We start from the raw sequence: 71,515 nt of genomic DNA on the forward strand, positions 1-71,515 counted from the left end.
ATGTGGTACAACAGTACAAGCAACAGTACACACCTCAAGCTGATGATCCTCAAACGGAACTAATATTTTTCCCTTGTGTATTTTACTGTTGTGAAATGTTTCAATCAGGGATTCACAAAGTTATTTTGTACCAACATCAGTAAGTATCTTATTAAGTTTATCTTGTATAGCATACAATTTATATCTGTCTTGTGTGAATGTAAATGTTGCTGTTACAGTGCCTTCAGAAAGGCCAGACCGCTGCGGTAGGAAGGCCAGACCGCTGCGGCAGGAAGGCCAGACCGCTGCGGCAGGAAGGCCAGACCGCTGCGGCAGGAAGGCCAGACCATTGCGGAGTACGTCCTCACCTTCAGGAAAGTGGCAGCAGATGGAATGAGACAGCGCTCCGCACCCTATTCTGAAGAGGATTGCGAGAGGAGATCCAGACGGAGTTGGCGTCCCGAGATGACACCCTCTCCTTGGACTCACTTATCTTCTGCGGGAGCGTCAGTACCACCATCCTCTGAGTCAGAGCCTGAACCCGTGGAGGTAGGGGCCACGCACCTCCCCGCGGCTGAGCGTCAGAGACAGCTGGGGCTCTGTCCCTATTGCGGACAGGAGGGGCACCAGCTTCAGCAGTGTCCGATACGTCCCAACCCAGGGTCCACAAGAGCATAGGGACGGTCCCGTGATCATCCATCCCCTGGGTTTGGCGTGAATATTCCACCATCCTCAGTTTCCGCCAAACCATTTCTAGTATCCATATCACTAGCTGGCTGTCCCTCATATGTTGTATCTACTGCTCTAGTGGACTCCAGTGCCGCAGGGAATTTCATTGACCAGGCCCTTGCATCCTCACTGAACATCCCCTCATACCCGCTCTCCTCTCCATTTCCAGTTCAAGCGTTGGATGATTGACCCCTGGGATCCGGAAATGTCAAACACATCACAGCACCACTCACCCTCACTCTGCACCAGGACACCTATGCACCAAAAAAGCCTTCCCTTCCTCATCATCACTGTACCCACGTACAAAGCCACGGCCTCCCGTGTCTTCAACATCGTAACCATTTCCTGGGCGAGGATGAGAATCACTGCCTGGGCACCAGGATGCCAGAGGACCTGCTTTCCCCTCACCTTGTGGTTCCACGTCTGTTGAGAGTCCAGGTAGCGCCCACCAGCCTCCAACCCATCCCTCCCTTATCGTTGGCCCCGTGTTTTGGGACGTAGATGTGTACATCCACCAGGCTCTGGAGAAGGAACCCGCGCCCCGCTACCTGCCCTCCTGAACGCATCCACTGTACGTTCCCTGTTGACCTAAGCGCACACATCCCTCACCGCTGGATACCCAGGTATCACTCGCACTATTCACTCCATCTCTGAGAAAAACTGGTGGCCCACCTTGGCTCAGGACGTGGCTAACTATATCAACTCATGCTCAGTATGTGCCAGAAACAAAATCTCCCCAGCACGCTCCAGCAGGGAAACTACTTCCCCTTCCCGTGCCTCAGCGTCCATTGTCTCATCTGTCCATACCCCCCCCCCCTCCCCCCCACTGACGGTTTCACCACCATTCTGGTGGTTGTGGACAGATTCTCTAAATCATACCGGTTTATTCCTCTCTCTGGTATCCCTACCGCTCTCCAGGTCGCTGAGGCACTGTTTCAGCAGGTCTTCCTGTACTACGGGCTTCCAGAGGACATCGTCTCCGACCGTGGCTTCCAATTTACGTCACGGGTATGGAAGGCATTCATGGAGAAACTAGGGGTCACGGTCAGCCTCACTTCCGGGTACCAGCCTCAGTCCAACGGGCAAGTGGAGAGGATGAACCAGAAGCTGGGGAGGTTCCTCAGAAGTCACTGCCAGGACCGATTCCTGGTGGCCCGATTCCTGGGCGGAGTACGCCCAGAATTCATTACGTCACTTCTCCACCGGGCTGACTCCCTTCCAGTGTGTCCTGGGTTATCAGCCAGCCCTGGCTTCGTGACCAATATATTGTATCAGTGTATGAATACCATAGACAGTATAAATGTCAACTTCATTTACTGCCGTATTTCTACGACATGTTTAGAAGGCATATTTACAGGAGCATGAGCAGTGCTATAACTTTGCATGTGTGTGTATCCCCTCTCTATTACATTGATTACTTAAAAAAAAAAAATGTATTGTCACGTTCTGACCATAGTTCTTGTGTGTTTTACTTGTTTTAGTGTTGGTCAGGACGTGAGCTGGGTGGGCATTCTATGTTGTGTGTCTAGTTTGTCCATTTCTATGTATGCCTGATATGGTTCTCAATCAGAGGCAGGTGTTTGTCATTGTCTCTGATTGGGAACCATATTTAGGTGGCTTGTTTTGTGTTGGGGATTGTGGGTGGTTGTTTTCTGTCTTTGTGTTCTGCACCAGATAGGACTGTTTTCGGTTTTCACATTTATTGTTTTGTAGCTTGTAGTGTTCACGTTATTATTCTTTATTAAACATGTTGAACACTAGCCGCGCTGCGTTTTGGTCCTCTCCTTCATCCCAGGAAGAAAGCCGTAACATTTATTAACTAGGACTTATTTTTATGTATTACCAAGCGTCATACACTACACACCATCACCATTAGAATTAAATGCAGCACTTTCGTAAAGTATTCAGACCTCTTGTTGACTTTTTCCACATTTTGTTATGTTACAACCGTATTCTAAAATTGATTACATTAATTTCCCCCCCCCTCATCAATCTACACAACAACACTACATAATGACAAAGCAAAAACAGGTTTTTATTAAAAAATACAAATCTGAAATATCACATTTACTTAATAAGTATTCAGACACTTTACTCAGTACTTTGTTGAAGAACCTTTGGCAGCCATTACAGTCTTGATCCTTTTTAGGTATGACGCTACAAGCTCGGCACACCGGTATTTGGGGAGCTTCTCCCATTCTTCTCTGCAGATCCTCTCAAGCTTTGTGAGGTTGGATGGCGAGTGTTACTGTATTCAACCCCATGAGTCAATACATGTCAGAATCCCCTTTGGCAGCAATTACAGCTGTGAGTCTTTCTGGGTAAGTCTCTAAGAGCTTTGCACACCTAGATTGTACAATACTTGCACATGATTATTTTTTAAATTCTTCAAGCTCTGTCAAGTTGGTTGTTGATCATTGCTAGACAGCCATAGATTTAAGCTGATTTAAGTCAACCCTGTAACTAGGCCACTCAAGAACATTGATACAGTAGTTTCATTTTTAATTATGACGGTAAGCAGATTTTAAAAAGCCTACTTTACAGTAGAAGGAGATTATCCTACTTTACAGTAGCAGGAGATTATCCTACTTTACAGTAGTAGGAGATGATCCTACTTTACAGTAGGAGATGATCCTACTTTACAGTAGCAGGAGATGAGTCTGCTTTACAGTAGCAGGAGATGAGTCTACTTTACAGTAGAAGGAGATGATCCTACTTTACAGTAGCAGGAGATGATCCTACTTTACAGTAGCAGGAGATGTCTGCTTTACAGTAGCAGGAGATGAGTCTACTTTACAGTAGCAGGAGATTAGTCTACTTTACAGTAGAAGGAGATGATGCTACTTTACAGTAGAAGGAGATGAGTCTGCTTTACAGTAGCAGGATATGATTCTACTTTACAGTAGAAGGAGATGATTCTACTTTATAGTAGCAGGAGATGAGTCTACTTTACAGTAGCAGGAGATGGGTCTACTTTACAGTAGCAGGAGATGAGTCTACTTTACAGTAGTAGGAGATTAGTTTACTTTACAGTAGAAGGAGATGAGTCTACTTTACAGTAGCAGGGGATGAGTCTACTTTACAGTAGCAGGAGATGAGTCTGCTTTACAGTAGTAGGAGATGAGTCTACTTTACAGTAGAAGGAGATGACTCTACTTTACAGTAGCATGAGATGAGTCTACTTTACAGTAGAAGGAGATGAGTCTACTTTACAGTAGCAGGATATGAGTCTACTTTACAGTAGCAGGAGATGATCCTACTTTACAGTAGAAGGAAATGATCATACTTTACAGTAGCAGGAGATGAGTCTACTTTACAGTAGCAGGAGATTATCCTAATTTACAGTAGCAGGAGATGAGTAAAAAATCATATACCTAGCTGGGTATTGTTACGAAACCAACTATTAGCCTGCTAATATTGTTGCACTCGCTAAGTCTCGGGGTCTTAATAACTTGTCTGTAACCTGATTTGATGTGTGCAGTCCCAGCGGATTATTCTTTGTTCAAAGTGGTGTCCCAAAATACATTTATACAACAACAACAACAACAAAAAAATGACAAAAGACATGCCTGAAGATTACAAACTTAAAGGAAAGGCCTCCTGGCCACCAAACTAAACCTCCCAGCCTTACAGCTCTCCAAGCTGGCTAACTATCACCTTAATTAGATGAGTAAATATCTAGGTTTAGCTCAGCAACTAGCAACCCGGGTACTGCTGCCTCCTGGGGACAAAGTGTGGAAGTGTCTCCTGCATTGTGTTTGTCTATGTCCTAACACTAACCCCCCCCCCCCCATATCATAACAGTATGTCACTGTGTATAGTGAAAATAAGACCTGTTCCAGTTTTGTATAGCTAGATAACTCACAAAATGCCCTCACCATCATAACCAATTCAAGCATGATGTCTTTGTTCATTGCCAGTATGTGGGGAGAAAAGAAACGAACACTCTGACCTTTGCCCTTTCGTGCACTTTCTGTTTTCTTACTAGCACTGACTTTGCTCATAGCTGTTTTATTTATGAAAACTTGTATTTTTAATACTATGACTGAGATATGTGGTTGTTCTGGATAAGAACATCTGCTAAGACAGGGTTTTCCTAAACTTGGTCCCAAGGTACATGTAAAGTTTTTTTTGTTGCCCTATCACTACACAGCTGATTCAATAATCAAAGCTTATTGGTTAGTTGAATCAGCTGTGTAGTGATAGGGCGAGAACCAAAAGGGGAGGCCCCATGGGGGGGGGGGGGGGGGGGGGGGGGGGGGGCATGAGGGGAGGGGGGCTATGAGGAGGGGCAAGTTTGGGAACCCTGTTGTAAGTGACTAAAACGTTAAATGAGATGTGGAGGAAAACGAAAACGTAGCATTACTTAAATGCATCACTGACGGCACTGTGGATAGACTAGGTGAACATGGAAGAACCGTGGAAAAACTGCACTACACACTTTATGAACAACAAAATGAAACTACATATTTGTAGAAGTTTGTAATTTGGAAAAAGTTATTTCATCAACCTTTAATTAAAGCAGATGGCACTGACGTAGTATTACAGTATAATATGTGGTTGGAATGCTTTAGGAAATTGTACACTACCGTTCAAAAGTTTGGGGTCACTTAGAAGTGTCCTTGTTTTTTAAAGAAAAACACTTTTTTTTTGTCCATTAAAATAACTTCAAATTGATCAGAAATACAGTGTAGACATTGTTAATGTTGTAAATGACTGTTTAGCTGGAAACGGCAGATTATTTTAATGGGATATCTACATAGGTGTACAGAGGCCCATTATCAGCAACCATCACTCCTGTGTGACAAAACAACTATCCTGGACCCTCAGTTTCCGGGGCCAGTGAGCTTCGGGCTGTAGGCTATTTGCCCAAGGGATAAGAAGTAATCAGGTAGGCCTATTTGATGATGTTTCGACCAGTTCAGAGCATGACATTGTTTTCCCCCCTTTCACACCTGAATGGTTATGGAAAGGGGGAGAGCTGGAAAGATTTTTCTAATAGGCTACGTTAGGAACTATTGTCATTCTCAATGGATGTAAAAATGTAAAAACAGACTTTGTTTACTTGCTGCTTGAGGTGAAGAAAAAGTTACTTTGAGAAGCTTCACGGCTCATTACTGGTGATGAGTTAAGACAATCAGAAATACAATCAGATCCTCAAATGGGCACATTTATAAGCCTACATTTGCGTGCAGACCAGGTAGTGTAAGCCTACTTCTATGCGTAATCAGTTGCACATCCTTACTCAACATTGACAGGAGCGCTCCAAACAAAACACAATTAATACATTGACAACTAGTAAATGGAATTAAATAAACCAAAAACGTGTTTCTCACTAGTGTAGCCTAAGTTGTGCTCTCTGCAAACAACGTGTCTCTGACACTCTGACAATGAAAACGGTAAAAGACTGTAATAATAATATATTTAATGCATTAACAGAAATTACCGTAACCAAACAAACATTGTAGATTATAAATTATGGTAATTAATGGTAAATGTACTACTGGTGATCAATGTTGCCTCTAAACATTTTTTGGGGCACTCAGCAAATTTCAGGTCTACTGAACGCAAACTTGAATGTTGTGAAAATTCTGTGCAACTTCTTGGGCGTGTTTACTGTGAACACTGAGGCTGTACCCGCTTTAAGTTACAGTTTTAACATTGGCCAAGTAGGCTAGTGTGGTTATTATGATCATAATGTAGGCCTATAAGAGTGGCCTAACGTCATAAACAATGGAGAAAATGCATCCCATAATATTTTAACATGGAAATAGCTCTTCTATCATTCAGCCTACAGTAGCAGCCAATGGGTGGTGTTCAATGTAGGCCTACATTCCATGAGACTTTTGAAAAAAAAAATACATGCAGGGATTGACATTACCCTGTTTATCCTCTGTTGTGTTGTTTGACACAAGAAACCACTTTACAAAATAAATGTCATGATTATTCCCATACTATTATTACAGAGAATCAGATAAATTATGCTACCCTCTACCTATTGGCTACTTAGCTTATTTTAAGCGTGTCTCAAAGTACAACACTGCCCTTTACAGAAGAAATGTATTTGTACTTGCTGCTACATGCAGCTTTTGCTTTGACATCCAAACAAGCACATCTACTCAAGACCACTCATGCTGTAAACACAGTCCAGTTCGAAGTGAATGGCACAGATCCATATATGGCAATGGTTTATTTGCATACAGGCCTACTGCAGCTCTGATTGGTTAGGGCTCACCGGTCTGTGTAGAGTATGGGCCTGAGTCTTGCCTGTCAATGCAATAGAATCCTACTCCAATGCTCTCTGACTACGATAAAATATCTTGCATAGTTTGTTTTGTTTCGGTATGTTGCATTGAAAGTGTCTAGTATTGCGTTTATTCATTCACAATTCGCACAGTAGAGGGGAAACGTTGATAGTGTTAATTAAAGGGGAAAACTAGACAGTTGAGCAAAGTTCAATCTTGTGCTTCTCTGCGCCGGCTGATGTTTCTTCTTCTTCTTCTTGGGAACTGGACGCCAGCGCAGCTTAGAGGGAACGTTTCTGGTGATACTGGTGTGCCATCCAATGGATTAGTCAACTGAGACATCAATCAAGATGTGCCATAACATTATATATTTTTTGCAACTGCTTGACTAAAAAAAATGTCGACCAACAGACTATCGACCAAACATTCCACCATTAGACCAAATGGGGTCAGCCCTAATATTGACACAAAATAAAACTAAATTAATTTAACCTTTCTTTTAAATAAACTCATGTAGGACAATTTTTTGAGCTGTGTCAAATAATATGACTTGTTTTGAGTACTAAATGATAAGCGTCTTCAAACTAAACATTGATGATGACTTTCTCAGATTGGATTTCCCATGTTTTAATTTTGGCGTCGTATTTATCACGCGACAGCTTTTTCAGTGCGCATGTATTTTGGTATTTTTTGGTATTTTATTAGGATCCCCATTAGCTGTTACGAAAGCAGCAGCTACTCTTCCTGGGGGCCCAAACAAAACATGAAACATGACATAATATAGAACATTAATAGACAAGAACAGCTCAAGGACAGAACTACATCAATTAAAAAATGAATAAAAAAGGCACAGGTAGCCGACATTTCAATACATAGAAACAAACTATCTAGGTCAAATAGGGGAGAGGCGTTGTGCCGTGAGGTGTTGCTTTATCTGTTTTTTGGAACCAGGTTTGCTGTTTATTTGAGCAAAATGAGATGGAAGGAAGTTCCATGCAATAAAGGGCTCTATATAATACTGTACACTTTCTTGAATTTGTTCTGGTTTTGGTGACTGTGAAAAGACCCCTGGTAGCATGTCTGGTGGGATAAGTATGTGTGTCAGAGTTGTGTGTAAGTTGACTATGCAAACAATTTGGGATTTTCAACACATTAAATGTTTCTAATAAAAAGAAGAAGTGATCCATTCAGTCTCTCCTCAACTCTTAGCCAAGAGAGACTGGCATACATAGTATTTATATCAGCCCTCTGATTACCATGAAGAACATGTGATGTGACTAGGGCCTTTTGGAGCTGTGAAGACGTCTACTAGTTATCATCCATCGCTGGATGCGTTAGAAAGCTTGAGGAAAGACGGCAGGAAGTGGATGAACAGTTTGAATAGAGCAGCGTGTCGAGCAAAATGGGTGAAGACGAATGTTCTGAATTTATTTATTTATTTTATTTCACCTTTATTTAACCAGGTAGGCAAGTTGAAAACAAGTTCTCATTTATAACTGCGACCTGGCCAAGATAAAGCAAAGCAGTTCGACACATACAACAACACATAGTTACACATGGAGTAAAACAAACATACAGTCAATAATACAGTGAAAAATAAGTCTATATACAATGTGAGCAAGTGAGGTGAGATAAGGGAGGTGAAGGCAAACAAAATATATATATAAATAAATAAAAATATAAAAAAGGCCATGGTGGCGAAGTAAATACAATATAGCAAGTAAAAAAACACTGGAATGGTTGGTTTGCAGTGGAAGAAAGTGCAAAGTAGAGATAGAAATGATGGGGTGCAAAGGAGCAAAATAAATAAATAAATACAGTAGGTAAAGAGGTAGTTGTTTGGGCTGAATTATAGATGGGCTATGTACAGGTGCAGTAATCTATGAGCTGCTCTGACAGCTGGTGCTTAAAGCTAGTGAGGGAGATAAGTGTTTCCAGTTTCAGAGATTTTTGTAGTTCGTTCCAGTCATTGGCAGCAGAGAACTGGAAGGAGAGGCGGCCAAAGGAAGAATTGGTTTTGGGGGTGACCAGAGAGATATACCTGCTGGAACGCGTGCTACAGGTAGGTGCTGCTATGGTGACCAGCGAGCTGAGATAAGGGGGGACTTTACCTAGCAGGGTTTTGTAGATGACCTGGAGCCAGTGGGTTTGGCGACGAGTATGAAGCGAGGGCCAGCCAACGAGAGTGTACAGGTCGCAGTGGTGGGTAGTATATGGGGCTTTGGTGACAAAACGGATGGCACTGTGATAGACTGCATCCAATTTATTGAGTAGGGTTTTGGAGGCTATTTTGTAAATGACATCACCGAAGTCGAGGATTGGTAGGATGGTCAGTTTTACAAGGGTATGTTTGGCAGCATGAGTGAAGGATGATTTGTTGCGATATAGGAAGCCAATTCTAGATTTAACTTTGGATTGGAGATGTTTGATGTGAGTCTGGAAGGAGAGTTTACAGTCTAACCAGACACCTAGGTATTTGTAGTTGTCCACATATTCTAAGTCAGAGCCGTCCAGAGTAGTGATGTTGGACAGGCGGGCAGGCGGGCAGGTGGACTACAGTAGTATCGAAAACTGGAACAAACAAAGGAAAATAGTGTAAAATTGGAGTGGAGGATACGTGTATGAATGGTAATGAATTACTTCTTGTTGGGATGTGTTTGTTGAGTAAGGATGCATATGTAGGAGACGCGTTGGAGGTGTCAAACCGGTGAAGTATGCACTTGGCAAAGTGGAGTCTGTCCGAGTGACAAGGAATGGTCTTGTTTTGATTCATTGAATTTCTGAAGAACAGAGGAAGATTGCAGTGAGCCTCAAAAAGAATCCGGACAACAGAAGTTTTCTGTTTTTGAACTTTGGAGTAGAGCACCAGTCAAAGGAGTCATCTCAGGGGTGACGACAGATGTTCAGGTTGAATCCCTGGTGTGATTAGTGCCCGGCGTCTGACCCGCTGGGGGAATGGAGATATGAAGATAAAGAGCAAATACCTACACATGTCAAGCTTGGTTATGTAAGATACGCTGTAAGAGCTTCTGTCCCCAAACCACTGCAGTGTAAGAATTGTAAAAGGATTTGGCCATGTTTCTAATGTCTGCAGATGGACAGAGTTTATTGAAGAACGGTGAGTAGAAGGACAACGGTGTTGTAATTGTGGTGTGGATCATGATCGGGAGTTCCTGCAGTGCCCTGTAAGGGTGAAGGAGACTGAGGTGGCAAAAGTTAGAGCAGTCAATCAAATCTCCTATGCGGAGGCGATTAAAATATGATGCTAGTGAAGATATGGTAGTGGACCCACCACAGCCTGTAGTAAATGTTTGCTGCCAGTCAAAAGATACCATGTGTATTTTAAAGGTGGATTTTGTTAGCTTTCATTTCCACAGTTATAAACTGTACGACACAAGTCTCAAGGAAATCGAAGAAACTGGACATTATTGTGGCTGCGGCAGAAAAGTTTTTGGGACTTAAGGATTTTACATCTGATGACTTGCAAGGGGTACTGGTGCCGGAAGACCCGCCTTCCCAGGTTCCCCTTGAGCTTGTTTACAGATCAGATCTGTTTTATTTCATTTTTTACAGAAAAGTTGTTTGATTTAGTTTATTTTATTTATTTTGGTAGATGTTTTTTGGTATTTCGTTCCATTTTTGGGAATCCTGTTTCCATCCCGAACAGTAGGTGGCAGTACGCACATTAAATTGTGCGCTCGCCAAAATACAATAGAAGAAGACGACTTCTGCGTTTCTCTTCCACACACAAGCGTGGTAAAAATGGCGGCGCAAAATTCCGTGCCGAGTGATCTTTACAAGCATGTATATTCATTTCTACTAGAGAACAAGTTTACCAAGGCTGCTCAACAGTTCATCAAAGAAGCGAAAGTGGTAGGCGCCATATTCTGTATACGTCTCTATTTAACAGTTGTTTGGTTTACCTCTTAAGCTAGCTAGGTGAGCTAACGAGCTACGCAGGAGGTGCACGCCGTGGTGCTAACACGTGTGATTCCAACCCACGAAGTTTGAATTAGAATGCACTTTCTTTATGTTAGACAAGTGACGGGTGCATTTAAAAAAAATATTAGCTTTTTATCAAATGCCATCACCGAATTATTGAACCAACTACATAGGGTTAGCTAACGAACGTTGAAATATTGAAATAAAATGTCTCTGGCTAGCCGGCAGGCTAAGAAATGTATTGCTTCGTTCCCCGAAGCGCCTTTGTTTACAGACGGGTCGTTGCGGAAGCTGCTATAGCCCGGCATCCTTGATCAATCAAATCTAAACTAGCCGTCTGTAAACAATGGCTCGTTGCAGGACGAAGCAAAGAAATGGCGTGTGTAGTGATGTACAGGTTAACTCATAACCTGCTGATGTCGTTTGGACATTTTGTGCAGAAAATCTTAACTGTTTTTAGTTATTGCATTTTCTCCCCAGACCCTGAATATCTTTGCTCGTTGAAAGAAGCAGAGATGACAGAGAACTTTACCGATGTCAACTAGATTGAAGCATTCATTTGTTACCTTATTGTGAGAAAAAAAGAGGTTGATTTAGTCTTCTAGGGCAACATATGACAGAAGATAAGCTGCATGTATCTAGTTATAGACAAGTTGACTAACCAATGGTCTACCAAAATGTCTGAAATTATAAGCAGAAAAGTATCTAAATTAGCTCCCTCCAAAATCCTGCACCCCGTTAAAAAATCGTTCCGGCCTCTGACTGTAGCCTACAGCGAATTTTCTATATCAAATCACATTTTATTGGTCACATACACATGGTTAGCAGATGTTAATGCGAGTGTAGTGAAATTTTTGCGCTACTAGTTCCGACAGTGCAGTAATATCTAACAAGTCATCTTAACAATTCTCCAACAACTACCTAATACACACAACACCTAAAGGGGTGGATGAGAATATGTACATGTAAATATATGGATGAGCGGCATAGGCAAGGTGCAGTAGATGGTATTAAAATACAATATATACATATGATATGAGTAATGTAAGATATGTAAACAATATTATTTTAATATTGAACGGCATAATGCAACTAGTCGAGTTCTACATTACGTAACGTTATCAATATTCTAACTGCAATCCAAATCTACCCATAAAACAAGCAATGCCAGGGCTAACGCGTTAATCTAGATAGCGACAAACTAGCTGCGCGCGGGACGTTTATTCACCCACAGTTACTAATAAACCCAACCACCTGACTATATGTGATGGTGAAAATCTCAAGCCCACATTCGATCCTATTACACGCTAACAATGCCACTTTAATGCCACTTTAGGGGCGGCAGGGTAGCCTAGAGGTTAAGAGTGTTGGACTAGTAACCTAAAGGTTGCTAGTTCAAATCCCTGAGCTGACAAGGTACAAATCTGTCGTTCTGCCCCTGAACAAGGCACTGTTCCTAGGACGTCACTGAAAATAAGAATTTGTTCTTAACTGACTTGCCTATATAAAGCAGTATGTCTTCCATGCATGAGAAACTTGTTTGTAGCTAAAACATTGTTCAGCATTTCTTCCCGTATCATGTAACATGATGGCTAGAAACCTGCAAAGAGAATCAACTGCCTGGCTTTTGTTAATGATTCTTCCTTTTACAACAGCCACCCCAGAATGAAAAACAAGATGCCGCTCTGCTTGACATATTCAACTTCTGGGTGAAGTAAGTAGTTAGTACATCTGATTTCATCCCTTCAATGTATTGTCCCCCACTTGGCTGGCGGGAATAACAACCTGTATATTACAATCCTCCATTTTCCCAGAGTTCCTGGGGGCTAAACCATGAACCTCACATACCGTTGTCTTTGTGTAATTTAGTGTAAATGGATCAGAATGTTACTTTGCAATCCTTTGTGGCTAGTTTTGAATGCCACTCACTGCTCTGTTTGTTCCCGTTGCCATTTTCAGGTCTCCTGAAGCTAAGAAACGGAAGGCGCTGCCCAACGGTCCTGGAACAAGTGACAGGCCGTCTGCTAAGAAGGCAAAGACTGCGGAGAGCTCCAGTGAGGAGTCGAGCAGTGATGAGGAGGAAGCTGCAGCACCTGCCAAGGCCACACCCACAGGTACGCTCTCATCCTTTTAGTATATCCCATTTAGCAGACGCTTTTATCCAAAGCAGCTTAGGGTAGTACGTGTATAAAGTACATACGGTCTTTGGTATTATTGTGTGTAGCTACATTTGCTAGTTAGTTTGACATGATAATCGTAACACTATTGCACACAGTCCATGCAACTTATGTGACTTGTTAATAAGCACATTCGTACTTATTTAGTCTTGCTATAACAAAGGGTTGAATACTTATTGACTCAAGATATTTCATCTTTTCATTTTTTAAATTAATTTGTAAACATTTCTAGAAACATAATTCCATTTTGACATTATGGGGTGTTGTGGGTAGGCCAGTGACACAAAATCTAAATTGAATCCATTTTAAATTCCGACTGTAAACAAGAAAATGTTTTTGAAAAAGTCAAGTGGTGTGAATACACAGGTGTTTCTCTCTAAATCATGTCCAAACACTTGAATTAGCCCCAGGTGGACTCCAAGCTATAGTTGGATCTCAAGGATGATCAAACGAAATCGAATACACCTGAGCTCAATGTGGAGTGTTATAGCAAAAGGGGGTGTGGATATGGAAATTAGAAATTTCTGTATATATATATATATTTTCACTTTGTCATTCAGGGTTATTGTGTGTAAATGGGTGAGGAGGAAATCAATTTACTACATTTTGAGTACAATGTGGAATAAGTGAATATTTTCTGAAGGCATATTTTCAAATAACATCCCCTTTTAAAAAATAAAAAATGTTTTTATTGGCCCACAAATCGATTGTCACTTAGTACATCACCGTCTAGCACAGGGGGGGGTAAACCTTTTGGCTGGACGGCCACATCGGGATTTCAAAAATCAAGAGGGCCACACAGATCTATCAGGGACCGATTTATGTCGTCCCGTCCCCCCCCCCCCCGAATCTGTATTTTGAAATCCCAATGTGGCCCTCGAGCCAAATGTTTACCCTCCCCTGCGCTAGATGGTGATGTACAAAGAGTTCAGCCGATTGGCAGGAGCGGCGAAAACAGCCTCTGTTTTAAAGACTCCCATTCTGACGTGCTCTGAAACCAGACGTCTCGATTACTGGGAAAATGCTGCAGAGAGAAAATACTTGAGCCAGCCTATTTTGGTTTTGAGTTGGCCTTATATTGTCAATCAGGCTTCCTATCAATATGTTTCTGAATTCCTGCTTTTCTTACGTCACCCTCTATTCATCAGTAATATTGATTCCTAAACCAATAGCCTAAATCCTGTCTTTCATTTAAAGGGATACTTCAGGATTTTGGCAATGAGGCCCTTTATCTACTTTCCCCGGAGTCAGATGAACTTGTGGATACCATTTTTATGTCTCGGTGGCCAGTATAAAGGAATTTAGTGGTACTAGCGTTAGCGTAATGACTGGAAGTCTATGGGTATCTGCTATGGCTATCTGCTATGGCTATCTGCTATGGCTATCTGCTATGGCTATCTGCTATGGCTATCTGCTATGGCTATCTGCTATGGCTATCTGCTATGGCTATCTGCTATGGCTATCTGCTATGGCTATCTGCTATGGCTATCTGCTATGGCTATCTGCTATGGCTATCTGCTATGGCTATCTGCTATGGCTATCTGCTATGGCTATCTGCTATGGCTATCTGCTATGGCTATCTGCTATGGCTATCTGCTATGGCTATCTGCTATGGCTATCTGGAAGTAGTTATAAAAGGGCCTCAATTCTCAAATCCTGAAGTAACCGTTTTACATTGACCGTTAAACCAATATCCTACCTTTCTTGATGTTCTATGTTGTCATGAATGCAGCGTGGCGGTGATGGGGCAGAGTTGCCCCTTTCTTTGTTCTGTTCCATGATGAGGTTTTGTATCGTTACCAGCTAAAGCGGCCGAGTCCAGCAGTAGTGATGATTCCAGTGATGAGGAGGCCGCAGCAAAGGTACAGGAGCGCTAGGATGTCTTACGACAATGTAACTTTTATGTTTTATTGTCACGTTAAAATTGCTAACCATAAGGCCTATGCTGTTTACAGAGCTACAGCGGGGAGAACAAGTATTTGATACACTGCCGATTTTAAGCAGGTTTTCCTACTTACAAAGCATGTAGAGGTCTGTAATTTATATCATAGGTACACTTCAACTGTGAGAAATTAATTACTTAAAAATCATACAATGTGGTTTTCTAGATTTTTGTTTTAGATTCCGTCTCTCACAGTTGAAGTGTACCTATGATAAAAATTACAGACCTCTACATGCTTTGTAAGTAGGAAAACCTGCTTAAAATCGGCAGTGTATCAAATACTTGTTCTCCCCGCTGTATAGGAGGACTAATGAAGGATATATATTTGTGTGCCCTGATGAAGGCAGCTTGGTTGTTGAAACATTAGTTTGAAATCTGCTCTTCTTCTCTGCTTACAGAAGCCTGCAGCAGCCAAAGCCCCAGTGAGGACTCCTGTAGTGGCAGCAGCCAAAGCCCCAGTGAGGACTCCTGTAGTGGCAGCAGCCAGGAAAAAGGACTCCAGCTCTAGCAGCGAGTCATCTGAAGATGAGGCTCCAGCTAAAGCCCCTGTAGCTAGTGAGTACATTTGACTCACAAAAATTCACATTTTACATTTCACATTCTTAAAATAAAGTGGATCCTAACTGACCTAAGACTAGGGATTTTTACTAGGATTAAATGTCAGGAATTGTGAAAAACTGAGTTTAAATGTATTTGGCTAAAGTGTATGTAAACTTCCGACTTCAACTGTGTGTGTATATATATGTATATATATAGTGTATATATATATATATATATTTTTTTTTACATTCTTTGTTTACTCGGCCATGTCGTGACCCACCTTGGGTCTCGGGCCGGCACGATACCAGTATCACGATACTCGTTAGTATCGTGGCAAGGAAACAGAACAGGAAGTGGTTTTGACTTCTGTTGGCCATTGGCCCTAATGTTGTAAACAAACATCATTCTGTTGGCCATTGGCCCTAATGTTGTAAACAAACATCATTCGGTTGTCATCCAGAGTAACATTTATTGTCTAAGCTGCAGCAGGTTCTTAAAGGACTGAAGAATTTGGTCTGTTTTGTGTTTTCATTTTTGCAATGGCAAAAAAAAATTCTATACTTATATTGTCATATATTGACCTTACTTGGGTCCGTGATCCATACTTTAAGAAAGCTGCTTGACGACAGTGCACACATGATCACATATTTTTTATAAGCATCTTTTTCAATCAGTGTGCTTCTTGGGTGTTACTTGTTTTGTGTACTGTCTTACTGACGGTTCTTCTTGCTCTGTAGAAGGAAAGGCGGCAGCCGCGACCCCTAAGGCGGCCGCGACCCCTAAGGCAGGGACGACTGCCAAAGCTGCAGCTCAGAAGAAGGCTGAGACCAGCAGCAGTGAGGACAGCTCCAGTGAAGACGAAGCGCCCACTAAGGTACTGAAACTGATCCACAACACACCACCTCTCACCTGAGGTGTATTCAGTAGTTGCAAAACATTTTGCACCCGAAACAGGCGTTTTCTATTGGAGAAATTGAGGTAGCTCCCTGTTTCGTTTTCTTCTGTTTGCTTCCTAGTAAATACACCACAGGTGTTCACGTTACCATGGGAGCTGTGTTGCCAGTTTCCATCCCTAGGTGTGGCACAGTGTCTCCTTGATCTGTCAAACCAGTCTTGTGTGCCACGGTCATATGATGCAGGAATGGAAGAAGGGATATTGTGGAGTAAATGTCTATATTTTGGGGGGAAATTAAAGAAAGGAAGAAAAAAAAACTTCAACCGACTTCAACAGTGAAACTCGTTCATAAAATATGTACGTTGTAGATGTTTCATGAAGATGTGTAATTACAAAAACTACCACGGCACTCTACATATTTGGTTTGAGTTAAAATACCTTTATTATTTTGGCATGTCCACAAGGGCAATTTAAAACCACACATTTATGCCTTTCGGCTGCGATGCTTTCTTCAGTGTCTACAAAGTCGCCAGATAAGGGAAAGCTTTTGTTTCCAGTACTGACCCAGTCTCTCCGAACAGACCCCTCCAGCCAAGACCCCTCCAGCCAAGACCCCTCCAGCCAAGACCCCTCCAGCTAAGACAGTCGAGTCTAGCAGCGATGACTCTTCTTCAGATGAAGAGGAGTCTCCTCCCAGCAAGAAGGCCAAACCAGGTGTGTGTTCATGTATAGTAGTATCAAACTGTTATTATATTTATCTATCAGTATCTCTATATGCCTGATCACAGGTTATTAGGAGAGTGAATAGACTGAGGCTTATGACCAATAAGTAGGCTTGGGCGGGTATACCGGGGTATTTTGACATACCCGACAGTGTGATTATGCGTTTTTCACAAATTTAATTTAGACATTCACATGTTATGTTTGTTTACAAAGAGAACGTGGCGCAAACAGAACTGACGTCCACTGTTGAACAGCACAAGCAAGGTGATTAAGTTACACTTGAAATTCGTTGTAATTTAGCTGGCAAACAAATCTTAACTAAGTTAAGTTTCTAAGTGCCAAATACATTTTCTCGAGCTCAGGGCTACAGTTATGCTTTTGGTTTGCTTATTTTCTAGCTATAGGTGGCTTGATCATGGTTACTTACTAGCTATAGGTGGCTTGATCATGCTTACTTACTAGCTACAGGTGGCTTGATCATGCTTACTTACTAGCTATAGGTGGCTTGATCATGCTTACTTACTAGCTACAGGTGGCTTGATCATGCTTACTTTCTAGCGACAGGTGGCTTGATCATGCTTACTTTCTAGCGACAGGTGGCTTGATCATGCTTACTTTCTAGCGACAGGTGGCTTGATCATGCTTACTTACTAGCGACAGGTGGCTTGATCATGCTTACTTACTAGCGACAGGTGGCTTGATCATGCTTACTTACTAGCGACAGGTGGCTTGATCATGCTTACTTACTAGCGACAGGTGGCTTGATCATGCTTACTTACTAGCGACAGGTGGCTTGATCATGCTTACTTACTAGCGACAGGTGGCTTGATCATGCTTACTTACTAGCGACAGGTGGCTTGATCATGCTTACTTTCTAGCTACAGGTGGCTTGATCATGCTTACTTTCTAGCTACAGGTGGCTTGATCATGGTTATTTTGGTTACAGCGGAGACGATCAATCCCGTCGTGAATCGAGTGTGAGTAGCCTCTGGAGATACAGGGCCCTAAAATCTTAGTTTCTTGCATGATTCCTTGTTTTTTCCCCCAAAATTCAGTTTTCCTTTTTTGTTTTTCCAGGTTTTTGTCTCAAACCTTTTCTTATATAGAAAAACATACAAATTGGATATTCTAAGTCCACAACAATGCTTAAACCGCATCAGGAGACTACTTGAGGTCTGGGAAAAATTGAAGACGTTTCGATTTTTTTGGGCCGTAGTTAACCTTTTAATGCAAGTGTTCACAAACAAGAGACTGTTTTGGTTAGCGACGATTCTATAGCACTCATGAGATTTGCAGAGTTTGCGAAACAAACGCAAACTACTATCATAAATATAATTCTGCCAGATCGGCGTATGCTACATCGTAGTTAACATTTTAGTTGAGAAGGTTTTTGGGAAAGCCTTTTCTCTCTCGACCAGAGGACGGTTAACATCGCTAACGGCTACACAAAGTGAAGATCGATGTACGCGCCGCCCATCGCAGACAAACAAATCACTGATGCGTTTTCTTCATGTCTTAATGATTGATTTAACTTTTTTCTAAGAAGTTTAATACATTTAGTTGGTTTTCTACAAAGTTACATTTCTTTCTTAATGTCTGTATTCTGTGATTCCTTCTGCGTTATCTCCATCGATGATTATATATATAACTATGAGCTGGGGTTGTCTTTCCTTGCATTTAGTTTGTTTGCTTACATGCACCTGTTAGCATTTAGCTAGGGTCCGCTATGGACGTTTACTTGTACTTTTTTTTAGCGTTTGTTAGCATAGTTTAGAAAAATAACGCCCCCTTGTGTGCAATTCCGGTAGTACCGTATTCTCCGGCAAAGGTATACCGCTCTGCCCTAATGACCAGCGATGTAGTGGAAGGTCAATTCCAACTCAATTTACCCCACCTTGTTCTACTGGGAAGTCGTTTACCCCACCTTGTTCTACTGGGAAGTCGTTTACCCACCTTGTTCTACTGGGAAGTCGTTTACCCACCTTGTTCTACTGGGAAGTCGTTTACCCACCTTGTTCTACTGGGAAGTCGTTTACCCACCTTGTTCTACTGGGAAGTCGTTTACCCACCTTGTTCTACTGGGAAGTCGTTTACCCACCTTGTTCTACTGGGAAGTCGTTTACCCACCTTGTTCTACTGGGAAGTCGTTTACCCACCTTGTTCTACTGGGAAGTCGTTTACCCACCTTGTTCTACTGGGAAGTCGTTTACCCACCTTCTACTGGGAAGTCGTTTACCCACCTTGTTCTACTGGGAAGTCGTTTACCCACCTTGTTCTACTGGGAAGTCGTTTACCCACCTTGTTCTACTGGGAAGTCGTTTACCCACCTTGTTCTACTGGGAAGTCGTTTACCCACCTTGTTCTACTGGGAAGTCGTTTACCCACCTTGTTCTACTGGGAAGTCGTTTACCCACCATGTTCTACTGGGAAGTCGTTTACCCACCATGTTCTACTGGGAAGTCGTTTACCCACCTTGTTCTACTGGGAAGTCGTTTACCCCACCTTGTTCTACTGGGAAGTCGTTTACCCCACCTTGTTCTACTGGGAAGTCGTTTACCCCACCTTGTTCTACTGGGAAGTCGTTTACCCCACCTTGTTCTACTGGGAAGTCGTTTACCCCACCTTGTTCTACTGGGAAGTCGTTTACCCCACCTTGTTCTACTGGGAAGTCGTTTACCCCACCTTGTTCTACTGGGAAGTCGTTTACCCCACCTTGTTCTACTGGGAAGTCGTTTACCCACCTTGTTCTGCTGGGAAGTCGTTTACCCCACCATGTTCTGCTGGGAAGTCGTTTACCCACCATGTTCTGCTGGGAAGTCGTTTACCCACCATGTTCTACTGGGAAGTCGTTTACCCACCATGTTCTGCTGGGAAGTCGTTTACCCCACCTTGTTCTACTGGGAAGTCGTTTACCCCACCTTGTTCTACTGGGAAGTCGTTTACCCCACCATGTTCTACTGGGAAGTCGTTTACCCCACCATGTTCTACTGGGAAGTCGTTTACCCCACCATGTTCTACTGGGAAGTCGTTTACCCCACCATGTTCTACTGGGAAGTCGTTTACCCCACCATGTTCTACTGGGAAGTCGTTTACCCCACCATGTTCTACTGGGAAGTCGTTTACCCCACCATGTTCTACTGGGAAGTCGTTTACCCCACCATGTTCTACTGGGAAGTCGTTTACCCCACCATGTTCTACTGGGAAGTCGTTTACCCCACCATGTTCTACTGGGAAGTCGTTTACCCCACCTTGTTCTACTGGGAAGTCGTTTACCCCACCTTGTTCTACTGGGAAGTCGTTTACCCCACCTTGTTCTACTGGGAAGTCGTTTACCCCACCTTGTTCTACTGGGAAGTCGTTTACCCCACCTTGTTCTACTGGGAAGTCGTTTACCCCACCTTGTTCTACTGGGAAGTCGTTTACCCCACCATGTTCTACTGGGAAGTCGTTTACCCCACCATGTTCTACTGGGAAGTCGTTTACCCCACCATGTTCTGCTGGGAAGTCGTTTACCCCACCATGTTCTGCTGGGAAGTCGTTTACCCCACCATGTTCTGCTGGGAAGTCGTTTACCCCACCATGTTCTGCTGGGAAGTCGTTTACCCCACCATGTTCTGCTGGGAAGTCGTTTACCCCACCATGTTCTGCTGGGAAGTCGTTTACCCCACCATGTTCTGCTGGGAAGTCGTTTACCCCACCATGTTCTGCTGGGAAGTCGTTTACCCCACCATGTTCTGCTGGGAAGTCGTTTACCCCACCATGTTCTACTGGGAAATTCGCAAATGTATTAATATTAAATAGAAATACCTTATTTACATACGTATTCAGACCCTTTGCTATGAGACTTGAAATTGAGCTCAGGTGCATCCTGTTTCCATTGATCATCCTTGAGATGTTTCTACAACTTGATTGGAGTCCACCTGTGGTAAATTCAATTGATTGGACATGATTTGGAAAGGCACACACCTGTCTATATAAGGTCCCACAGTTGACAGTACATGTCAGAGCAAAAACCAAGCCATGAGGTCGAAGGAATTGTCCGTAGAGCTCCGAGACAGGATTGTGTCGTGACACAGATCTGAGGAAAGGCACCAAAACATTTATGCGTCATTGAAGGTCCACAAGAACACAGCGGCCTCCATCATTCTTAAATGGAAGAAGTTTGGAACCACCAAGACTCGTCCTAGAGCTGGCCGCCCGGCCAAACTGAGCAATCGGGGGAGAAGGGCCTGACCAAGAACCTGATGGTCACTCTGACAGAGCTCCAGAGTTCCTTTGTAGAGATGGGAGAACCTTCCAGAAGGACAACCATCTCTGCAGAACTCCACCAATCAGGCCTTTATGGTAGAGTGGTCAGACGGAAGCCACTCCTCAGTAAAAGGCACATGACCGCCCGCTTGGAGTTCGCCAAAAGGCACCCAAAGACTCTGACCATGAAAAACAAGATTCTCTGGTCTGATGAAACCAAGGTTGAACATTTTGGCCTGAATGCCAAGCGTCATGTCTAGAGGAAACCTGGCACCATCCCTACGGTGAAGCATGGTGGGGGCAGCATCATGCTGTGGGTATGTTTTTCAGTGTCATGGACTGGGAGACTAGTCAGGATCGAGGAAGAGATGAACGGAGCAAAGTACAGAGAGAACCTTGATGAAAACCTGCTCCACAGCGCTCAGGACCTCAGACTGGGGTGAAGGTTCACCTTCCAACAGGACAACAACCCTAAGCACACAGCCATGACAATGCAGGAGTAGCTTCGGGACAAGTCTCTGAATGTCCTTGAGTGGCCCAGTCAGAGCCCGGACTTCAACCCGATCGAACATCTCTGAAGAGACCTGAAAATAGCTGTGCAGCAACGCTCCCCATCCAACCTGACAGAGCTTGAGAGGATCTGCAGAGAAGAATGGGAGAAATTCCCCAAATACAGGTGTGCCAAGCTTGTAGCGTCATACCCAAGAAGACTCGAGGCTGTAATCTCTGCCAAAGGTGTTTCAACAAAGTACTGAGTAAAGGGTCTGAATACTTATGCAAATGTGCTATTTCATTTTTTAAATGTTTATACATTTCCTAAAATTTCTAAACTTGTTTTTGCTTTGTCATTATGGGGTATTGTGATGTCATTATGGGGTATTGTGATGTCATTATGGGGTATTGTGATGTCATTATGGGGTATTGTGATGTCATTATGGGGGGGAGAAACGATTGAATCCATTTTTAGAATAAGGCTGTAACGTAAGAAAGTGGATTAAGTCATGTGATCTGCACAACTTTCTGTATGTACCCACATATAACACTAAGTATTTCCTGCATTAGAGTTGAACCACATATTTACCCACAGCTATTTGTTTTTAGCTCTCTGTTCATGCTAATGTTCTAATGATGATGCGAATGCCGTGTGTGTGTGTAGGTGCATACAGTGCAGTCCCACCCCCTGGAGCTGCAGTAAAGAAGGCCTTGGTTCCTACAGTGGCCAGCAAGGCCAAAAAGGACCGCTCCTCAGACAGCAAGCAGGAGAAGAAAGTGTCAGGTAACAACTACTAAAACCCAGGACGTGTCAGAATACCCATACTTGCTTTTTTGGGTATACGAAAATAGAACGTTTTATAGTTTGAAAATTATTTTAGACTGAAAATTATTTTAGACTTTTCATCGAGTAGAGTTCCTGGCATACTGTTGAGGAAGAGAATATTGTCTTTTCACACCTGTGACAACAGCTGATAATCAGAATAAGATGACACCTGTTCAGTATAGATGGGTAGTATGCTGATATTTACTTCTTACGTTTTTACTAAACAGTACGTTCTATGTAGTACTATTAGTACACAGTAGGTAGTAGTCGTAGTGAGTTGCTGCGGTTTTAGTAGCAGTAGGCAAGACAGATTTCGGACAGTTCCCTAGTCTCCTTTTCTAAGTGTTGATCCTGTCTGAACATTGAGTGCTCTTTTGTCTTTACTAATGCATTAGCAAAACTTAATATTTGACGGTTTTTACATGTGATACATGACTGTCTACCTACTTTAGTTGAATGCACTGATTGCTAGTCTCTCTGGATTAGAGTGTCTTTTTAAATGACTGTTGTTCACTTTGATCATCAATAGCTAAAGCAGTCCCTGTGACGTCTACCCCAGCAAAGACTGTGACCCCTAAACCTGCTGCTAAGAAGGCCGAGTCTAGCTCTGAGAGCTCAGGTAGGTTCTGGATGTCGATTCTAAAGGTTCTAGACCTCGTTTTTAAAAGGCTATAGATTCTAAAGGTTCTAGACCTAGGTTCTAAAGGCTGTAGATTGTAATTGTTCTAGACCTAGGTTCTAAAAGCTGTAGATTGTAATTGTTCTAGACCTAGGTTCTAAAGGCTGTAGATTGTAATTGTTCTAGACCTAGGTTCTAAAGGCTGTAGATTGTAATTGTTCTAGACCTAGGTTCTAAAGGCTGTAGATTGTAATTGTTCTAGACCTAGGTTCTAGAGCAGGGTTTCCCACCTTCAGTCCTCCAGGGCCTGGTTACATAAAACATCTTGGGTATTCTTTAAGGGGTTTACCTTGAGGAGTAATTTCCCTTTACCTCGGGGAATTGTTTAAGGATGTTGCATAGAGCTGCTCAGAAATTTCCATAGGATCATTTTAAGGTTTTATGGTAGTATGAAGGCATGTTCGGCAGAAAGTCTCTGGTTACCACAGAGTAGGGCTGTCCCTGATAAAAAAGAAATTTTGGCAATTTTTAAATGTGTATTTTTTCATATATTGACATCCTATTTATTCTAATCAAATCAACTATATTCACTGAGCTTGTCTGATGCTTTAAGCACACGTTTTTTGTTAATTAAGACACACAAATGACTAGAGGGAGTCCGAGCTGCAATTGATTTGATTGTGCCGGGCTGGACTCAGACTTCCTGCACCTTACAAAAATAAATACGTTTTCCCGGAGAGCGACTGACCATGACTGGCGCCCCATCGTCTCTCCTGCTGCAGCGACCACCACAGAACATCAAAGTGTTCATCGCGCTGCCTCTTGTGAAGCTGCAGCATAATCACAGACATTTCTGACTGAAAAAGTCTGTTACCAAAATCCATCATTTGTTTACGAAAAACATTCCCTATTCCCTCAACCCTTATTCCCTCAACCCTTATTCCATCAACCCTTATTCCATCAACCCTTATTCCCTCAACCCTTATTCCCTCAACCCTTATTCCCTCAACCCTTGCTCTCTTTACGTGACACGTGTGCATGGCATGCACTTGACCAAAGACCTATTAGAACGGGACTAGTATTACTACAGAACGTTGGTTATGTCATTTATTCCAGAATGTCCGTTATTCCACTGGACGATTCCGACGGGATTACTTTTTTCCTAACTGCCCCCCTGTAGTTCTTCATCCCCCCCCCCCCAATAAATGTACAGTTTTAAAGGAAGCCTGGAGGATTTTATTCTAGGTGTGAAGATGCAGTATTTCCTCGTGTCCAGGTGATGGCGCCACACTGATATCTCCAGCTTGGTTCCCAAGTTTCTAAACCATATTTCCTGTCTCCATAATATTTCAATTGATGAAGTGTGATCATAATCATTAGGATATTTTAGCGATCTGCAGTACTTCCTAAATGCCCCCCAGCCTTCAGATGGGAGTAAACAGTGCCACTGTGCTTGAGATGCGTTTTAAGGCTACGGATGAGGAAGTTAACTTATCATTTCCCAACCTTTAGGTCAGTTGTGTGCTGCTGCTGCTTTGCCATCTATGAACAGCAGGAGTTGTATCAAATAAACATTAAATTCAAAACATATAAACAAAAGCATTCACTGTAAGTCGATGGGTTACATGTAGGCCAGGGTGCCCCAACTGACGGCCAGCAAGCAATATGATTTGGCACTCACAAATTCATTATGAATATTTAAATTAATAACATTTAAAAAAATCATTGACCCGAGATGTAAAAAAAATCTCCCAAATTCAATGTCCCAAGAAGGAAGTTACCCTACCTTTTTTAAAACAAATCACTTCTATTAGGCCATGTATTTGTATTGTGAAAGATGCTGTGAATCTTCATGGCCTACCTCAACCGGTTCAGTTATATAGGCCTAGACTCTGAAGAAATAGACTTCAATTAAGCCCTCGTTGTTTGTAAAGTCAAATTAATATGAAGATTTTTGTTTAAATGAATTCCTCCGTATAGTATAGGTTTTCTGTTGCTGTGCAACACTTTGCATAATAATAAGTTAGCTATATTATCAGCACCAGGCGCTGGTCCCTTCCGATTGGTTGCGATGCTGTTGTAGCTTTACGTTAGAGCACCACAGAATGGTCCTCTGCCTGCTTTACACGTTTACTGTCTCCTGCATTCTCTCTCCTCATGAATGAAATTAAAATGTAACTTTTGCCTTATTTTAAATTAGGCCTACTTATAATTTCAACTGGCTAAAAATGTCGTATCCTACATATAACAATCATTTAATCTGTCTGGGAACGGAACCCCAATGAAATTGCAGGGCGCCAAATTCAAACAACAGAAATTTCTAATTTCTCAAACACACAAGTATTATACACCATTTTAAAGATACACTTCTCGTTAATCCAACCACAGTGTCCGATTTCAAAAAGGCTTTTCGGCGAAAGCACAACATATCATTATGTTAGGTCAGCAACTAGTCACAGTAAGCATACAGCCATTTTCCAACCAAAGAGAGGAGTCACAAAAAGCAGAAATAGAGATAAAATGAATCACTAACCTTGGATATTCTTCATCAGATGACACTCCCGGGACAACATGTTACACAATACATGTATGTTTTGTTCGACCAAGTTCATATTTATATCCAAAAACCTCAGTTTACATTTGGCTTTGCCTCCAAAACATCCTGTGAATTTGCACAGAGCCACATCAATTTACAGAAATACTCATAATAAACATTGATAAAAGACACAAGTGTTTTACACAGAACTAATGATACACTTCTTTTTAATGCAAACGCTTTGTCAGATTTCAAAATAGCTTTCCGGCGAAAGCACATTATTCAATATTCTACAGCGATCAGCCATCAAAGCAAGCTGTACAGTTACCTGCCATGTTGTGGAGTCAACAAAAGCCATAAATTGCGTTTATAAATCTTCTCTTACCCTTTGCTGATCTTTGTCGGGAATGCACTCGCAAGACTCCCAGTTCCACAAGAAATGTTTGTTTTGTTCGATCAAGTCCATCTTTATGTCCAAATAACTCAGTTTTGTTTCGCGCGTTTAGTCCACTAATCCAAAAGCACAAAGCGCGTTACCATTATCTAGACGTTAAAAGTCAAAAAGCTCCATTACAGTTCGTAAAAACATGTCAAACGATGTTTTCAATCAATCCTTAGGGTTTTTAAAAATCATAAATATGCAGTAATAATACAACCGGACAATAGTGTTTCCATTACAGAGGAAAAGGAACGACCGGCGTGCCCGAGAGGTCAACATCCCATTGTCCTCCAGCGAGCCACCTAAACAAACTGGTCTTATTCGACTCCCTTTCTCAATAGAAGTCTGGAAACAACTTCTGAAGACTGTTGACATCTGCTGGAAGCCTTGGGAAGTGCAATTTGACCCCACAGACACTTGATATTAGATAGAGGCTGAAATGAAAACTACAAAACTACAATTTCCCACTTCCTGGTTGGATTTTTTTTCTCAGGTTTTTGCCTGTTATATGAGTTCTGTTATACTCAGATATTATTTTAACAGTTTTGGAAAATTTAGAGTGTTTTCTATCCAAATCTACACACTATATGCATATCATAGCTTCTGGGCCTGAGTAACAGGCAGTTTACTTTGGGCACGCTTTTCATCCAAACTTCCCAATCCTGCCCCCTATGCCAAACAGGTTAAATAAAATTTAAAAAAGGCGATGTCTGAATGTCTATTGGAATAGCCTGCTCCTGTAACAATAGTATTTTTCTGTTTGTTCTATCAACTTGAGACCTAAATATCCCTGGATAAGCGCTCACAATAATATTAGTATTTACTAACTACAGTCGTATAGGCCACTAAGCCACTTGCTCAATGGGGAAAGTTTCATTTCCCCTCGGACATAATCTTGTGAGAAAGGTGTGATTTTGATGCGCAGGCAGTGACTTACGTGAAAGCCAGTTGCTGTCGCGAGTCTAGATTGTCTTCATAGAGGAAAATGAGGACTTGCAGGTGTAAGTCGATCCAAACATTGTTAAAATTCAATTTTCTTTATTGTGCTCTATTCCTCTGAGCATGTCACCCAAAACTCACACAGGGATTCAGCACTCCTGAGCACATTCCTGATTTGTCTCAATGTCTGGAATTCAATCAACTCAGTTTGAATTGCGGCCTCATCCAGCGAGGGTATCGTTTTCTTAGCAAGGGAGGAGTATTCTCCACCTGGGCGGACTGTGAGAGGATCACATACAAAAGCAATGATATCCTTGGGCATGCTGTAGTCTTCAAATCTGGTGGAGAAGTTGAAATCTTCCATCGCCCCTGTGACAATGCTGTTGCCTGGTCCCTCTGCCTGTCGTTTCTTTATTGTGCTGAAGGGGCAGTAGCCTAGTATTAGTATTATAAGAGGGGGAAAAAACATTTTGGTTATTATGGCTGGAATTGTTACTGTCCTGCCATGTAAAAATTACTGCCATGGCAGATTCGAATGGGACTAAAATTATCGTTATGGTGTTTGTGCTCGTGAGCTTAATTACATTACCCGACCAATCAAATAAATCCAGTCCAATAAGAATAGGGCACAGTAGGGCCTGACCTATAGCATAACGCAATCACATCAATAAATTGCTTATTAAAAAAAAACTTAACACGTGACAGCAAAATGGATGCAGAGGACGTGACGAATAAACTTGAAACGGGGGAATATTTACAGGTTGCTCAGGAGGTAAAGGGAATGTTCGTGTGGAATAAATGTGACGAGTTGTGGAAAATCAAGAAGCAAGCGCTGCGTAAATATTATGCCAAACAGGTGCTGTATAGATTACAATACAATTTCTCTGACCGTTTGAAACAATTTAAACACCAAAATTAATTATAAGCGTACCAGAAAGTCTGTAACGTTTTTTTTTTTTTTGTCTTTATTACAGCAAAGACTAAAAACAAGTCGCATTCATTCGTGATGACCCGATTCACTGACTGAACATCTCTCCTCAGAGACAACTTCTATATTAAAGACCAGGAGAAGGAAATTGATTCAGAAGATAATAAAACATGTTTACTATAGTTGTCTGTATTACTTTCTAGCACGTCAAGCTAACTGACAGAGTAGCTAGCTGGCTAGGTCTGTAGCCATTGTTCAGCTACATAGCTAGCTAGCTGGTGGATGTTTTCCTTTTGAAACCAGAGGAAAGCAACATTCACCTCCACAAATGCTGATCTCATTGATATCCATACTGAATGAAGCACTTAAGGGACCTAATGGGCGCCCTTAACTTTTTCACTTAATTGTAAGGGGGGAAATTCGCCTTAAAATGGTTTGTTCAACTGACTTAAAGTTGAGGTAAAAGATGAGGGGGAAATTGACTTAAGATGTTTCATGCAACTGACCAAGTACCCCCGGGAGCCGCCCTCCAGTACCCCCCGAGAGCCGCCCTCCAGTACCCCCCGAGAGCCGCCCTCCAGTACCCCCCGAGAGCCGCCCTCCAGTACCCCCCCGAGAGCCGCCCTCCAGTACCCCCCCGAGAGCCGCCCTCCAGTACCCCCCCGAGAGCCGCCCTCCAGTACCCCCCCGAGAGCCGCCCTCCAGTACCCCCCCGAGAGCCGCCCTCCAGTACCCCCCCGAGAGCCGCCCTCCAGTACCCCCCCGAGAGCCGCCCTCCAGTACCCCCCCGAGAGCCGCCCTCCAGTACCCCCCCCGAGAGCCGCCCTCCAGTACCCCCCCGAGAGCCGCCCTCCAGTACCCCCCCCGAGAGCCGCCCTCCAGTACCCCCCGAGAGCCGCCCTCCAGTACCCTCAACAGCACACATTTGTTGTAGTCCCGGACAAACGCACCTGATCCAACTCATTGAGGGCTTGATGATTATTAGTTGAGTCAGGTGTGCATGTCCAGGTCTACTGTTGAGGTTAGAGGTTGGGAAACTGTTCTAGAGCAACGGTAAACACAGCCACTTCTAAATCTTCAGCCAGTTTTCCACATCTGGTTTGAATAACTAGACACCATCGTCAAGTTTGTTATACCCGGGGCGTATTCATTACACCGATTTTGTTTTTTTGTTTGTTGTTTTTTTGCAGAACTTCTCTTAAATGGAAGCAAAAGGAATGAAACGGGAGGAAAGTGAACATCAGTCTCATTTCTTCTCTTGTTCCTCTCTTAGACTCTAGCTCTGAAGATGAAGAAGAAGCAAAAAAGGCAGCAGCTAAGGCTACCCCGGCTAAGGCTACCCCGGCTAAGGCTACCCCGGCTAAGGCTACCCCGGCTAAGGCTGCCCCGTCAGAAGATTCTTCCTCGGACTCGAGCTCAGAGGATGAAGAAGAGGGGACAGTGAAAGTGGCACCAGCTAAGGCGACTCCTACGGTGACCCCAGGCAAGGCTGCAGAATCCTCCTCTGACTCAAGCTCAGAAGATGAGAAAGAAGCTAAGAAGCCTGTTGCCAAGGCCACTCCTGCCAAGGCCACTCCTGCCAAGGCCACTCCTGCCAAGGCCACTCCTGCCAAGGCCACTCCTGCCAAGGCCACTCCTGCCAAGGCTGCCCCTGCTAAGAAAGCCGACTCGTCAAGCTCAGGTAAAATAGACTAAATAGGACTGAGTCATTTTTAGAACTGATTACTAGAGAAGACCGAGTCCCAGATCTGTTTGTACCATCTTGCTAACTCCTGTGTCATTGTCACGTCAATGAGTTGGCAAGACAACACAGAAAGATCTGGAACTCAGCCCGGGGAAGAACATGCTTGGCTTGTTTCTTGTTTATGTTACAAAAACGTTAAACAATGCAGTATGTTGCTAATCATTCTCACCTTTTGGACCTCTCTGCGGTCCTGCGCAGGGCTTGTCTGCGGACTTGCGCAGGGCTTGTCTGCGGTCCTGCGCAGGGCTTGTCTGTCGTCTTGCGCAGGGCTTCTCTGCGGTCTTGCGCAGGGCTTCTCTGCGGTCTTGCGCAGGGCTCGTCTGCGGTCTTGCGCAGGGCTCGTCTGCGGTCTTGCGCAGGGCTCGTCTGCGGTCTTGCGCTGGGCTTCTCTGCGGTCTTGCGCGGGGCTTCTCTGCGGTCTTGCGCGGGGCTTCTCTGCGGTCCTGCGCAGGGCTAGTAGTTGGCTAGATAGACGCCACAAACACGGGAACTATCAGATCTGACATCCATGTTGCTTCTATTCTCACCCTGCACCTGTTGTTTTTAGATGGTACTCTGACATTTTTCATTAAAATAGTGGATGCAGTCCAAACTAAGCTGGAAGTTGTCACTTACCTTGTATGTAAAATATTGAGTTCTTTAACCACGGTTTTGTTGGCTGTTTTTCGTTGTTCTTTTGTTATCTATATTTAGAGAAACACAGTGAATGGAAGCTTTATATTACTGACTTGTCTGGGTTTGTAATATCAGACATACCCACAGACTAACTGAATCTGACATGTTCCCCTCTGTCGGTCCTGTAGACTCCGACAGCAGCTCTGAGGACGAGGCCCCAGCCAAGGCTGCTGGAGCTACCAAGAAACCTGCAGCAGCCCCCAAGGCCCCAGCCAAGGCTGCTGCAGCTACCAAGAAACCTGCAGCAGCCCCCAAGGCCCCAGCCAAGGCTGCTGCAGCTACCAAGAAACCTGCAGCAGCCCCCAAGGCCCCAGCCAAGGCTGCTGCAGAAAGCAGCTCAGACTCCGACTCTTCATCTGAAGATGAGGCTCCAGCTAAGAAGGCTACCCCGGCCCCTGTTACTAAACCAGCCTCCAAACCCGCCACCCCAGTAGTTAAACCAGCTGCTGCAGAAAGTAGCTCGGACTCCGACTCTTCTGAAGATGAGGCTCCAGCTAAGAAGGCTACCCCGGCCCCTGTTACTAAACCAGCCTCCAAACCCGCCACCCCAGTTGTTAAACCAGCTGCTGCAGAAAGTAGCTCGGACTCCGACTCTTCTGAAGATGAGGCTCCAGCTAAGAAGGCTACCCCAGCCCCTGTTACTAAACCAGCCTCCAAACCAGCCACCCCAGTTGTTAAACCAGCTGCTGCAGAAAGCAGCTCGGACTCCGACTCTTCATCTGAAGATGAGGCTCCAGCTAAGAAGGCTACCCCGGCCCCTGTTACTAAACCAGCCTCCAAACCCGCCACCCCAGTAGTTAAACCAGCTGCTGCAGAAAGCAGCTCGGACTCCGACTCTTCATCTGAAGATGAGGCTCCAGCTAAGAAGGCTACCCCGGCCCCTGTTACTAAACCAGCCTCCAAACCAGCCACCCCAGTAGTTAAACCAGCTGCTGCAGAAAGTAGCTCGGACTCCGACTCTTCATCTGAAGATGAGGCTCCAGCTAAGAAGGCTACCCCAGCCCCTGTTACTAAACCAGCCTCCAAACCAGCCACCCCCGTGGTGAACAAACTAGCCCCAACCAAGGCCGCAGCCAAGAGCACCTCCGATTCTGACAGCGACAGCTCGGACTCAGAGGACGAGGTCGCTGCAGCCAAAAAGACCACCAAACCTACAGCCGCAGCCAAGACTCCTGCTTCAGCCAAGACTCCTGCTTCAGCCAAGACTCCTGCTTCAGCCAAGACTCCTGCTTCAGCCAAGACTCCTGCTTCAGCCAAAGCTGCCGAGTCCAGCAGCAGTGACGACAGCTCTAGTGATGAGGAAGAAGGTAAAGGAGTCAGTTTGTTCGTATTTTGTGACGTTTTGGTCTTCGGCAAGTTTTTTTCCCCCCCCGACATCTAGTCAAGCTGAAGTAGGTAGCCAAAGTCTACGCTAGAGCCTTCACGGGTCCAAAAAGTTGGACCCGTTCCAACGTCCCCACCCGTACCTGATATGTATGAATAAATACAGACCCGAGGACAGCTCAAACCGTTCCGTATAGACCTGGTCGGATCCGATCCAGGTGAGGGAAGCAGAAAAGTACATTTTGAAGCTACTTTATTAAAGCGTGAGGGAGAGGAGGTAGAGAGAGGTGACGCTCTAGCAGGGGTCGTGCTGTGTAGCCTAACTTTTGCCACACAGAGGCTTTTGAGGCGCTATGACTAGCCTATTGCTGATTTGATGACCTTATGATTGGCCAACTACAACAAGCTACACGTGCTACTTGTGAAAAGAGCAGCAGTATAAATTATACCATTTCTCTCTACTGCAGCAGTCGCATTCAAGTCTTTCTGGATAATTCAGTTGAAATTACATATTGACATTACCCATGATAATCAGATCCGACTTAGACTTGTGATATTATTTTGATTTCTGGATCCGGACCTGCTCAGGTCCCGGATTGGGTTTTGGGTACAGGTGGCTCCGTGAAGATCTCTAGTCTACGCCCCTTCGTCGTTGATTGGTCAACAGTAGGGAGTTCTTCATTTAACTGTTTGTCATTCATCGAGAGACTACTCCTTTTTTCATAAACGTCAAAATTAATGATAGATTTCTTGCTTTATCTTGTATTAATTCTGACTACTTTGAGGAAGTGTATACTGTCTACGGCGTATCAATATGGACAAGCGAGGGTCTTTTTAAGCGAGTTTGCCAGCTAGACGCTGACCGAAGCTGATGCCTTCAGAAGACAGACTCTTTCTCTCATGGTGTTACTTCACTGTGACCTAGGCCTACATGTATTTTGATATATGTACTGTGTAGGCCTATTTATTGTTGTGTATCATATCTGTTTTATATTTTGAGGTTGCTTGTTAGTAAGCATTTCATTGCATTTGTTTCCGTATCACCAATTTAACCTTGAACCTTGCAGCAGCTACCCCAGCCTCGACTAAGAAGGCAGCTACCCCAGCCTCGACTAAGAAGGCAGCTACCCCAGCCTCGACTAAGAAGGCAGCTACCCCAGCCTCGACTAAGAAGGCAGCTACCCCAGCCTCGACTAAGAAGGCAGCTACCCCAGCCTCGACTAAGAAGGCAGCTACCCCAGCCTCGACTAAGAAGGCAGCTACCCCAGCCTCGACTAAGAAGGCAGCTACCCCAGCCTCGACTAAGAAGGCAGCAACCCCAGCCTCGACTAAGAAGGCAGCAGAATCCACCTCCGACTCCTCCGATAGTTCTGACTCGGATACGGAAACCAAGACGACGCCTGCTAAGCCTGCTCTGACCAATGGGAAGCCAGCTACACCTAAAGCCTCCACCCCTGCTGCCAAGGCAACGACACCGGCTAAGGCTGCCGAGTCTTCATCGTCCCAGGACAGTAGCTCTGAGGAAGAGGAGGCGAAAGCAGTCGCCACTCCCATCACTAACGGTGAGCTTTGAACTCTAGAAGGTACAGTCTGGAACCTGGTCTATGGTCATTTAAATTCATGATATTTACCCATTGATTCTTAAAGAATATAACTTATCAATTAGTGATTGGGGGGGGATCGATAGTTACATATTGGTATATTAATTTTGATGTATCGTTTTGACATCGTAATATTGTTTTTGCGCTAGTTAGCCGTACCTGCAGCAAAACTCATGTTTATATCCCCTTCATAGTTCGTCTTTTTAAATGGGGAGCCAATTTGTTTCAACACTTATTTCCACGACTAACCTTTGTTTTCTGGCGGCGATCTCTTGTCCCTCTGCAGAAGACTTATAGTGAACAACATGTCTGGAACATCGAAACACAATAAAATCACAGTATCGAAGCCCAGTACACATGCAGTTGAAGTCGGAAGTTTACATACACTTAGGTTGGAGTCATTAAAATTCGTTTTTCAACCACTCCACACATTTCTTGTTAACAGACTATAGTTTTGGCAAGTCAGTTAGGACATCTACTTTGTGCATGACACAAGGCATTTTTCCAACAATTGTTTACAGACAGATTATTTCATTTATAATTCACTGTATCACAATTCCAGTGGGTCAGAAGTTTACATACACTAAATTGACTGTGCCTTTAAACAGCTTGGAAAATTCCAGACAATGATGTCATGGCTTTAGAAGCTTCTGATAGGCTAATTGACATCATTTGAGTCAATTGGAGGTGTACCTGTGGATGTATTTCAAGGCCTACCTTCAAACTCAGTGCCTCTTTGCGTGACATCATGGAAAAACCTAAATAAATCAGCCAAGACAAAAATTGTAGACCTCCACAAGTCTGGTTCATCCTTGGGAGCAATTTCCAAACGCCTGAAGATACCACGTTCATCTGTACAAACAATAGTACGCAAGTATAAACACCATGGGACCACGCAGCCGTCATACCGCTCAGGAAGGAAACGCGTTCTGTCTCCTAGAGATGAACGTACTTTGGTGCGAAAAGTGCAAATCAATCCCAGAACAACAGCAAAGGACCTTGTGAAGATGCTGGAGGAAACAGGTACAAAGTATCTATATCCACAGTAAAACGAGTACTATATTGACATAACCTGAAAGGCCGCTCAGCAAGGAAGAAGCCACTGCTCCAAAACCGCCATTAAAAAAGCCAGACTACGATTTGCATGGGGACAAAGATCGTACTTTTTTTATTTTTTATTTTTTTATCCCCTTTTCTCCCCAATTTTCGTGGTATCCAATCGCTAGTAATTACTTTCTTGTCTCATCGCTACAACTCCCGTACGGGCTCGGGAGAGACGAAGGTCGAAAGCCATGCGTCCTCCGAAGCACAACCCAACCAAGCCGCACTGCTTCTTTAACACAGCGCGCCTCCAACCCGGAAGCCAGCCGCACCAATGTGTCGGAGGAAACACCGTGCACCTGGCCCCCTTGGTTAGCGCGCACTGCGCCCGGTCCGCCACAGGAGTCGCTGGAGCGCGATGAGACAAGGATATCCCTACCGGCCAAACCCTCCCTAACCCGGACGACGCTAGCCCAATTGTGCGTCACCCCACGGACCTCCCGGTCGCGGCCGGCTGCGACAGAGCCTGGGCGCGAACCCAGAGACTCTGGTGGCGCAGCTAGCACTGCGATGCAGTGCCCTAGACCACTGCGCCACCCGGGAGGCCCCAAATATCGTACTTTTTGAAGAAATGTCCTCTGGTCTGATGAAATAGAACTGTTTGGCCATAATGACCATCGTTATGTTTGGAGGAAAAAGGGGGAGGCTTGCAAGCTGAAGAACACCATCCCAACTGAAGCACAGGGGTGGCAGCATCATGTTGTGGGGGTGCTTTGCTGGAGGGACTGGCGCACTTCACAATATAGATGGCATCATGAGGAATTAAAATTATGTGGATATATTGAAGCAACATCTCAAGACATCAGTCCGGAAGTTAAAGCTTGGTCACAAATGGGTCTTCCAAATGGACAATGGCCCCAAGCATACTTCCAAAGTTGTGGCAAAAGGGCTTAAGGACAACAAAGTCAAGGTATTGGAGTGGCCATCACGAAGCCCTGACCTCAATCCCATAGAACATTTGTGGGCAGAACTGAAAAAGCGTGTGCGAGCAAGGAGGCCTACAAACCCGACTCAGTTACACCAGCTCTGTCAGGAGGAATGGGCCAAAATTCACCCAACTTATTGTGGGAAGCTTGTGGAAGGCTGTCCGAAACGTTTGACCCAAGTTAAACAATTTAAAGGCAATGCTACCAAATACTAATTAAGTGCATGTAAACTTCTGACCCACTGGAAATGTGATGAAAGAAATAAAAGCTGAAATAAATCATTCTCTCTACTATTATTCTGACATTTCACATTCTTAAAATAAAGTGGGGATCCTAACTGACCTAAGACAGGGAATTGTTACTAGGATTAAATGTCAGGAATTGTGAAAAACTGCGTTTAAATGTATTTGGATAAGGTGTATGTAAACTTCCGACTTCAACTGTAGAATTGTGAGAATCCCAATACATATCGTATCAGCACCTAAGTATGGTGATAATATCGTATTGTGAAGTCCCTGGCAATTCCCAGCCCTACTATCAATGTCTTGTGAGTTTTTAGTATAGTTGTGTTGAGTGTCAGTTTACAAGGTCAAGGGAAATATATTTTGAAGTCACTTACCAAGAGGGGTAAAATTTACCAATTTGTGTCGCAGTAGCTCACCAGTGTCCTGGGTTTTTGTGTCCTGCTTGGGCTTTCTAGTTTTCTCCTTTTAAATGGGCAAATCAGTAAATATTTCAGAATTCCTTCTCATGTCATCCTCACTAAGGGTTGAATTATTTTAGAAACCAAGGTAGATTATTTACAAGGACAGTTTTCTCAATGTCCCCCCCGTCTTCTCTCCCTCCACAGGCACGGTAAACAACAAGAGAAAGAGGGATGGAGAAGACTCGTCTTCTGAGAGCGAGGAAGAGGAAGTAACGACTCCTAAAAACAAGAAAGTAGTACCATCACCACAGACTTTCCCCAAAGTCTCTAAGAAGGTGAGACCTCGTCAGACTGGCTGGGTTCAGAGCTGGGATTGGCTGGCTGGTGGCTGGCTGGCTGGCTGGGTGGCTGGTTGGCTGGCTGCTGGGTGGCTGGCTGCTGGCTGGCTGGCTGGCTGGCTGCTGGGTGGCTGGCTGGGTGGCTGCTGGCTGGCTGGCTGCTGGGTGGCTGGCTGGCTGGTGGCTGGCTGGCTGGCTGCTGGGTGGCTGCTGGGTGGCTGGCTGGCTGGCTGGCTGGCTGGCTGGCTGGCTGCTGGGTGGCTGGTTGCTGGCTGGCTGGCTGGCTGGCTGCTGGGTGGCTCCTGGGTGGCTGGCTGGGTGGCTGCTGGCTGGCTGCTGGCTGGCTGGCTCCTGGGTGGCTGCTGGCTGGCTGCTGGGTGGCTGGCTGGCTGGCTGCTGGGTGGCTGGCTGGCTGGCTGCTGGGTGGCTGGCTGGCTGGCTCCTGGGTGGCTGGCTGGCTGGCTGCTGGGTGGCTGGCTGGCTGGCTCCTGGGTGGCTGGCTGGCTGGGTGGCTAGGTGGCTGGCTGGCTGCTGACTGGCTGCTGGGTTTTTGGTTCAATGTATTTGTTATGATGGCGTAAGTCTCAGTATTCAGAAATGTGTCCTAACAATGATTCTGGATCTGTAGCACTATATATATATATATAATCAATGTCGGGGCCCATTTCTGAATGAATATATATGTGTTGAGTGTCAGTTTAGAAGGCTGTATACAGAACAGAGGTGCATTGTGGTACTAACGGCTGTGGAGCGTTATCAGATGCGAACTGAACTAAACCCCTCATTCTCTCTGTGACCGTCTGTGTCTCACGGTCTGTGTGTCCCTCGTCTAAAGATCAATGTACCTTTCCGTAGAATAGTAGAGGAGGACATTGAGGTGGACAACCGTCTGGCGGACAACTCCTTCGATGCCAAGGTGAGTTTATCTACACGCTCCTCTGTCCCTCTGCTACACTCCCCTGTCCCTCTGCTACACTCCCCTGTCCCTCTGCTACACTCCCCTGTCCCTCTGCTACACTCCCCTGTCCCTCTGCTACACTCCCCTGTCCCTCTGCTACACTCCCCTGTCCCTCTGCTACACTCCCCTGTCCCTCTGCTACACTCCCCTGTCCCTCTGCTACACTCCTCTGTCCCTCTGCTACACTCCCCTGTCCCTCTGCTACACTCCCCTGTCCCTCTGCTACACTCCCCTGTCCCTCTGCTACACTCCCCTGTCCCTCTGCTACACTCCCCTGTCCCTCTGCTACACTCCCCTGTCCCTCTGCTACACTCCCCTGTCCCTCTGCTACACTCCCCTGTCCCTCTGCTACACTCCCCTGTCCCTCTGCTACACTCCCCTGTCCCTCTGCTACACTCCCCTGTCCCTCTACTACACTCCCCTGTCCCTCTACTACACTCCCCTGTCCCTCTGCCGTGTCTACGCTCCCCTGTCCCTCTGCCGTGTCTACGCTCCCCTGTCCCTCTGCCGTGTCTACGCCCCTCTGTCCCTCTGCCGTGTCTACGCTCCTCTGTCCCTCTGCCGTGTCTACGCTCCCCTGTCCCTCTGCCGTGTCTACGCTCCTCTGTCCCTCTGCCGTGTCTACGCTCCTCTGTCCCTCTGCCGTGTCTACGCTCCTCTGTCCCTCTGCCGTGTCTACGCTCCCCTGTCCCTCTGCCGTGTCTACGCTCCCCTGTCCCTCTGCCGTGTCTACGCCCCTCTGTCCCTCTGCCGTGTCTACGCCCCTCTGTCCCTCTGCCGTGTCTACGCCCCTCTGTCCCTCTGCCGTGTCTACGCTCCTCTGTCCCTCTGCCGTGTCTACGCTCCTCTGTCCCTCTGCCGTGTCTACGCTCCTCTGTCCCTCTGCCGTGTCTACGCTCCTCTGTCCCTCTGCCGTGTCTACGCTCCCCTGTCCCTCTGCCGTGTCTACGCTCCCCTGTCCCTCTGCCGTGTCCCCTGTCCCTCTGCCGTGTCTACACTCCCCTGTCCCTCTGCCGTGTCTACACTCCCCTGTCCCTCTGCCGTGTCTACCCTCCCCTGTCCCTCTGCCGTGTCTACGCTCCCCTGTCCCTCTGCCGTGTCTACGCTCCCCTGTCCCTCTGCCGTGTCTACCCTCCTCTGTCCCTCTGCCGTGTCTACACTCCCCTGTCCCTCGGCCGTGTCTACCCTCCTTTGTCCCTCTGCCGTGTCTACCCTCCCCTGTCCCTCTGCCGTGTCTACGCTCCCCTGTCCCTCTGCTACACTCCTCTGTCCCTCTGCCGTGTCTACGCTCCCCTGTCCCTCTGCCGTGTCTACGCTCCCCTGTCCCTCTGCCGTGTCTACGCTCCCCTGTCCCTCTGCCGTGTCTACGCTCCCCTGTCCCTCTGCTACACTCCCCTGTCCCTCTGCCGTGTCTACGCTCCCCTGTCCCTCTGCCGTGTCTACGCTCCTCTGTCCCTCTGCCGTGTCTACGCTCCTCTGTCCCTCTGCCGTGTCTACGCTCCCCTGTCCCTCTACCGTGTCTACGCTCCTCTGTCCCTCTGCCGTGTCTACGCTCCTCTGTCCCTCTGCCGTGTCTACGCTCCTCTGTCCCTCTGCCGTGTCTACGCTCCCCTGTCCCTCTGCCGTGTCTACGCTCCCCTGTCCCTCTGCCGTGTCTACGCTCCCCTGTCCCTCTGCCGTGTCTACGCCCCTCTGTCCCTCTGCCGTGTCTACGCTCCTCTGTCCCTCTGCCGTGTCTACGCTCCTCTGTCCCTCTGCCGTGTCTACGCTCCTCTGTCCCTCTGCCGTGTCTACGCTCCTCTGTCCCTCTGCCGTGTCTACGCTCCTCTGTCCCTCTGCCGTGTCTACGCTCCTCTGTCCCTCTGCCGTGTCTACGCTCCCCTGTCCCTCTGCCGTGTCTACGCTCCCATGTCCCTCTGCCGTGTCTACGCTCCCATGTCCCTCTGCCGTGTCTACGCTCCTCTGTCCCTCTGCCGTGTCTACGCTCCTCTGTCCCTCTGCCGTGTCTACGCTCTTCTGTCCCTCTGCCGTGTCTACGCTCCTCTGTCCCTCTGCCGTGTCTACGCTCCCCTGTCCCTCTGCCGTGTCTACGCTCCCCTGTCCCTCTGCCGTGTCTACGCTCCCCTGTCCCTCTGCCGTGTCTACGCTCCCCTGTCCCTCTGCCGTGTCTACGCTCCCCTGTCCCTCTGCCGTGTCTACGCTCCCCTGTCCCTCTGCCGTGTCTACGCTCCTCTGCCGTGTTTGCTTTTTCTCCCCAATTTCGTGGTATCCAATTGGTAGTTAGTCTTGTCCCATCGCTGCAACTCCCGTACGGACTCAGTAGAGGCGAAGGTTGAGAGCCGTGCCGTCCTCCGAAACACCCAACCAAGCCGCACTGCTTCTTGACACAATGCCCACTTAATCCGGAAGCCAGCCGCACCAATGTGTCGGAGGAAACACCATACACCTGGAGACCGTGAGTCTCTAATGGCACTGAGCCTGGACTAGAACCCAGAGTCTCTAGTGGCACAGAGTCTGGACTAGAACCCAGAGTCTCTAGTGGCACAGAGCCTGGACTAGAACCCAGAGTCTCTAGTGGCACAGAGCCTGGACTAGAACCCAGAGTCTCTAGTGGCACAGAGCCTGGACTAGAACCCAGAGTCTCTAGTGGCACAGAGCCTGGACTAGAACCCAGAGTCTCTAGTGGCACAGAGCCTGGACTAGAACCCAGAGTCTCTAGTGGCACAGAGCCTGGACTAGAACCCAGAGTCTCTAGTGGCACAGAGCCTGGACTAGAACCCAGAGTCTCTAGTGGCACAGAGCCTGGACTAGAACCCAGAGTCTCTAGTGGCACAGAGCCTGGACTAGAACCCAGAGTCTCTAGTGGTACAGAGCCTGGACTAGAACCCAGAGTCTCTAGTGGCACAGAGCCTGGACTAGAACCCAGAGTCTCTAGTGGCACAGAGCCTGGACTAGAACCCAGAGTCTCTAGTGGCACAGAGCCTGGACTAGAACCCAGAGTCTCTAGTGGCACAGAGCCTGGACTAGAACCCAGAGTCTCTAGTGGCACAGAGCCTGGACTAGAACCCAGAGTCTCTAGTGGCACAGAGCCTGGACTAGAACCCAGAGTCTCTAGTGGCACAGAGCCTGGACTAGAACCCAGAGTCTCTAGTGGCACAGAGCCTGGACTAGAACCCAGAGTCTCTAGTGGCACAGAGCCTGGACTAGAACCCAGAGTCTCTAGTGGCACAGAGCCTGGACTAGAACCCAGAGTCTCTAGTGGCACAGAGCCTGGACTAGAACCCAGAGTCTCTAGTGGCACAGAGCCTGGACTAGAACCCAGAGTCTCTAGTGGCACAGAGCCTGGACTAGAACCCAGAGTCTCTAGTGGCACAGAGCCTGGACTAGAACCCAGAGTCTCTAGTGGCACAGGGCCTGGACTAGAACCCAGAGTCTCTAGTGGCACAGGGCCTGGACTAGAACCCAGAGTCTCTAGTGGCACAGGGCCTGGACTAGAACCCAGAGTCTCTAGTGGCACAGGGCCTGGACTAGAACCCAGAGTCTCTAGTGGCACAGGGCCTGGACTAGAACCCAGAGTCTCTAGTGGCACAGGGCCTGGACTAGAACCCAGAGTCTCTAGTGGCACAGGGCCTGGACTAGAACCCAGAGTCTCTAGTGGCACAGAGCCTGGACTAGAACCCAGAGTCTCTAGTGGCACAGAGCCTGGACTAGAACCCAGAGTCTCTAGTGGCACAGAGCCTGGACTAGAACCCAGAGTCTCTAGTGGCACAGAGCCTGGACTAGAACCCAGAGTCTCTAGTGGCACAGAGCCTGGACTAGAACCCAGAGTCTCTAGTGGCACAGAGCCTGGACTAGAACCCAGAGTCTCTAGTGGCACAGAGCCTGGACTAGAACCCAGAGTCTCTAGTGGCACAGAGCCTGGACTAGAACCCAGAGTCTCTAGTGGCACAGAGCCTGGACTAGAACCCAGAGTCTCTAGTGGCACAGAGCCTGGACTAGAACCCAGAGTCTCTAGTGGCACAGAGCCTGGACTAGAACCCAGAGTCTCTAGTGGCACAGAGCCTGGACTAGAACCCAGAGTCTCTAGTGGCACAGAGCCTGGACTAGAACCCAGAGTCTCTAGTGGCACAGAGCCTGGACTAGAACCCAGAGTCTCTAGTGGCACAGGGCCTGGACTAGAACCCAGAGTCTCTAGTGGCACAGGGCCTGGACTAGAACCCAGAGTCTCTAGTGGCACAGGGCCTGGACTAGAACCCAGAGTCTCTAGTGGCACAGAGCCTGGACTAGAACCCAGAGTCTCTAGTGGCACAGAGCCTGGACTAGAACCCAGAGTCTCTAGTGGCACAGAGCCTGGACTAGAACCCAGAGTCTCTAGTGGCACAGAGCCTGGACTAGAACCCAGAGTCTCTAGTGGCACAGAGCCTGGACTAGAACCCAGAGTCTCTAGTGGCACAGAGCCTGGACTAGAACCCAGAGTCTCTAGTGGCACAGGGCCTGGACTAGAACCCAGAGTCTCTAGTGGCACAGGGCCTGGACTAGAACCCAGAGTCTCTAGTGGCACAGGGCCTGGACTAGAACCCAGAGTCTCTAGTGGCACAGGGCCTGGACTAGAACCCAGAGTCTCTAGTGGCACAGGGCCTGGACTAGAACCCAGAGTCTCTAGTGGCACAGAGCCTGGACTAGAACCCAGAGTCTCTAGTGGCACAGCCTGGACTAGAACCCAGAGTCTCTCTAGTGGCACAGCCTGGACTAGAACCCAGAGTCTCTCTAGTGGCACAGCCTGGACTAGAACCCAGAGTCTCTAGGGGCACAGAGCCTGGACTAGAACCCAGAGTCTCTAGGGGCACAGAGCCTGGACTAGAACCCAGAGTCTCTAGGGGCACAGAGCCTGGACTAGAACCCAGAGTCTCTAGGGGCACAGAGCCTGGACTAGAACCCAGAGTCTCTAGGGGCACAGAGCCTGGACTAGAACCCAGAGTCTCTAGGGGCACAGAGCCTGGACTAGAACCCAGAGTCTCTAGGGGCACAGAGCCTGGACTAGAACCCAGAGTCTCTAGGGGCACAGAGCCTGGACTAGAACCCAGAGTCTCTCTAGTGGCACAGAGCCTGGACTAGAACCCAGAGTCTCTCTAGTGGCACAGAGCCTGGACTAGAACCCAGAGTCTCTCTAGTGGCACAGAGCCTGGACTAGAACCCAGAGTCTCTCTAGTGGCACAGAGCCTGGACTAGAACCCAGAGTCTCTCTAGTGGCACAGAGCCTGGACTAGAACCCAGAGTCTCTCTAGTGGCACAGAGCCTGGACTAGAACCCAGAGTCTCTCTAGTGGCACAGAGCCTGGACTAGAACCCAGAGTCTCTCTAGTGGCACAGAGCCTGGACTAGAACCCAGAGTCTCTCTAGTGGCACAGAGCCTGGGCTAGAACCCAGAGTCTCTAGTGGCACAGAGCCTGGGCTAGAACCCAGAGTCTCTAGTGGCACAGAGCCTGGGCTAGAACCCAGAGTCTCTAGTGGCACAGAGCCTGGGCTAGAACCCAGAGTCTCTAGTGGCACAGAGCCTGGGCTAGAACCCAGAGTCTCTAGTGGCACAGAGCCTGGGCTAGAACCCAGAGTCTCTAGTGGCACAGAGCCTGGGCTAGAACCCAGAGTCTCTAGTGGCACAGAGCCTGGGCTAGAACCCAGAGTCTCTAGTGGCACAGAGCCTGGGCTAGAACCCAGAGTCTCTAGTGGCACAGAGCCTGGACTAGAACCCAGAGTCTCTAGTGGCACAGAGCCTGGACTAGAACCCAGAGTCTCTAGTGGCACAGAGCCTGGACTAGAACCCAGAGTCTCTAATGGCACAGAGCCTGGACTAGAACCCAGAGTCTCTAGGGGCACAGAGCCTGGACTAGAACCCAGAGTCTCTAGTGGCACAGCGAACACTGTCTTACACCACTGGTCCAGTCGGGATGCCCTAGTGGTTTTATTTAGCTGTCGCCATCTTGGTTGTTAGAACAATGGTCCTTGGGTCAGATGAAGCTGTTCTAAAGTCGTATATTAATGCAGAGAATCACTGAATGCTTGAAACATGTATATCTCCTCGTTTCAGGGTTCTTCTAGAAAGTATATTTGTGTTGCTTGATCTTATGGATGACCCAACGGACACACAGTTCTGGGAGTCGGTCAGAACCTGTCAGTCAAGACACGCTTATGAATATTTGGCTCCCCGCCCACTCAGCCTTATTGATGGTTAGAGAATTAGCATTTTATATGCTATTATTTTGGACACGGGATACTTAGAGGTACTGCGTTGTCATCTTAAGTAAAAGAACTACAATATATATATGTCGGTATTGTGTTGGTCCAGGGTTGGGATCATGTCATTCTGGTGCTAGACGTGTTTTGACTGTCTCTCTCTGCTCACCTCAGCGCGGGGCAAATGGAGACTGGGGCCAGAGGGCCAATGACGTGCTCCGCTTCACCAAGGGGAAGTCCTTCCGCCACGAGAAGACCAAGAAGAAGAGGGGAAGCTACCGTGGAGGAGCCATCTCCCAGTCCGTCAACTCCATCAGGTTCGACAGCGACTGAGAACCTGGTCATCGTCATCATCATCACCCCTCTTCATCCTGCCGCTTGACCCCCCCCCCCCCCCCCCCCCCAACCTGATTGAGCCGAAACATCATCAACTGAACTACCGACAGCTGACAGCTGGCTTCCTATAATTTTAGTTCATAAGTCAATGTGTTAAACCTAAAGGCTTTTTTTATGGTGTAGAAGAAGACACAAGTGGTCCTGAAATGGCACCTTATTCGTTTTGTCGTGCAGTACTGTTGATCTGATCTAAAGCAGTGCACTATATAGGTAATAGTGTGCTATTTAGGATGCAGAGGGGGGGAGGAGTGGTCTGACTGTCTCTGTGCCTTCAACGTGGTACAGATTACTAAAGGGTTAATGTCCTTAGGCTGCATTTACAACATATAGCCACCAGGTGGCGGTAGGAAGCCAACCAATTCTGTGTTAACCAATTTAAAAGTGTAAACTGTTCTCAGATTTATTTTTCTCTCAGCCATTAATCTGTTGTAATATTGTTCGCCCGGTATCTTCCCCCTCCTTCTGTCCAGTGTCTTTTCAGTATCAACATTTTTGAAATTCTCTGTTGTTTTATCGCTGTGTGCATTGTCAGACACATTGCGGGGTTACTTGATTTTTGTGCAGACCTGGGAGTTGAATGATAAGAATCTCATGTGTTGCCGTCTCCCAACACCTTGGTAAGTATTCAACCACTGCAATGTAAACTGTCTGGAACGTGTCCGTCCTTTTTTATATTTTCTGCAGTCTCATGTAGAACCCCATCACGGTTCAGATATGAAGGTTTTATATTTAACCGTTTTAAGCCGGGAAGTATTGAGGATCATCCAACTGTCATTACGAGCTCTGTAGTCTTGAAGTAACTGCCCGGGGTCATGTTTAGTATACCATAACAAAACCGTTTGGAAACAGGAAAACACACTTATTGTACAAGTTCAGGTAGTGCCTACCTTTTCACTCAGTTATAAAACGTTTTCTTCATCCCCCCCCCCCCCCCCCCCCTCTACTGAACAGGATCTGGCTGCGTCTGAAATGGCACTCTAAAGTAGTGCACTATACAGGGAATAGGGTTCCATTTCAGATGTCATCCTGGTGTTTATTCCTGCTGATGTGAGACTGCCCTCTGTTGGTCTGCTGGGTGGTTCATCATTGGCTACTGAGGTACTTCTCTTGGCCCAGCAGCTTGATTGACAGCCAGAACAGCTAACCTCAAGTTTTAATTTTGTGAATTTCAATTTCCTGTTTCTACTCGAATGTAAACCCCTTTTCTTATTGAGTCTTGTTTATTACCTGAATAAAATACTTTGTGTCCCAATTTCCTTTCTCCCTGCACATTTAAAAGCAGTATAGCAGTTCATTTCCTTTGACTTGTGAAGTAGATGAGATCGTGCAACTTCTTGGAGGATAACGGAACTAAATAAAGGAAACTTGTTTAAAAATACAACCAAACATGTAAATAACCCTGAGAGTTGCGTCTGTTTTCTGCTTCAGTTTGCAATTCATGCACCTTGGTTGGAGAGCGAGGTAGCGGCAGTGAATCCTTTGCACACTTAACTTTTGACCAGGACCCAGGGACGCAACCCATAACTTCATTTTTACCATAAATCAAAGTTGATTGGTCACATACACAGTTGAGCATATGTTAGTTATAGCCAATGCAGCGAAATGCGTGTTCCTAGTTCCTAACTGCAGTAGAATGCGTGTTCCTAGTTCCTAACTGCAGTAGAATGCGTGTTCCTAGTTCCTAACTGCAGTAGAATGTGTGTTCCTAGTTCCTAACTGCAGTAGAATGTGTGTTCCTAGTTCCTAACTGCAGTAGAATGTGTGTTCCTAGTTCCTAACTGCAGTAGAATGCGTGTTCCTAGTTCCTAACTGCAGTAGAATGCGTGTTCCTAGTTCCTAACTGCAGTAGAATGCGTGTTCCTAACTGCAGTAGAATGCGTGTTCCTAACTGCAGTAGAATGCGTGTTCCTAACTGCAGTAGAATGCGTGTTCCTAACTGCAGTAGAATGCGTGTTCCTAACTGCAGTAGAATGCGTGTTCCTAGTTCCTAACTGCAGTAGAATGCGTGTTCCTAGTTCCTAACTGCAGTAGAATGTGTGTTCCTAGTTCCTAACTGCAGTAGAATGTGTGTTCCTAGTTCCTAACTGCAGTAGAATGCGTGTTCCTAGTTCCTAACTGCAGTAGAATGCGTGTTCCTAGTTCCTAACTGCAGTAGAATGCGTGTTCCTAGTTCCTAACTGCAGTAGAATGCGTGTTCCTAGTTCCTAACTGCAGTAGAATGCGTGTTCCTAGTTCCTAACTGCAGTAGAATGCGTGTTCCTAGTTCCTAACTGCAGTAGAATGCGTGTTCCTAGTTCCTAACTGCAGTAGAATGCGTGTTCCTAGTTCCTAACTGCAGTAGAATGTGTGTTCCTAGTTCCTAACTGCAGTAGAATGTGTGTTCCTAGTTCCTAACTGCAGTAGAATGCGTGTTCCTAGTTCCTAACTGCAGTAGAATGCGTGTTCCTAGTTCCTAACTGCAGTAGAATGCGTGTTCCTAGTTCCTAACTGCAGTAGAATGTGTGTTCCTAGTTCCTAACTGCAGTAGAATGCGTGTTCCTAGTTCCTAACTGCAGCAGAATGCGTGTTCCTAGTTCCTAACTGCAGCAGAATGCGTGTTCCTAGTTCCTAACTGCAGTAGAATGTGTGTTCCTAGTTCCTAACTGCAGTAGAATGTGTGTTCCTAGCTCCTAACTGCAGTAGAATTTGTGTTCCTAACTGCAGTAGAATGCGTGTTCCTAGCTCCTAACTGCGGTAGAATGTGTGTTCCTAGTTCCTAACTGCAGTAGAATGTGTGTTCCTAGTTCCTAACTGCAGTAGAATGCGTGTTCCTAGTTCCTAACTGCAGTAGAATGCGTGTTCCTAGTTCCTAACTGCAGCAGAATGTGTGTTCCTAACTGCAGTAGAATGTGTGTTCCTAGTTCCTAACTGCAGTAGAATTTGTGTTCCTAACTGCAGTAGAATGTGTGTTCCTAACTGCAGTAGAATGCGTGTTCCTAGTTCCTAACTGCAGTAGAATGCGTGTTCCTAGTTCCTAACTGCAGCAGAATTGTGTGTTCCTAGTTCCTAACTGCAGTAGAATGCGTGTTCCTAGTTCCTAACTGCAGTAGAATGTGTGTTCCTAGTTCCTAACTGCAGTAGAATGTGTGTTCCTAACTGCAGTAGAATGTGTGTTCCTAACTGCAGTAGAATGTGTGTTCCTAACTGCAGTAGAATGCGTGTTCCTAGTTCCTAACTGCAGCAGAATTGTGTGTTCCTAGTTCCTAACTGCAGTAGAATGTGTGTTCCTAGTTCCTAACTGCAGCAGAATTGTGTGTTCCTAGTTCCTAACTGCAGTAGAATTGTGTGTTCCTAGTTCCTAACTGCAGTAGAATGCGTGTTCCTAGTTCCTAACTGCAGTAGAATGTGTGTTCCTAGTTCCTAACTGCAGTAGAATGTGTGTTCCTAGTTCCTAACTGCAGTAGAATGTGTGTTCCTAACTGCAGTAGAATGCGTGTTCCTAGTTCCTAACTGCAGTAGAATGCGTGTTCCTAGTTCCTAACTGCAGTAGAATGCGTGTTCCTAGTTCCTAACTGCAGTAGAATGCGTGTTCCTAGTTCCTAACTGCAGTAGAATGCGTGTTCTTCCTAACTGCAGTAGAATGCGTGTTCCTAACTGCAGTAGAATGTGTGTTCCTAGTTCCTAACTGCAGTAGAATGCGTGTTCCTAACTGCAGTAGAATGTGTGTTCCTAGTTCCTAACTGCAGTAGAATGTGTGTTCCTAGTTCCTAACTGCAGTAGAATGTGTGTTCCTAGTTCCTAACTGCAGTAGAATGCGTGTTCCTAGTTCCTAACTGCAGTAGAATGTGTGTTCCTAGTTCCTAACTGCAGTAGAATGCGTGTTCCTAGTTCCTAACTGCAGTAGAATGCGTGTTCCTAGTTCCTAACTGCAGTAGAATGCGTGTTCCTAGTTCCTAACTGCAGTAGAATGCGTGTTCCTAGTTCCTAACTGCAGTAGAATGCGTGTTCCTAGTTCCTAACTGCAGTAGAATGCGTGTTCCTAGTTCCTAACTGCAGTAGAATGTGTGTTCCTAGTTCCTAACTGCAGTAGAATGCGTGTTCCTAGTTCCTAACTGCAGTAGAATGTGTGTTCCTAGTTCCTAACTGCAGTAGAATGCGTGTTCCTAGTTCCTAACTGCAGTAGAATGCGTGTTCCTAGTTCCTAACTGCAGTAGAATGTGTGTTCCTAACTGCAGTAGAATGCGTGTTCCTAGTTCCTAACTGCAGTAGAATGCGTGTTCCTAGTTCCTAACTGCAGTAGAATGTGTGTTCCTAGTTCCTAACTGCAGTAGAATGTGTGTTCCTAGTCCCTAACTGCAGTAGAATGCGTGTTACTAGTTCCTAACTGCAGCAGAATGCGTGTTCCTAGTTCCTAACTGCAGTAGAATGCGTGTTCCTAGTTCCTAACTGCAGTAGAATGTGTGTTCCTAGTTCCTAACTGCAGCAGAATGCGTGTTCCTAGTTCCTAACTGCAGTAGAATGCGTGTTCCTAGTTCCTAACTGCAGTAGAATGTGTGTTCCTAGTTCCTAACTGCAGTAGAATGCGTGTTCCTAGTTCCTAACTGCAGCAGAATGTGTGTTCCTAGTTCCTAACTGCAGTAGAATGCGTGTTCCTAGTTCCTAACTGCAGCAGAATGTGTGTTCCTAGTTCCTAACTGCAGTAGAATGCGTGTTCCTAGTTCCTAACTGCAGCAGAATGCGTGTTCCTAGCTCCTAACTGCAGTAGAATGTGTGTTCCTAGCTCCTAACTGCAGTAGAATGTGTGTTCCTAGTTCCTAACTGCAGTAGAATGCGTGTTCCTAGTTCCTAACTGCAGCAGAATGCGTGTTCCTAGTTCCTAACTGCAGTAGAATGCGTGTTCCTAGTTCCTAACTGCAGTAGAATGTGTGTTCCTAGTTCCTAACTGCAGTAGAATGCATGTTCCTAGTTCCTAACTGCAGTAGAATGCGTGTTCCTAGTTCCTAACTGCAGTAGAATGTGTGTTCCTAGTTCCTAACTGCAGCAGAATGTGTGTTCCTAGTTCCTAACTGCAGTAGAATGCGTGTTCCTAGTTCCTAACTGCAGTAGAATGCGTGTTCCTAACTGCAGTAGAATGTGTGTTCCTAGTTGCTAACTGCAGTAGAATGCGTGTTCCTAACTGCAGTAGAATGTGTGTTCCTAGTTCCTAACTGCAGTAGAATGCGTGTTCCTAGTTCCTAACTGCAGTAGAATGCGTGTTCCTAGTTCCTAACTGCGGTAGAATGCGTGTTCCTAGTTCCTAACTGCGGTAGAATGTGTGTTCCTAGTTCCTAACTGCAGTAGAATGCGTGTTCCTAGTTCCTAACTGCAGTAGAATGCGTGTTCCTAGTTCCTAACTGCAGTAGAATGCGTGTTCCTAGTTCCTAACTGCAGTAGAATGTGTGTTCCTAGTTCCTAACTGCAGTAGAATGTGTGTTCCTAGTTCCTAACTGCAGTAGAATGTGTGTTCCTAGTTCCTAACTGCAGTAGAATGCGTGTTCCTAGTTCCTAACTGCAGTAGAATGTGTGTTCCTAGTTCCTAACTGCAGTAGAATGCGTGTTCCTAGTTCCTAACTGCAGTAGAATGCGTGTTCCTAGTTCCTAACTGCAGTAGAATGCGTGTTCCTAGTTCCTAACTGCAGTAGAATGCGTGTTCCTAGTTCCTAACTGCAGTAGAATGCGTGTTCCTAGTTCCTAACTGCAGTAGAATGTGTGTTCCTAGTTCCTAACTGCAGTAGAATGCGTGTTCCTAGTTCCTAACTGCAGTAGAATGCGTGTTCCTAGTTCCTAACTGCAGTAGAATGCGTGTTCCTAGTTCCTAACTGCAGTAGAATGCGTGTTCCTAGTTCCTAACTGCAGTAGAATGTGTGTTCCTAGTTCCTAACTGCAGTAGAATGCGTGTTCCTAGTTCCTAACTGCAGCAGAATGCGTGTTCCTAGTTCCTAACTGCAGCAGAATGCGTGTTCCTAGTTCCTAACTGCAGTAGAATGTGTGTTCCTAGTTCCTAACTGCAGTAGAATGTGTGTTCCTAGCTCCTAACTGCAGTAGAATTTGTGTTCCTAACTGCAGTAGAATGCGTGTTCCTAGCTCCTAACTGCGGTAGAATGTGTGTTCCTAGTTCCTAACTGCAGTAGAATGCGTGTTCCTAGTTCCTAACTGCAGTAGAATGCGTGTTCCTAGTTCCTAACTGCAGTAGAATGCGTGTTCCTAGTTCCTAACTGCAGCAGAATGTGTGTTCCTAACTGCAGTAGAATGTGTGTTCCTAGTTCCTAACTGCAGTAGAATGTGTGTTCCTAACTGCAGTAGAATGCGTGTTCCTAGTTCCTAACTGCAGTAGAATGCGTGTTCCTAGTTCCTAACTGCAGCAGAATTGTGTGTTCCTAGTTCCTAACTGCAGTAGAATGCGTGTTCCTAGTTCCTAACTGCAGTAGAATGTGTGTTCCTAGTTCCTAACTGCAGTAGAATGTGTGTTCCTAACTGCAGTAGAATGTGTGTTCCTAACTGCAGTAGAATGTGTGTTCCTAACTGCAGTAGAATGTGTGTTCCTAACTGCAGTAGAATGCGTGTTCCTAGTTCCTAACTGCAGCAGAATTGTGTGTTCCTAGTTCCTAACTGCAGTAGAATTGTGTGTTCCTAGTTCCTAACTGCAGTAGAATGCGTGTTCCTAGTTCCTAACTGCAGTAGAATGTGTGTTCCTAGTTCCTAACTGCAGTAGAATGTGTGTTCCTAGTTCCTAACTGCAGCAGAATTGTGTGTTCCTAGTTCCTAACTGCAGTAGAATTGTGTGTTCCTAGTTCCTAACTGCAGTAGAATGCGTGTTCCTAGTTCCTAACTGCAGTAGAATGTGTGTTCCTAGTTCCTAACTGCAGTAGAATGTGTGTTCCTAGTTCCTAACTGCAGTAGAATGTGTGTTCCTAACTGCAGTAGAATGTGTGTTCCTAGTTCCTAACTGCAGTAGAATGTGTGTTCCTAGTTCCTAACTGCAGTAGAATGTGTGTTCCTAACTGCAGTAGAATGTGTGTTCCTAACTGCAGTAGAATGCGTGTTCCTAGTTCCTAACTGCAGTAGAATGCGTGTTCCTAGTTCCTAACTGCAGTAGAATGCGTGTTCCTAGTTCCTAACTGCAGTAGAATGCGTGTTCCTAACTGCAGTAGAATGTGTGTTCCTAGTTCCTAACTGCAGTAGAATGCGTGTTCCTAACTGCAGTAGAATGTGTGTTCCTAGTTCCTAACTGCAGTAGAATGTGTGTTCCTAGTTCCTAACTGCAGTAGAATGCGTGTTCCTAGTTCCTAACTGCAGTAGAATGCGTGTTCCTAGTTCCTAACTGCAGCAGAATTGCGTGTTCCTAGTTCCTAACTGCAGTAGAATGCGTGTTCCTAGTTCCTAACTGCAGTAGAATGCGTGTTCCTAGTTCCTAACTGCAGTAGAATGCGTGTTCCTAGTTCCTAACTGCAGTAGAATGCGTGTTCCTAGTTCCTAACTGCAGTAGAATGCGTGTTCCTAGTTCCTAACTGCAGTAGAATGTGTGTTCCTAGTTCCTAACTGCAGTAGAATGCGTGTTCCTAGTTCCTAACTGCAGTAGAATGTGTGTTCCTAGTTCCTAACTGCAGTAGAATGCGTGTTCCTAGTTCCTAACTGCAGTAGAATGCGTGTTCCTAGTTCCTAACTGCAGTAGAATGTGTGTTCCTAACTGCAGTAGAATGCGTGTTCCTAGTTCCTAACTGCAGTAGAATGCGTGTTCCTAGTTCCTAACTGCAGTAGAATGTGTGTTCCTAGTTCCTAACTGCAGTAGAATGTGTGTTCCTAGTCCCTAACTGCAGTAGAATGCGTGTTACTAGTTCCTAACTGCAGCAGAATGCGTGTTCCTAGTTCCTAACTGCAGTAGAATGCGTGTTCCTAGTTCCTAACTGCAGTAGAATGTGTGTTCCTAGTTCCTAACTGCAGCAGAATGCGTGTTCCTAGTTCCTAACTGCAGTAGAATGTGTGTTCCTAGTTCCTAACTGCAGTAGAATGCGTGTTCCTAGTTCCTAACTGCAGCAGAATGTGTGTTCCTAGTTCCTAACTGCAGTAGAATGCGTGTTCCTAGTTCCTAACTGCAGCAGAATGTGTGTTCCTAGTTCCTAACTGCAGTAGAATGCGTGTTCCTAGTTCCTAACTGCAGCAGAATGCGTGTTCCTAGCTCCTAACTGCAGTAGAATGTGTGTTCCTAGCTCCTAACTGCAGTAGAATGTGTGTTCCTAGTTCCTAACTGCAGTAGAATGCGTGTTCCTAGTTCCTAACTGCAGCAGAATGCGTGTTCCTAGTTCCTAACTGCAGTAGAATGCGTGTTCCTAGTTCCTAACTGCAGCAGAATGTGTGTTCCTAGTTCCTAACTGCAGTAGAATGTGTGTTCCTAGTTCCTAACTGCAGTAGAATGCGTGTTCCTAGTTCCTAACTGCAGTAGAATGTGTGTTCCTAGTTCCTAACTGCAGTAGAATGCGTGTTCCTAGTTCCTAACTGCAGTAGAATGCGTGTTCCTAGTTCCTAACTGCAGTAGAATGTGTGTTCCTAGTTCCTAACTGCAGCAGAATGTGTGTTCCTAGTTCCTAACTGCAGTAGAATGCGTGTTCCTAGTTCCTAACTGCAGTAGAATGCGTGTTCCTAACTGCAGTAGAATGTGTGTTCCTAGTTCCTAACTGCAGTAGAATGCGTGTTCCTAACTGCAGTAGAATGTGTGTTCCTAGTTCCTAACTGCAGTAGAATGCGTGTTCCTAGTTCCTAACTGCAGTAGAATGCGTGTTCCTAGTTCCTAACTGCGGTAGAATGCGTGTTCCTAGTTCCTAACTGCGGTAGAATGTGTGTTCCTAGTTCCTAACTGCAGTAGAATGTGTGTTCCTAGTTCCTAACTGCAGTAGAATGCGTGTTCCTAGTTCCTAACTGCAGTAGAATGCGTGTTCCTAGTTCCTAACTGCAGTAGAATGCGTGTTCCTAGTTCCTAACTGCAGTAGAATGCGTGTTCCTAGTTCCTAACTGCAGTAGAATGCGTGTTCCTAGTTCCTAACTGCAGTAGAATGCGTGTTCCTAGTTCCTAACTGCAGTAGAATGCGTGTTCCTAGTTCCTAACTGCAGTAGAATGCGTGTTCCTAGTTCCTAACTGCAGTAGAATGTGTGTTCCTAGTTCCTAACTGCAGTAGAATGCGTGTTCCTAGTTCCTAACTGCAGTAGAATGCGTGTTCCTAGTTCCTAACTGCAGTAGAATGCGTGTTCCTAGTTCCTAACTGCAGTAGAATGCGTGTTCCTGTGAAACTAGATCCTGGACTTCCTGACTAGATCCCTGACTCAACACAGGAGCTCCCCAGGGGTGTGTCCTCAGCCCCCTGCTGTACTCCCTTGTTCACCCATGACTGCGTGGCTTTGCACGACACCGACTATCACGTTTGCTGACGACAACCCGATTGTAGGCCTGGTAACCATCAACGACGAGTCATCCTATAGTTTAATACACGTACAAAACGATCGTCTTTCCATCATGGCTTTTTTTTTTTTTTTTTTTTTTTTTTTTTTTACATGAAAAGGGGAGGTTAACTCGGCCCCCGCAGACAATCGATCTGACAATGGACTTCAGTTTCAGTCATGGGATTTTCTTTTGCTTTACCTCCTGCCACAGCCCTGAATTATGTTAAACTAATTAAAACTCGCTTAGATTATATCCCAACCTCATCACTACTGTGTTTTTGCAACAGATGAGAGATATGCAAATGTTCTTTTTTTTGAGAGCCGTTTCTAAAATTCCTCTTTAGAAAGTATAATTTTTTCCTGTCTTTTTTTGTAACTTTAACTTAAGAGTCTATGTAAGGTGGGGTGTCAATATTAAGTCCTAGGAGTCAATATGTAAGGTGGGGTGTCAATATTAAGTCCTAGGAGTCTATATGTAAGGTGGGGTGTCGATATTAAGTCCTAGGAGTCAATATGTAAGGTGGGGTGCCGATATTAAGTCCTAGGAGTCTATATGTAAGGTGGGGTGTCAATATTAAGTCATAGGAGTCAATATGTAAGGTGGGGTGTCAATATTAAGTCCTAGGAGTCAATATGTAAGGTGGGGTGTCAATATTAAGTCCTAGGAGTCAATATGTAAGGTGGGGTGCCGATATTAAGTCCTAGGAGTCTATATGTAAGGTGGGGTGTCAATATTAAGTCCTAGGAGTCTATATGTAAGGTGGGGTGTCAATATTAAGTCCTAGGAGTCTATATGTAAGGTGGAGTGTCAATATTAAGTCATATGAGTCAATATGTAAGGTGGGGTGTCGATATTAAGTCCTAGGAGTCTATATGTAAGGTGGGGTGTCAATATTAAGTCCTAGGAGTCTATATGTAAGGTGGGGTGTCAATATTAAGTCCTAGGAGTCTGTGTAAGGTGGGGTGTCAATATTAAGTCAAAAATCTAACCATTCACGTTCACCCTTTAGCCAAAGGAAGCAAATAAGGAGAACTTGGCATTGGTTTATTAAAGGCAGACTCAGCGGTATGATGTAGATGCAGAAAGTAAACAGCATAGTGGGTCAATTTCCACAGCAACTAAGAGCGTTGAAGCGCCAGGTTCAACTTCTCCGCTGTTTTGGCCCCGTGGCTACTACCACATTGTAACAGCGTGAAGCAAACCTGTGACCATTGCGCACAGACATTGTGTGTGTGAAAGTGAATTATTGCATCACGCTCATCGCAATATCTGCGGTGCTGCTCGTGGCAACTCATTTCGCTGAGTCTACCTTCAGCCAATCCAAACTAGTTGTTGAAATTCGAGCAATGATAAGATGGGCTAAAATCATAGACTGTAAAAAAAAATGTTTATGGATGAAGCCATCACCCCCCGTTGTTTCCTATGTGAGGTCCCAGTGGCGCATTTGAAGATCAGGAAGTGGTGTTTTAGCGTGTCGTGACGTCAAGTTGAAGGCCGACCGGGCTCCTGCAGGCTGCCATTAGAAACTACATTATCCTTATAAGGTAGTCTGTGTGTGATTAATGTAATCGGTTCAGAAAGTTTCCACACCCCTTGACTTTTTCCACATCCCAAAGTGGGATTAAAATTGATTTAATTGTCAATTTTACTCAACTCTGTTTTGTTGTCTGTGTCACACTGCTTCGCTTTATCTTGGCCAGGTCGCAGTTGTAAATGAGAACTTGTTCTCAACCGGCCTACCTGGTTAAATAAAGGTGAAATAAAAAGGCCATAGTAGCAAAGTAATTACAATTTAGCAGATTAACACTGGAGTGATAGATGAGCAGATGATGGTGTGTAAGTAGTGACACTGGAGTGATAGATGAGCAGATGATGGTGTGTAAGTAGTGACACTGGAGTGATAGATGAGCAGATGATGGTGTGTAAGTAGTGACACTGGAGTGATAGATGAGCAGATGATGGTGTGTAAGTAGTGACACTGGAGTGATAGATGAGCAGATGATGGTGTGTAAGTAGTGACACTGGAGTGATAGATGAGCAGATGATGGTGTGTAAGTAGTGACACTGGAGTGATAGATGAGCAGATGATGGTGTGTAAGTAGTGACACTGGAGTGATAGATGAGCAGATGATGGTGTGTAAAAGAGCAGAAACGTTTGTCCTGTGTAGCTGCATGCCTTTCTTTGTTTGCTGTAAATTCATACTTTTTTTTCAATAAACGTTAATCAAATACAACCACTGACTGTTTGCTTGTTTCTGTTTCTCCAAGATGGCAACCCAAACGACCTAGGCCTACATCGTCGGAGATTAATTTGTGCGGGAAATGTCATTTTAGTTTCGAGTTGCCAATTTAAAAAAGATCAGTTAATTCACAGAGGAGAAAACACTAAAGCTGTCTAAAGCTGGTACACCAGAGGCTTCATGGTGAGAGACTGTATGTGTGGGAGATGATTGGTTGGGAGATGAGGAAGATTAGGTTAAAGCCTATTGCAACGTTAGATTCTCCCGTTCTTTCTATTTGCTAATGGAGGCCAAGTTTGACCTAAACAAAATAGCTTTCCAATAATTTTTAGTCTTCAGGTAAGAAAACAATTAACTTCCAGCAATCAGATATCATTAATTTACTTAATGTCATTACTTTTGTGCTTACTTGTGATGTTAAACAAATTAGTGAATGTTTTGGAGTAGCTTCCATCAGTGTAATTGTCTGCACTTCCAATCCCCCACATACAGTGGGGCAAAAAAGTATTTAGTCAGCCACCAATTGTGCAAGTTCTCCCACTTAAAAAGATGAGAGAGACCTGTAATTTTCATCATAGGTACACTTCAACTATGACAGACAAAATGAGAAAAAAAATCCAGAAAATCACATTGTAGGATTTTTAATGAATGTATTTGCAAATTATGGTGGAAAATAAGTATTTGGTCAATAACAAAAGGTTATCTCAATACTTTGTTATATACCCTTTGTTGGCAATGACAGAGGTCAAACGTTTTCTGTAAGTCTTCACAAGGTTTTCACACACTGTTGCTGGTATTTTGGCCCATTCCTCCATGCAGATCTCCTCTAGAGCAGTGATGTTTTGGGGCTGTTGCTGGGCAACACGGACTTTCAACTCCCTCCAAAGATTTTCTATGGGGTTGAGATCTGGAGACTGGCTAGGCCACTCCAGGACCTTGAAATGCTTCTTACGAAGCCACTCCTTCGTTGCCCGGGCGGTGTGTTTGGGATCATTGTCATGCTGAAAGACCCAGCCACGTTTCATCTTCAATGCCCTTGCTGATGGAAGGAGGTTTTCACTCAAAATCTCACGATGCATGGCCCCATTCATTCTTTCCTTTACACGGATCAGTCGTCCTGGTCCCTTTGCAGAAAAACAGCCCCAAAGCATGATGTTTCCACCCCCATGCTTCACAGTAGGTATGGTGTTCTTTGGATGCAACTCAGCATTCTTTGTCCTCCAAACACGACGAGTTGAGTTTTTACCAAAAAGTTATATTTTGGTTTCATCTGACCATATGACATTCTCCCAATCTTCTTCTGGATCATCCAAATGCTCTCTAGCAAACTTCAGACGGGCCTGGACATGTACTGGCTTAAGCAGGGGGACACGTCTGGCACTGCAGGATTTGAGTCCCTGGCGGCGTAGTGTGTTACTGATGGTAGGCTTTGTTACTTTGGTCCCAGCAGGTCATTCACTAGGTCCCCCCGTGTGGTTCTGGGATTTTTGCTCACCGTTCTTGTGATCATTTTGACCCCACGGGGTGAGATCTTGCGTGGAGCCCCAGATCGAGGGAGATTATCAGTGGTCTTGTATGTCTTCCATTTCCTAATCATTGCTCTCACAGTTGATTTCTTCAAACCAAGCTGCTTACCTATTGCAGATTCAGTCTTCCCAGCCTGGTGCAGGTCTACAATTTTGTTTCTGGTGTCCTTTGACAGCTCTTTGGTCTTGGCCATAGTGGAGTTTGGAGTGTGACTGTTTGAGGTTGTGGACAGGTGTCTTTTATACTGATAACAAGTTCAAACAGGTGCCATTAATACAGGTAACGAGTGGAGGACAGAGGAGCCTCTTAAAGAAGTTACAGGTCTGTGAGAGCCAGAAATCTTGCTTGTTTGTAGGTGACCAAATACTTATTTTCCACCATAATTTGCAAATAAATTCATTAAAAATCATACAATGTGATTTTCTGGATTTTTTTTTCTCATTTTGTCTGTCATAGTTGAAGTTGTACCTATGATGAAAATTACAGGCCTCATCTTTTTAAGTGGGAGAACTTGCACAATTGGTGGCTGACTAAATACTTTTTTGCCCCACTGTATATGTTTACATACATACATACATACATACAAGATGATATATTGTCTTACAAAGTGAGAAAGTAACACGCACTCAGATCTCACCGAGTAACCTTTACTGAACTGTGTTAACTATGTCCCCAGGTCTCAGCATGTAGTCTTAACCGACTGTGTTAACTATGTCCCCAGGTCTCAGCATGTAGTCTTAACCAACTGTGTTAACTATGTCCCCAGGTCTCAGCATGTAGTCTTAACCAACTGTGTTAACTATGTCCCCAGGTCTCAGCATGTAGTCTTAACCCACTGTGTTAACTATGTCCCCAGGTCTCAGCATGTAGTCTTAACCAACTGTGTTAACTATGTCCCCAGGTCTCAGCATGTAGTCTTAACCAACTGTGTTAACTATGTCCCCAGGTCTCAGCATGTAGTCTTAACCCACTGTGTTAACTATGTCCCCAGATCTCAGCTAGTAGTCTTAACCAACTGTGTTAACTATGTCCCCAGGTCTCAGCTAGTAGTCTTAACCAACTGTGTTAACTATGTCCCCAGATCTCAGCTAGTAGTCTTAACCAACTGTGTTAACTATGTCCCCAGGTCTCAGCATGTAGTCTTAACCCACTGTGTTAACTATGTCCCCAGGTCTCAGCTAGTAGTCTTAACCAACTGTGTTAACTATGTCCCCAGGTCTCAGCTAGTAGTCTTAACCAACTGTGTTAACTATGTCCCCAGGTCTCAGCATGTAGTCTTAACCCACTGTGTTAACTATGTCCCCAGGTCTCAGCATGTAGTCTTAACCCACTGTGTTAACTATGTCCCCAGGTCTCAGCTAGTAGTCTTAACCCACTGTGTTAACTATGTCCCCAGATCTCAGCATGTAGTCTTAACCAACTGTGTTAACTATGTCCCCAGGTCTCAGCATGTAGTCTTAACCAACTGTGTTAACTATGTCCCCAGGTCTCAGCATGTAGTCTTAACCCACTGTGTTAACTATGTCCCCAGGTCTCAGCATGTAGTCTTAACCCACTGTGTTAACTATGTCCCCAGATCTCAGCATGTAGTCTTAACCAACTGTGTTAACTATGTCCCCAGGTCTCAGCATGTAGTCTTAACCCACTGTGTTTACTATGTCCCCAGATCTCAGCTAGTAGTCTTAACCCACTGTGTTAACTATGTCCCCAGGTCTCAGCTAGTAGTCTTAACCCACTGTGTTAACTATGTCCCCAGGTCTCAGCATGTAGTCTTAACCCACTGTGTTAACTATGTCCCCAGGTCTCAGCTAGTAGTCTTAACCCACTGTGTTAACTATGTCCCCAGGTCTCAGCATGTAGTCTTAACCCACTGTGTTAACTATGTCCCCAGGTCTCAGCATGTAGTCTTAAACCACTGTGTTAACTATGTCCCCAGATCTCAGCTAGTAGTCTTAACCCACTGTGTTAACTATGTCCCCAGATCTCAGCTAGTAGTCTTAACCCACTGTGTTAACTATGTCCCCAGGTCTCAGCATGTTGTCTTAACCCACTGTGTTAACTATGTCCCCAGATCTCAGCATGTAGTCTTAACCCACTGTGTTAACTATGTCCCCAGATCTCAGCTAGTAGTCTTAACCCACTGTGTTAACTATGTCCCCAGATCTCAGCTAGTAGTCTTAACCCACTGTGTTAACTATGTCCCCAGATCTCAGCTAGTAGTGTAGTCTTAACCCACTGTGTTAACTATGTCCCCAGATCTCAGCTAGTAGTCTTAACCCACTGTGTTAACTATGTCCCCAGGTCTCAGCATGTAGTCTTAACCCACTGTGTTAACTATGTCCCCAGATCTCAGCTAGTAGTCTTAACCCACTGTGTTAACTATGTCCCCAGATCTCAGCTAGTAGTCTTAACCAACTGTGTTAACTATGTCCCCAGGTCTCAGCTAGTAGTCTTAACCCACTGTGTTAACTATGTCCCCAGGTCTCAGCATGTAGTCTTAACCAACTGTGTTAACTATGTCCCCAGGTCTCAGCATCAATCAATCAATCAAGTTTATTTTATATAGCCCTTCGTACATCAGCTAATGTCTCGAAGTGCTGTACAGAGACCCAGCCTAAAACCCCAAACAGCTAGAATGCAGGTGTAGAAGCACAGTGGCTAGGAAAAACTCCCTAGAAAGGCCAAAACCTAGGAAGAAACCTAGAGAGGAACCAGGCTATGAGGGGTGGCCAGTCCTCTTCTGGCTGTGCCGGGTGGAGATTATAACAGAACTATGCCAAGATGTTCAAAAATGTTCATAAGTGACAAGCATGGTCAAATAATAATCATGAATAATATTCAGTTGGCTTTTCATAGCCGATCATTAAGAGTTGAAAAACAACAGGTCTGGGACAGGTGGCGGTTCCATAACCGCAGGCAGAACAGCAGCAAGGCCAGGCGGACTGGGGACAGCAAGGAGCCACCACGCCCGGCAGTCCCGGCGTATGGTCCCAGGGCTCAGGTCCTCCGAGAGAAAGAAAGAGAGAAGGAGAAAATTAGAGAGAGCCAAGATTTTCAAAATGTTCATAAATGACAAGCATGGTCAAATAATAATCAGGAATAAATCTGTTGGCTTTTCATAGCCGATCATTAAGAGTTGAAAACAGCAGGTCTGGGACAGGTAGGGGTTCCATAACCGCAGGCAGAACCGTTGAAACTGGAATAGCAGCAAGGCCAGGCGGACTGGGGGCAGCAGGGAGTCGTCATGCCCGGTAGTCCTGACGTATGGTCCTAGGGCTCAGGTTCTCAGAGAGAGAAAGAAAGAGAGAACGAGAGAATTAGAGAAAGCATACTTAAATTCACACAGGACACTGGATAAGACAGGAGAAGTACTCCAGGTATAACCAACTGACCCCAGCCCCCCGACACAAACTACTGCAGCATAAATACTGGAGGCTGAGACAGGAGCGGTCAGGAGACACTGTGGCCCCATCCGAAGATACCCCCGGACAGGGCCAAATAGGAAGGATATAACCCCACCCACTTTGCCAAAGCACAGCCCCCGCACCACTGGAGGGATATCTTCAACCACCAACTTATAATCCTGAGACAAGGCCGAGTATAGCCAACAAAGATCTCCACCACAGCACAAACCAAGGGGGGGGGCCAACCCAGACAGGAAGATCACGTCAGTAACTCAACCCACTCAAGTGACGCACCCCTCCCAGGGACGGCATGAAAGAGCACCAGTAAGCCAGTGACTCAGCCCCTGTAACAGGGTTAGAGGCAGAGAATCCCAGTGGAGAGAGGGGAACCGGCCAGGCAGAGACAGCAAGGGCGGTTCGTTGCTCCAGAGCCTTTCCGTTCACCTTCACACTCCTGGGCCAGACTACACTCAATCATATGACCTACTGAAGAGATAAGTCTTCAGTAAAGACTTAAAGGTTGAGACCGAGTCTGCGTCTCTCACATGGGTAGGCAGACTGTTCCATAAAAATGGAGATCTATAGGAGAAAGCCCTGCCTCCCGCTGTTTGCTTAGAAATTCTAGGGACAATTAGGAGGCCTGCGTCTTGTGACCGTAGCGTACGTATTGGTATGTACGGCAGGACCAACTCGGAAAGATAGGTAGGAGCAAGCCCATGTAACGCTTTATAGGTTAACAGTAAAACCTTGAAATCAGCCCTTGCCTTAACAGGAAGCCAGTGTAGGGAAGCTAGCACTGGAGTAATATGATCAAATTTCTTGGTTCTAGTCAGGATTCTAGCAGCCGTATTTAGCACTAACTGAAGTTTATTTAGTGCTTTATCCGGGTAGCCGGAAAGTAGAGCATTGCAGTAGTCTAACCTAGAAGTAACAAATGCATGGATTAATTTTTCTGCATCATTTTTGGACAGAAAATTTCTGATTTTTGCAATGTTACGTAGATGGAAAAAAGCTGTCCTTGAAACAGTCTTGATATGTTCGTCAAAAGAGAGATCAGGGTCAAGAGTAACGCCGAGGTCCTTCACAGTTTTATTTGAGACGACTTTACAACCATCAAGATGAATTGTCAGATTTAACAGAAGATCTCTTTGTTTCTTGGGACCTAGAACAAGCATCTCTGTTTTGTCCGAGTTTAAAAGTAGAAAGTTTTCAGCCATCCACTTCCTTATGTCTGAAACACAGGCTTCTAGCGAGGGCAATTTTGGGGCTTCACCATGTTTCATTGAAATGTACAGCTGTGTGTCATCCGCATAGCAGTGAAAGTTAACATTATGTTTTCGAATAACATCCCCAAGAGGTAAAATATATAGTGAAAACAATAGTGGTCCTAAAACGGAACCTTGAGGAACACCGAAATGCACAGTTGATTTGTCAGAGGACAAACCATTCACAGAGACAAACTGATATCTTTCCGACAGGTAAGATCTAAACCAGGCCAGAACTGGTCCGTGTAGACCAATTTGGGTTTCCAGTCTCTCCAAAAGAATGTGGTGATCGATGGTGTCAAAGGCAGCACTAAGGTCTAGTAGCACGAGGACAGATGCAGAGCCTCGGTCTGACGCCACCAAAAGGTCATTTACCACCTTCACAAGTGCAGTCTCAGTGCTATGATGGGGTCTAAAACCAGACTGAAGCATTTCGTATACATTGTTTGTCTTCAGAAAGGCAGTGAGTTGCTGCGCAACAGCTTTTTCTAAAATTTTTGAGAGGAATGGAAGATTCGATATAGGCCGATAGTTTTTTATATTTTCCGGGTCAAGGTTTGGCTTTTTCAAGAGGCTTTATCACTGCCACTTTTAGTGAGTTTGGTACACATCCGGTGGATAGAGAGCTGTTTATTATGTTCAACATAGGAGGGCCAAGCACAGGAAGCAGCTCTTTCAGCAGTTTAGTAGGAATAGGATCCAGTATGCAGCTTGAAGGTTTAGAGGCCATGATTATTTTCATCATTGTGTCAAGAGATATAGTACTAAAACACTTAAGTGTCTCTCCCGATCCCAGGCCTTGGCAGAGCTGTGCAGATCCAGGACAGCTAAGCCCTGGAGGAATACGCAGATTCAAAGAGGAGTCCGTAATTTGCTTTCTAATGGTCATGATCTTTTCCTCAAAGAAGTTCATGAATTTATTACTGCTGAAGTGAAAGCCATCCTCTCTTGGGGAATGCTGCTTTTTAGTTAGCTTTGCAACAGTATCAAAAAGAAATTTTGGATTGTTCTTATTTTCCTCGATTAAGTTGGAAAAGTAGGATGATCGAGCAGCAGTGAGGGCTCTTCGGTACTGCACGGTACTGTCTTTCCAAGCTAGTCGGAAGACTTCCAGTTTGGTGTGGCGCCATTTCCGTTCCAATTTCCTGGAAGCTTGCTTCAAAGCTCGGGTATTTTCTGTATACCAGGGAGCTAGTTTCTTATGACAAATGTTTTTCGTTTTTAGGGGTGCAACTGCATCTAGGGTATTGCGCAAGGTTAAATTGAGTTCCTCAGTTAAGTGGTTAACTGATTTTTGTCCACCGACGTCCTTGGGTAGGCAGAAGGAGTCTGGAAGGGCATCAAGGAATTTTTGTGTTGTCTGAGAATTTATAGCACGACTTTTGATGCTCCTTGGTTGGGGTCTGAGCAGATTATTTGTTGCGATTGCAAACGTAATAAAATGGTGGTCCGATAGTCCAGGATTATGTGGGAAAACATTAAGATCTACAACATTTATTCCATGGGACAAAACTAGGTCCAGAGTATGACTGTGGCAGTGAGTAGGTCCAGAGACATGTTGGACAAAACCCACTGAGTCGATGATGGCTCCGAAAGACTTTTGGAGTGGGTCTGTGGACTTCTCCATATGAATATTAAAATCACCAAAAATTAGAATATGATCTGCTATGACTACAAGGTCTGATAGGAATTCAGGGAACTCAGAGAGGAACGCTGTATATGGCCCAGGAGGCCTGTAAACAGTAGCTATAAAAAGTGATTGAGTAGGCTGCATAGATTTCATGACTAGAAGCTCAAAAGACGAAAACGTCATTTTTTTTTTTGTAAATTGAAATTTGCTATCATAAATGTTAGCAACACCTCCGCCTTTGCGGGATGCACGGGGGATATGGTCAGTAGTGTAACCAGGAGGTGAGGCCTCATTTAACACAGTAAATTCATCAGGCTTAAGCCATGTTTCAGTCAGGCCAATCACATCAAGATTATGATCAGTGATTAGTTCATTGACTATGACTGCCTTTGAAGTGAGGGATCTAACATTAAGTAACCCTATTTTGAGATGTGAGGTATCATGATCTCTTTCAACAATGGCAGGAATGGAGGAGGTCTTTATCCTAATAAGATTGCTAAGGCGAACACCGCCATGTTTAGTTTTGCCCAACCTAGGTCGAGGCACAGACACAGTCTCAATGGGTATGGGTATGGCTGAGCTGACTACACTGACTGTGCTATTGGCAGACTCCACTAAGCTGGCAGGTTGGCTAACAGCCTGCTGCCTGGCCTGCACCCTATTTCATTGTGGGGCTAAAGGAGTTAGAGCCCTATCTATGTTGGTAGATAAGATGAGAGCACCCCTCCAGCTAGGATGGAGTCCGTCACTCCTCAGCAGGTCAGGCTTGGTCCTGTTTGTGGGTGAGTCCCAGAAAGAGGGCCAATTATCTACAAATTCTATCTTTTGGGAGGGGCAGAAAACAGTTTTCAACCAGCGATTGAGTGCTGAGACTCTGCTGTAGAGCTCATCACTCCCCCTAACTGGGAGGGGGCCAGAGACAATTACTCGATGCCGACACATCTTTCTAGCTGATTTACACGCTGAAGCTATGTTGCACTTGGTGACCTCTGACTGTTTCATCCTAACATCGTTGGTGCCGACGTGGATAACAATATCTCTATACTCTCTACACTCGCCAGATTTAGCTTTAGCCAGCACCATCTTTAGATTAGCCTTAACGTCGGTAGCCCTGCCCCCTGGTAAACAGTGTATGATCGCTGGGTGATTCGTTTTAAGTCTAATACTGCGGGTAATGGAGTCGCCAATGACTAGGGTTTTCAATTTGTCAGAGCTAATGGTTGGAGCCTTCGGCGTCTCAGACCCCGTAGCGGGAGGAGTAGAGACAAGAGAAGACTCAGCCTCAGACTCCGACTCGCTACATAATGGGGAAAACCGGTTGAAAGTTTGTCGGCTGAATGAGCGACACCAGTTGAGCATTCCTACAGCATTTCCCTCCAGAAGCCATGAGAAAGTTGTCCGGCTGCGGGGACTGTGCGGGGGGGTTTATACTAACGTTACTATCTGTACTTACTGGTGGCACAGACGCTGTTTCTTCCTTTCCTACACTGAAATTACCCTTGCCTAACGATTGCGTCTGAAGCTGGGCTTGCAGCACAGCTATTCTCGCCGTAAGGCGATCGTTCTCCTGTATATTATGAGTACAGCGACTGCAATTAGAAGACATCATGTTAATGTTACTACTTAGCTTCGGCTGTTGAAGGTGCTGACGAACCATGTCCAGATAAAGCGTCCGGAGTGAAAAGGTTGAATGAGGGGAAAAAAAAGTTGCGATGGAAAAACTAAAAATATAAATGGTAATTAAAAACAAAAACAAAAACAAAACGTAAAGTTGGCAGCTAGCAAAGTAAAGTTGGCAGCAAAACGCACAGCAACAAAACGCACAGCAGACACCTTAACATGTAGCATGTAGTCTTAACCCACTGTGTTAACTATGTCCCCAGATCTCAGCATGTAGTCTTAACCCACTGTGTTAACTATGTCCCCAGATCTCAGCTAGTAGTCTTAACCAACTGTGTTAACTATGTCCCCAGGTCTCAGCATGTAGTCTTAACCAACTGTGTTAACTATGTCCCCAGGTCTCAGCATGTAGTCTTAACCCACTGTGTTAACTATGTCCCCAGATCTCAGCATGTAGTCTTAACCCACTGTGTTAACTATGTCCCCAGATCTCAGCTAGTAGTCTTAACCCACTGTGTTAACTATGTCCCCAGGTCTCAGCTAGTAGTCTTAACCAACTGTGTTAACTATGTCCCCAGATCTCAGCATGTAGTCTTAACCCACTGTGTTAACTATGTCCCCAGATCTCAGCTAGTAGTCTTAACCCACTGTGTTAACTATGTCCCCAGATCTCAGCATGTAGTCTTAACCCACTGTGTTAACTATGTCCCCAGATCTCAGCTAGTAGTCTTAACCAACTGTGTTAACTATGTCCCCAGGTCTCAGCATGTAGTCTTCACCAACTGTGTTAACTATGTCCCCAGATCTCAGCTAGTAGTCTTAACCCACTGTGTTAACTATGTCCCCAGATCTCAGCATGTAGTCTTAACCCACTGTGTTAACTATGTCCCCAGATCTCAGCTAGTAGTCTTAACCCACTGTGTTAACTATGTCCCCAGGTCTCAGCATGTAGTCTTAACCCACTGTGTTAACTATGTCCCCAGATCTCAGCATGTAGTCTTAACCCACTGTGTTAACTATGTCCCCAGGTCTCAGCTAGTAGTCTTAACCCACTGTGTTAACTATGTCCCCAGGTCTCAGCATGTAGTCTTAACCCACTGTGTTAACTATGTCCCCAGGTCTCAGCATGTAGTCTTAACCCACTGTGTTAACTATGTCCCCAGATCTCAGCTAGTAGTCTTAACCCACTGTGTTAACTATGTCCCCAGATCTCAGCTAGTAGTCTTAACCCACTGTGTTAACTATGTCCCCAGGTCTCAGCATGTAGTCTTAACCCACTGTGTTAACTATGTCCCCAGGTCTCAGCATGTAGTCTTAACCCACTGTGTTAACTATGTCCCCAGGTCTCAGCTAGTAGTCTTAACCCACTGTGTTAACTATGTCCCCAGGTCTCAGCTAGTAGTCTTAACCAACTGTGTTAACTATGTCCCCAGATCTCAGCATGTAGTCTTAACCAACTGTGTTAACTATGTCCCCAGGTCTCAGCATGTAGTCTTAACCCACTGTGTTAACTATGTCCCCAGATCTCAGCATGTAGTCTTAACCCACTGTGTTAACTATGTCCCCAGATCTCAGCTAGTAGTCTTAACCAACTGTGTTAACTATGTCCCCAGGTCTCAGCATGTAGTCTTAACCAACTGTGTTAACTATGTCCCCAGGTCTCAGCATGTAGTCTTAACCCACTGTGTTAACTATGTCCCCAGATCTCAGCATGTAGTCTTAACCCACTGTGTTAACTATGTCCCCAGGTCTCAGCTAGTAGTCTTAACCCACTGTGTTAACTATGTCCCCAGATCTCAGCATGTAGTCTTAACCCACTGTGTTAACTATGTCCCCAGGTCTCAGCTAGTGGTCTTAACCAACTGTGTTAACTATGTCCCCAGATGTCAGCTAGTAGTCTTAACCCACTGTGTTAACTATGTCCCCAGATCTCAGCATGTAGTCTTAACCCACTGTGTTAACTATGTCCCCAGATCTCAGCTAGTAGTCTTAACCCACTGTGTTAACTATGTCCCCAGATCTCAGCTAGTAGTCTTAACCCACTGTGTTTACTATGTCCCCAGATCTCAGCTAGTAGTCTTAACCCACTGTGTTAACTATGTCCCCAGATCTCAGCATGTAGTCTTAACCAACTGTGTTAACTATGTCCCCAGATCTCAGCTAGTAGTCTTAACCCACTGTGTTAACTATGTCCCCAGATCTCAGCATGTAGTCTTAACCCACTGTGTTAACTATGTCCCCAGGTCTCAGCTAGTAGTGTAGTCTTAACCCACTGTGTTAACTATGTCCCCAGATCTCAGCTAGTAGTCTTAACCCACTGTGTTAACTATGTCCCCAGGTCTCAGCATGTAGTCTTAACCCACTGTGTTAACTATGTCCCCAGGTCTCAGCTAGTAGTCTTAACCCACTGTGTTAACTATGTCCCCAGATCTCAGCATGTAGTCTTAACCCACTGTGTTAACTATGTCCCCAGGTCTCAGCATGTAGTCTTAACCCACTGTGTTAACTATGTCCCCAGATCTCAGCATGTAGTCTTAACCCACTGTGTTAACTATGTCCCCAGATCTCAGCATGTAGTCTTAACCCACTGTGTTAACTATGTCCCCAGGTCTCAGCATGTAGTCTTAACCAACTGTGTTAACTATGTCCCCAGATCTCAGCATGTAGTCTTAACCCACTGTGTTAACTATGTCCCCAGGTCTCAGCATGTAGTCTTAACCAACTGTGTTAACTATGTCCCCAGATCTCAGCATGTAGTCTTAACCCACTGTGTTAACTATGTCCCCAGATCTCAGCATGTAGTCTTAACCCACTGTGTTAACTATGTCCCCAGGTCTCAGCTAGTAGTCTTAACCCACTGTGTTAACTATGTCCCCAGGTCTCAGCATGTAGTCTTAACCCACTGTGTTAACTATGTCCCCAGATCTCAGCTAGTAGTCTTAACCCACTGTGTTTACTATGTCCCCAGGTCTCAGCATGTAGTCTTAACCCACTGTGTTAACTATGTCCCCAGGTCTCAGCCTGTAGTCTTAACCCACTGTGTTAACTATGTCCCCAGATCTCAGCTAGTAGTCTTAACCCACTGTGTTAACTATGTCCCCAGGTCTCAGCTAGTAGTCTTAACCCACTGTGTTAACTATGTCCCCAGATCTCAGCATGTAGTCTTAACCCACTGTGTTAACTATGTCCCCAGGTCTCAGCATGTAGTCTTAACCCACTGTGTTAACTATGTCCCCAGATCTCAGCATGTAGTCTTAACCCACTGTGTTAACTATGTCCCCAGATCTCAGCATGTAGTCTTAACCCACTGTGTTAACTATGTCCCCAGGTCTCAGCATGTAGTCTTAACCAACTGTGTTAACTATGTCCCCAGATCTCAGCATGTAGTCTTAACCCACTGTGTTAACTATGTCCCCAGGTCTCAGCATGTAGTCTTAACCAACTGTGTTAACTATGTCCCCAGATCTCAGCATGTAGTCTTAACCCACTGTGTTAACTATGTCCCCAGATCTCAGCATGTAGTCTTAACCCACTGTGTTAACTATGTCCCCAGGTCTCAGCTAGTAGTCTTAACCCACTGTGTTAACTATGTCCCCAGGTCTCAGCATGTAGTCTTAACCCACTGTGTTAACTATGTCCCCAGATCTCAGCTAGTAGTCTTAACCCACTGTGTTTACTATGTCCCCAGGTCTCAGCATGTAGTCTTAACCCACTGTGTTAACTATGTCCCCAGGTCTCAGCATGTAGTCTTAACCCACTGTGTTAACTATGTCCCCAGGTCTCAGCTAGTAGTCTTAACCCACTGTGTTAACTATGTCCCCAGATCTCAGCATGTAGTCTTAACCCACTGTGTTAACTATGTCCCCAGATCTCAGCATGTAGTCTTAACCCACTGTGTTAACTATGTCCCCAGATCTCAGCATGTAGTCTTAACCCACTGTGTTAACTATGTCCCCAGATCTCAGCATGTAGTCTTAACCCACTGTGTTAACTATGTCCCCAGATCTCAGCTAGTAGTCTTAACCCACTGTGTTAACTATGTCCCCAGATCTCAGCTAGTAGTCTTAACCCACTGTGTTAACTATGTCCCCAGATCTCAGCATGTAGTGTAGTCTTAACCCACTGTGTTAACTATGTCCCCAGGTCTCAGCATGTTGTCTTAACCAACTGTGTTAACTATGTCCCCAGATCTCAGCATGTAGTCTTAACCCACTGTGTTAACTATGTCCCCAGATCTCAGCTAGTAGTGTAGTCTTAACCCACTGTGTTAACTATGCCCCCAGATCTCAGCTAGTAGTCTTAACCCACTGTGTTAACTATGTCCCCAGGTCTCAGCTAGTAGTCTTAACCCACTGTGTTAACTATGTCCCCAGGTCTCAGCATGTAGTCTTAACCAACTGTGTCAACTATGTCCCCAGGTCTCAGCATGTAGTCTTAACCCACTGTGTTAACTATGTCCCCAGGTCTCAGCTAGTAGTCTTAACCCACTGTGTTAACTATGTCCCCAGATCTCAGCATGTAGTCTTAACCCACTGTGTTAACTATGTCCCCAGGTCTCAGCTAGTAGTCTTAACCCACTGTGTTAACTATGTCCCCAGATCTCAGCTAGTAGTCTTAACCCACTGTGTTAACTATGTCCCCAGGTCTCAGCTAGTAGTCTTAACCGACTGTGTTAACTATGTCCCCAGATCTCAGCTAGTAGTCTTAACCGACTGTGTTAACTATGTTCCCAGATCTCAGCTAGTAGTCTTAACCCACTGTGTTAACTATGTCCCCAGGTCTCAGCTAGTAGTCTTAACCCACTGTGTTAACTATGTCCCCAGATCTCAGCATGTAGTCTTAACCCACTGTGTTAACTATGTCCCCAGATCTCAGCTAGTAGTCTTAACCCACTGTGTTAACTATGTCCCCAGATCTCAGCATGTAGTCTTAACCCACTGTATTAACTATGTCCCCAGATCTCAGCATGTAGTCTTAACCAACTGTGTTAACTATGTCCCCAGGTCTCAGCATGTAGTCTTAACCCACTGTGTTAACTATGTCCCCAGGTCTCAGCATGTAGTCTTAACCCACTGTGTTAACTATGTCCCCAGGTCTCAGCTAGTAGTCTTAACCCACTGTGTTAACTATGTCCCCAGATCTCAGCATGTAGTCTTAACCCACTGTGTTAACTATGTCCCCAGGTCTCAGCATGTAGTCTTAACCCACTGTGTTAACTATGTCCCCAGGTCTCAGCTAGTAGTCTTAACCAACTGTGTTAACTATGTCCCCAGATCTCAGCTAGTAGTCTTAACCCACTGTGTTAACTATGTCCCCAGATCTCAGCATGTAGTCTTAACCCACTGTGTTAACTATGTCCCCAGATCTCAGCATGTAGTCTTAACCAACTGTGTTAACTATGTCCCCAGGTCTCAGCATGTAGTCTTAACCCACTGTGTTAACTATGTCCCCAGGTCTCAGCATGTAGTCTTAACCCACTGTGTTAACTATGTCCCCAGATCTCAGCTAGTAGTCTTAACCCACTGTGTTAACTATGTCCCCAGATCTCAGCATGTAGTCTTAACCCACTGTGTTAACTATGTCCCCAGATCTCAGCATGTAGTCTTAACCAACTGTGTTAACTATGTCCCCAGGTCTCAGCATGTAGTCTTAACCCACTGTGTTAACTATGTCCCCAGGTCTCAGCATGTAGTCTTAACCAACTGTGTTAACTATGTCCCCAGGTCTCAGCATGTAGTCTTAACCCACTGTGTTTACTATGTCCCCAGATCTCAGCATGTAGTCTTAACCAACTGTGTTAACTATGTCCCCAGGTCTCAGCATGTAGTCTTAACCCACTGTGTTAACTATGTCCCCAGATCTCAGCTAGTAGTCTTAACCAACTGTGTTAACTATGTCCCCAGATCTCAGCATGTAGTCTTGTCACCAAAAGCACTCACAAACTTCTACAGATGCATAATCGAGAACATCCTGTCGGGCTGTATCACCGCCTGGTATGGCAACTGCTCCGCCCACAACCGTAAGGCTCTCCAGAGGGTAGTGAGGTCTGCACTACGCATCACCGGGGGGAAACTACCTGCCCTCCAGGACACCTACACCACCCGATGGCACAGGAAGGCCATAAAGATCATCAAGGACAACAACCACCCGAGCCACTGCCTGTTCACCCTGCTATCATCCAGAAGGCGAGGTCAGTACAGGTGCATCAAAGCTGGGACCGAGAGACTAAAAAACAGCTTCT

General features: G+C 45.5%; 1 protein-coding gene across 3 annotated transcripts; it reads left to right on the forward strand.

The window, feature by feature from the left end:
• The first annotated feature begins 10,705 nt into the window (after window positions 1-10,705).
• LOC120029918 (nucleolar and coiled-body phosphoprotein 1-like) lies at window positions 10,706-45,528 on the forward strand. 3 transcript variants are annotated; one of them, XR_005473609.1, is made up of 15 exons: window positions 10,706-10,826; window positions 12,551-12,609; window positions 12,855-13,009; window positions 14,876-14,934; window positions 15,413-15,569; window positions 16,292-16,428; window positions 17,031-17,163; window positions 22,577-22,696; window positions 23,268-23,357; window positions 29,473-29,880; window positions 30,747-31,925; window positions 33,009-33,503; window positions 36,420-36,550; window positions 37,414-37,469; window positions 43,916-43,958. XR_005473609.1 is itself a non-coding variant. In XM_038975227.1 (15 exons), the coding sequence occupies exons 1-15, from the start codon at window positions 10,716-10,718 to the stop codon at window positions 44,072-44,074; spliced, it is 3,474 nt and encodes a 1,157-aa protein (XP_038831155.1). In that variant the 5' UTR covers window positions 10,706-10,715; the 3' UTR covers window positions 44,075-45,528. The 3 variants fall into 3 exon arrangements, 2 of the variants coding, with proteins under 2 accessions (XP_038831155.1, XP_038831156.1); XM_038975227.1 differs by having other exon boundaries at window positions 37,389-37,469; window positions 43,916-45,528; XM_038975228.1 differs by having other exon boundaries at window positions 37,409-37,469; window positions 43,916-44,028.
• The last annotated feature ends 25,987 nt before the right edge of the window (window positions 45,529-71,515 follow it).

The sequence above is a fragment of the Salvelinus namaycush genome, chromosome 35, assembly GCF_016432855.1.
Source record: "Salvelinus namaycush isolate Seneca chromosome 35, SaNama_1.0, whole genome shotgun sequence".
Lineage (NCBI taxonomy): Eukaryota > Metazoa > Chordata > Actinopteri > Salmoniformes > Salmonidae > Salvelinus > Salvelinus namaycush.

Bases quoted from the DNA above. Each gene is read 5' to 3' on its own strand.
- LOC120029918 (XM_038975227.1), top strand. From the start codon at position 10,716: ATGGCGGCGCAAAATTCCGTGCCGAGTGATCTTTACAAGCATGTATAT. The intron at 16,429-17,030 runs GTACTGAAACTG...CTCTCCGAACAG, and splicing joins AAGACGAAGCGCCCACTAAG to ACCCCTCCAGCCAAGACCCC. The intron at 17,164-22,576 runs GTGTGTGTTCAT...GTGTGTGTGTAG, and splicing joins CAGCAAGAAGGCCAAACCAG to GTGCATACAGTGCAGTCCCA.